Here is a 70,636-nt window from a genome sequence, read left to right on the forward strand (position 1 = left end):
GGCCACATTTATGGAATGTTTTCTAGGTTTTGCAAAATTATTAGCATTTCATTACCTGCTTCTGAAACAGCCATTATCTACTGTGAAAAGGTCACCCAAAAGTTAATGAACCTGATGCTTAGCCAAACTGTTCCTCTCCTGTGGGACAAGAATTTTCATGAAACTCTGCAAGGTTCATCTTGCAAAGTTTCCTGAACATGCTCCAGAAAGAGAATAGGTAGCAAGTCCCTGAGAAAATCTGTCCCCTTTTTACAGACCTCTGACTCTAGTGAACTTTCTGCAAAAGCATGGAGCTTGAGTTTTCAAATGATAGCGTTTCTAAAGGAAATGATAGCTACAGCAGTATTTTGAATAGGTCACAGACACTCTATTACCATGTAGTTATAGAGAACAATCACATTCCCTTCCAGTATTCAATTCTTCCAGAAGATTCCCTATCTCCACTGGAAACACCTCTTTTGATGCATTACAGATTTTACTTTTTTTCACAGATTCATCAGAATCAAAGCCGAGATACCCAAGTAATATGCCTAGATCTTTCTCCTCCTCAGGCATTTTGAAACGATATACCTTAGGTACAGAAGAACCATACACTATTATGACATTGGATTTTGAACTATTGAATTTCATCCCATTCCTCTTATTTCAGTCCTCACTTCCATATAACATCCCAGTCCTTTTGTATTAACAGTGCCTCCTAACTCTGGGCAGTCAACGTGTTCCCTTGTGTTAGGAAAAAAGCATTAATGAAAGTATGAAACAGAATAAGTCCCATGACTAATATTTGATTCTCTCTTCTGATACTTCCTTTACCAGTACTGATGACTGTTGCTATGTTTTCTATCTTAAAAGTTCCTTCAGGAAGCCAATATTTTTCCCTTTGGTACCATAGCAGACATTTACTCTTATCAAGGAATGGCATCAGAGTAGTCCACCAGAATCTACCCCTAGTGAGTCTGTTTTATTATATTCCATTTTGCCTTTCTTAGGTCCAAATATGAGAGAAAAATCTGTAACCATTTAGCACATTTAGTTCAAACTCACCTGAAACACCTTTGTAGAACCTGAGACTGCCTCAGAAAAAAACCTGCAATTCGATTTTGAATGTGATCTACTACCAAGGCAGTATAACTGCATGAACAAATTGCTGAAAAGGGATGACTAGATGTGATTTTATTTATTTTTTGAAGGAAATATTCTTGCACCAAAGAATATATTCAAAAGGAAATTAAAAAGAAACATGTAAAAGACAAGCAGTTGTTTTGTGATTGTTCTGTTTTGCATTACAGGCAAATCGCTCCAACTAGAAAAGCGATGTTTTGTCTTTTACTCTTAGAGGAAGTGATTACAGCATTAAATGTCTGTAGGCGAACCAGAAATAGAGCAAGACTTGAGTTTAAGGGATATTAATTCAACTGAATGCCAAATCTGCTAGACTCTCTGATGTCTGGATTTCATTTACTGATAACCAGAGTTGCTAGTTCAATTGAACTGTGATTTCCACCCACATCTGACACCCAGTTCAAGCAATGCCTTTCCCAAAGAAAGAGACTACACTGTCTAATGCTCTCAACTCTTGATTAAGAGCTGGTTTCTCCCAAGTAAAAGCAGTATGGAATGTAATAAAAGGCATTTTCTAACAAAAAGCCAAACTAATTACAAGGGAAATTTTTAATGCAACTATATTGTTTTCAGAGAAAAAAAGCTAAGATTTTTTTCCTTCCCTGCAGAAACTTCTGATCACCACTAAAAAAAGACTGGACAATCTGAGAACACCCAGAAGTCAAAAGATCTGTGGTGTGCCTCATTGGACCAGGGATGTTAACTTGGTCTCTCGTATGTCCCGGAAGTGTTCTGCCCAATTGGTTATTTTTGGCTCTGGGAAAAAAGTCTCTCTTTACCTTTCCTTTGAAATGTCCTGGTTTCACTCTAGTCCAAAACAGGGGGAAAAACTGGGGTGAGAAAAGAGTTCCTTCTCCAGTTCCATTACCAAATTCTAATCTCAGCACTTGCCTCCCCCGGGGGCCTTCAGCAAGGGTCACCTTCTCCACAGTTTCCCCAACTGTAATATGAGATAATAGCTCACAGAACTACTGAAGGTCAATTGTTTTTTGAAACACACCTTGAAAATGGACAGTACTTGCAGAGGTGTTATTCTTAGGGCCAGGACTGAGGCATAACAGGGCTTTGACCAGGTTCAAACCTCAAGGCGACGTGGCAGCACATGTACAAGAATCACAGAACCGCTCGGGCTGGAAGGGACCTCACAACATCTCTAGTCCAACCTCCTGCTCAAAGCAGGGTCAGCTGTGAGACCAGACCAGGTTGCTCAGGGCTTTATCCAGCTGGGTCTTGAAAACCTCCAATGATGGAGCCTGCACAACCCCCCTGGCCAAACTGGATGGAGACTGCACAACCTCCCTTGCCAAATGTGCATTTTAAAGTATTTGTTGTCCAAGTGCTGCCTCAGAACAGCAGTATTTCTAGGCCTGAATATTCCACTCCTTTTAAGTCAGCAGCCATTCCTACTTATCTGTCTTCACAGAAGTCGTCACCATGGTATCCAAGCACCTGGAACAATTACCTAAGGGACAATATGGAAATTGCAAGGCAGCTCCCAGCACAGTTCAGAGGACTCAAGGGTAACGCAGTGCCCCATGCATCTGCAGGCTTCCAGCGAGCCCATCATTAATGGCACTCGGTTATTTCAGTCTAAACCCGGGTGACTCAGCTTCAGCGTGGAAACCTTAGGCTGCCCGCCTGCAGCAAACTCAGATTACAGAGCCTGCCAACGGATAAGGCACTCAGATATCATAATGAGTAGTGCATAAATACATCCAGGGGTAGGTAGAGAGACGAGGCAGGCCATAAACAAAGTAGACAATGTTCTTAAAAATAGCAACTTTTTTTGAAAGACTGAAATTACATTTGAAAATGGAGCGACCTGCACTTTTTTCTTTAGCTGTTCCTATAAGTACACAAACTCCAGAAGGCTGTCACTACTTTTTTAACTGAGTAAAAATAATGTTTCATATTCTGTTTTCAACCAACAGATGTAATGAACCTGTGCAGGTTCATTTGCTCTGGTGGACTGCGTGCCCTTAGCGGAATTGTTTAACTTAGCTGTAACCTAACTTAATTTCCTATTTATCCTCATCAAATTTCCTCAAGCTTTCAGAATACTGACTGTATTTAAATAGCAGATTCTAGGTATTAATACTCCAGAGCAAATGGCAGTTAGACAATGAACAACATCTTTTCTTTTATTCTCACTGCTAATAGGCAAGCAAGCAACAAGGTATTTTAGTTTGCTGTGTCCCTCAGACTGGCAGGTTAAAATCAAAATACTTGTTGTGAAAAGACTTATATATTTCTCTCACGATTTCAGAGAAATTCAAATTTCCCACTGAGCTTAGGCAAACAAATCAGTATTCATTCATTTTCACATTAAATCATGCACTGCTATATAATTTGGTATGCAAAAGAGGTCTCAGAATGGGGCAGGGAAAGGGGATGTCAATAGTGAAATAGCCTCACATAGATCCGCTTTGCAAAACAGGCACTTACACAGCAGAGAGCTCAAGGACTTGCTGACCTTGGGTATATTATTGGCCAATTGTTCCACAAGGAAAGGACATTAGATTGCTTGGACCTAATAGGCCAGGCAAACACTTTACAACAGGCATGGAAATACCAGTATTTTTTTCTTGAGACTTATAATATCTCCGGTTCATAACATCTGTTTACAAGATTTGTTTGAAATATTAATAAGTCACGTTAAGTCTGGATGCTAGAACATGCAAGTTTATGAGGTCTGAGTACTGGCATATTAATTAAGGTTCAGAGTAGAAAATAAGATATACACAAATGAATTTATATATTTTGGTTTTGCATTGTAGGAGTTTCTGCATGTAACTGAAAGCTGCGGAAAGGAACAACTATCATCCAGCAATAGGCTTTTAAAGTTGTGCTTTCAAAAATATATTGATGACTGAGTAAGCACTTAAATGTTAAGAGAGATTTGGAATGAGAACTTACCTAGCTCCCAGTCAGAATATGCTCTGCAAAGTAGAAGCATCTATTTGAATAAAAAGAGTTTGTGTTTTCCGCACAGAACTTTTCTGAAGTTCAGATGAAAAGCAGATATTGCCACCTGCTGACAAAATGGAAGGTAGCAACACGGGTTAGAAAAAGAAGCACTTGCAGTACAATCCAGGCTCTACCGAAATCGGTGGGAATTTTGCCATTAACTTCAATGGACTCCCGATGTCACTTTTGCTCTTAATTTGCCTAGCCAAACCAGGAGTCATATTTACAAAATTCCATATTTACAAAGTTTTATCTGTGGAAGAAAATAGCTGACAAAGCAAGAAATATATTCACCAGCAGATCTCAAGTTTTGCCGGCTTCAGCTTATGAGGTCCTATTAAGCGGGTGACAGGGAATGGCCGATAAATGGGGTCACCCAGTAGTGTGAGGGACCCGTACGGGGTCACCGGTGGGGACAGCCCGCGGTGCAGGGCTGCAGCTGGAGGGTGCATTGCTGTTCAGCATCAGAGCAGCGCAGTGCCTCCCCGAGGCACAGCGTGATGAGGAGGGCTGCAAAGGCGCGAGGTACGGCCCTAGCCACTGGGAAACGCGCGGGAAACACCAGCATGAGCTGCACACCCAGTGCAGGGGAGTCACAAAAGCAAGGCAGGACTGGAATTTTAGTAGTGAGCATTTTCGCAACAGTGAGCTTTCACCCCTAATATATAGCACAAACACGATGTGAACTGTACCTGTACGGGACTGGGCAGCAGTGGAACCATTATAGGAGGTGAAAGATGTCTCAGAACAGCACGGATATTTGTTGCCTGGTTTCATTCGGAAACAAGCCAATGGGAACCGCCTCTGAAAGTGCGTCCGTAATCATTTCTGAACCTACAGGCTCATTTCAGCCAAAGCTGACAAAGACAAAGTCTCAAAGATGGGGAGTTCCTACAAGTTCTCTAAAAATAGATGGCAAGGGAAGGGAGAGAGGGACCCTATTAGTACTCTAAGAGGGGGGATGCAGCCTATCAGCCCTTATTAGCTACCAGAAAATCCACATGGAAGAGGGACCTCCTGTGGCTTTGGCCACAGGAGAAACTTCAAATCAGAGCTCACATCTTCTTAAACATCAAAGACAATCAATTTTTGGATAAATCTATAGGAAAGCAGAATACTTCCAAGTAGCTCATGAGAACAACTTCTTACTTTATCAGGAATATCAGGTGATCGCTACTTTGTGCTGTTAACGCCTTTCCATACTGACAAGACAGAATAAAGGAGATCAAAATCAAGGAGATATTTGCTTTGCTTTCTTTTAGAAATATAATAGACTCTTTCAACCTGACATGCATAGTATGCACTGCTAGAGACATGTAAAAATATAAACCCAAACATTAAGTTTCAAAATGTTCTTTTTTCAGATGTTGGAAATGCATTTTTCATTCAAGGTCAAAACAAAAGCAAAATGTCACAGTTTTCCACAAACCTGAGACTCCAGCCTGCTGCAATCAGTGGTTATTGCAAGAGTCCACTGGACACAGGACCTGGGCCTTAAGAGGTTGTATGGCACCCAGCACAACTCCCCCTCTAAGAAAGTTAGAAGAGGTCTGGAAAGAGATTATTTTTGTATGACCCTACAAGCTCTTGTGTGGACTATTATTAATTACATCATTAGCACCTAAACACTGCTTTAAACCATGCTGCAGGAACTATGCTGAACTTTTAACTGTCTTAAGGAGCTCCTGCCCTTCTCCCACCTCTTGACCATATCTCCCTACCCCTATGCCTGCAGCACAATGAAATTTTGCCTGTTGTAGGTCCATACTGTAATCCAAATCAGTAAACTGTTACAGGCCTCTCTTCTGCAGAAGATGAAGATATTTTTAACGTAGCTCAGTTCAGTGATTTGGCATACAGCAAAGCCCCACTAACAGTTAGATGATCATGAATAAAGCAGTGAGGCAGAGGTAGAAACAAGCAACCTGAATTGGCAGAAACTCCTTAAATTCCTTAAGCTCGCTTCACTGTCAAAGTCAGAGTATCATGAAACCATGGGATCAAAAATTTGTGTCTACAGTCTGATAATCTGAAACATCACTAGCAGGTTTGCCCTGCACTTCAATTAGGAGTGCAGAGAGGTAGAGATTATTAATAAATTCTTTCAGCAAAATGCTTTTAGACTGTATATTGTAAGGTAAATTGGATCAAGTTCACATCAGTTATACTAAAAATAGAAATATACATCCCAAAACATAAAATATACATCTCAAATCAAGAAGGGGAGTGAATTAGGCATTGCAATGCCATGTTTCACATGTATGTTGAGCAAAACCAGAAGTTTCCAAACTGTCAGAAAACAATTTATTCTTGTTAAAAAATGTTACTGCAGTAATGCTCCAAGTGAAAGTACCTGCGCTCCAGGCACAAGCATATGTTCTGAACCTGCACATTTCCCCATGCCAGCTTGTTTGTGTTCATTACCTTTAAGCAAGTTATTTGTTTTGGATAGGTATGTGTTAGTCATTCACTCTTCCCTCTTGCTTTCTCCTGTCCCCGCAGCCAACTGACTTACCACCCACTGAAGTTGTTGATGCTTGTCTCAGAGTTCCCATTTTGCAGCCAGGGCCACACATATCCCAAACTGGCCATTACAACGTGTTTTTGGCGAGGGCCTAAAAATTCTGCCCACTTCAGAGAATCTAGCCAAAAAGCGTAAGTCACACATCACTGCGCAAACAGAGCACTTCGTCTTGTAGGTGAATTTTGGGCCCGGAAAGGTGGAACAAGCTCTGTGGTAGGACAGTTTTGACTTCTGCAGAGTTTCTGTTCTTGAGACGTTCCTTCGCAGGTGGCCCCCTCCTGAGTGCAGGGTTAGTACATGTCTACATGTACTACACAAACGTACTACATGTTACAGGGAACACGGGAACACTTTCCTCAGTAAGAAACCTAAGTTTTCTGGCTTGAATATTCAGGCTAAAGAAGTGAATATGCCCCTTTATATAAATACTGGAGAGTTTCTTCCTCTGAAGACCTAAGAAATTAGGTTCAAATATACTTAGCTTTTGAGCTATACAAGTGTCACTAAGGGCAGACTTTGATTCAGCATGTCTTGGAGAAGGTATAAGGAAAAAAAGCATAAGGGAACTGTCATCCTGGAAAAATGTGACGACCATTATTATGGATCAGAAGAAATGGAATTATATGATTCTTTTCCAGAAAATTAAGATATTACAGTGAAAAAGGACACATCAGATCTAAATATACACTTTGGCAATAGAAATAAACAGGCTTATAATAAATAGACATGTAAATATCATAATTACAGATAATATCTAAACTATTTCATGTTTGTTACTTTATGTCAAACTGAAGGAACTGTGAAGGGAGAGTTAAATGAGAGAGCATAAGGAAATAAACAATTGCAAAGTTTTAATGAGTTTTGCACTCTTTTAAAAAACATGAAAGACCACTGGAGATTTAACAACGAACAAAGGAAAGATAGAAAAGGAAATCAGGTGCATGTTAGTGGAGATAAGAACAGCATGCAGTCAAATGCCACATACTTAACTGAAACTTTCTCTTCATTAGATTTAGACCTTGAAGAGAAACTTTGCTCCTTTGCACTATCACAATTTGAAGCCTAAAAGTAAAATTGTGCTTTGAGACTCTAAATAGATCATGTCTCCCTGGCAATTTTAATTAGTATGCTTCTGTTTATACAAATGTGTCTGTGGAGAGCTAGTTTTGGAGAATGGAAAATAAGCCTGGATGAATACATTGAATATTTTTAGCATCCATAATTTAAGATTCTTTTGTCTGTCCATAAGCAAAAGGATCCAAAAACATAAAATTAATATTTTTAAATTATCCCAAATCCCTGGTCATTTAATGTACTATTTACATTTTCCTAGCTTGCTCATATGCTAGTGCAAATAACCATCTCAAATAGCAACACAATTACACAGAGCAGTATTTCAACAAAATATAACGTGAGAACAAAGTTCTAACTGCAGTTAAACTTAGAATTGAAGAAAAAAGAGAGAGAAAAAGAAAGAAAGGGAAAAGAGAGAGAGAAAGAGGCAGGAAAGAAGGCAGGAAGGCAGGAAGGAAGGAAGGATCTTTGAAATATGAAGTCAGAAGACTCTCTCTGCTATTTTGAGACAGGAAGAAGATTTCAAAATAGCCGTATAGAGGAAACAGCTGTGAGAGGGTCTCCCCCTAATCATTTACTCAGACTGTGTTAATATCAGAGGAGTAATCTATAATACACATCCCAGGATGTATAGAACTAGTTGTTTCTAGATCCCAGGAGGATCTAGAAATATTTTCACCTACTCCAGAGGTTTGGATTACTTGTCTAATATTAACGTTATTTGAATTTGTCCCCCAGGCAAAGTGAGAAATTTGGCATATGGCAAATCTGTTCTTCCCTCCTCTGCTATGTATAAGGTAAAATCCCGCTCTGATTTACACGCTGTACTCTGTTACTAAAATTAATGGACCTGCAGCAGGATGAGGCAAAGTATGACCTAGCTCTATATATGTTTCTCAGGAATAGTTGATTTCACAAACTTTCAATATTACCAGCTTTTACTGAGTTCTGAAAGTTCATGTATCTCCCTTCTCATTCCCTTCCTCACTTGAGTTATTTTATTGCATGCTTGTAAAGAAAGTTCTGTTATGCTGTATAGGATTTTAGTTTATAGAGAGTGTGTGTACATCTTATTTGTGATCATCATGTCTCTTCAGACTCTTTTCATCAAGCAATCATGAAACTGTATCTCAAGACTACTCAGAATTTTGGCTGAAACAAGAAAGTACATAAGGATATTTTTATTAAATGACCAAAAAATTTTCCAGATCTTGCCAAGGAGATTTTTGTGCTAGTTTTTAAATAAAATTGGTTTTAGCAGTAATTCAGCATTCAAGGCTGAATAACTTCCAGAGCTTATGCCATGAGAAGCACACAAACCAGGGTACAGAGATTAGTTCTGTTCATATGAGTAGACAGATAGTGGGACAGTCTAACAGATTTGCTTGCATGTAGGGACTTTGTGGTACCACCAGTCCTTAGAAACTCTTTTCCCTTGAATGTTCTCAATAGCTACACAGCTTCAGGGTTCTCCTCCCCTTTACTTTAGGAAGCAAGAAAAAGGAGACTAAGTTTTGCTCCCACCTCTCTCACATCTACTCCTACTTCTATTACTGCAATTAAATACAGAAAATGGCATCAATAATGTTCCTTTATTCATAACCATTTGAGAAGATAACTTAGATGGCTGTATTTAAGTATTTTGCATCAACCGGTCAGAGCAAAGCTATGTAAAAGTAAGTTTTGAACTTGTTCAGAAAGGTTTGCAATCCACGGTCATTCTGTTTTTCTGTCATTCGGAGGGAGTCAGTGCCTCTGCTTTGATCTGGCTTTGACAGCTTTGTCATCCGAAGGGTGTGTTTCCTGATCTCATCTGAACACAGCTGTTTTATGAAGACACACTTACCCAGGGAGAGGTGATTTCTCCAGAAACTGGGTCCAGTTCTGTGGCTGGGCTAGCTTTGAAGCAGATGAATCAGGACAAAGAATTTAAATGAGTTTTGATTTTGCTGGGGAGCCAGTTTTACCTGGAGTACCGTAGAGGAGTTAGTGTTTTGGAAATGGAAGGCTTCCTTCTTAACCTACAGAGTGTAATAATGAAGTTGTCATAAATCAGTGGAGATCATCAAAAGCATTTAATAAAAATATGCTATGTTCTTGCTATTTTCCACTAGTAATCTGAGCAGCAGTGGTGGAAGACAGACGAAGTTCTTTATTGCCACAGCTACCTAGGAAGAGAAAGGACTAGTCTAAAAGGAAGAAAAAACATTAGAGGTAAAAATACCTTCTCTCTAGATCCAGATTGATTTTAACCATAATGTTTACAATAAAAGACACTATTCTTTGGAAAAGGTTTATTTCTGCTATCATGATTAGTTCGTTCTTGTCCAGTAGAGCTTTAACCAATTATTCATTCTGTCTCAGTGAAGAGAGACCTGGAAGCTGGTGTTCTTTACATTAGCAGACAGAAGTAGGTACAATCAAAATGCTGGAAAACTTCAGTCTATATTTTCTCACAAGACAACAAGCAGTTCTGGCCATTAAGACTTAGGGAGAAGTCAAAGGAATAGATTTCCATCCATACTTGATGTTCAGACTGAGAAAATCATAACCATTTTAGATCTATTTATTTGATGTCAGCAGCCTTGGCAGGACTGGAATATTTTATTATCAGTGATAAATCCTGGAAAATGGACCATGGCATGTATCACTTGAAGGCAGCAGTCTGAAGTCTGAGAAAGAGCTGTCCTGAGTTCTCAAGGTAGGTGCCCCATCTCCTGGCCTCTGAATCTGACACATACATTTTCATCAGGCCAAAATACACTGCAGCATACAGAAGCACTTTCTTTCCTGCAAAAGTGTCTGCTCACATTAGCTGGAAACACTGGTGTTATGTGATGGCTAAAGACACAGAAATGGAGAGCGAGTTCTTGCCTAAGAGTTCTTAGGACAGAGGCTGGAGGAACAAGGAGTGCTTAGGCTGCAGAAGAAAGCCAAGGATTATTGGTACACAGTTTGTATTTTAGCTTTCTAAGCCTTTAGTTGTTTTTCTAAACCTGCCTTTCTTGAAGCTGGAACTTCTAAGATGTTCCAGCAAATCCCCAGCAAGCAGGTACTTCTAATGATCAGGTTTCCTTTTGTTGATCTGCTGTCACATAACAATATACAGGAGAGTAGGGCATTACCCAAAATTTTCATGCCTTACAGATACATACCTGAAGAATATGCCTTTTAAGTCGGTATTGTGCATAACGAGGAAGAAATTAAAAGTGTCTTCATGTAAAACATAGATGGATATAAGGGCCTGCAGCAAGCAGAGATAGTTTTAAGACATTTCTAATTACAAAATAAATGAGCTGTAGTGCAACACTGTTCTATTCAGAATTACTCTTACAAAATAAACTATATGTTTGACGTTAACAAAGTTAGTCAGGTGGTGGTAGTTAAACAAAGACCATGGGATAAAATAGGAAAATAACAGGTTAGAGGTACCTGAGGCAATGTTTGCAGAGGAGGTTGCAGACAAACCAGTCTTGTCCTCTGTGCCTCGAACCAGCTGTAAACAGGCCAGCCTGGATCCAGAAGCTGTATGACAGTTAGTGTTGGGCTATGCTTCAGCCCATAGTCCCGCTTCAAATCAGAATACTCTTAAAACGCTCCGTGCTGTTTCATGGAAGATTTTTTTGTTCCTGTGTCCCACCTTCTTCAGAATGACTCCTGAGAGCTGCAGGTAGCCTTGAAGTGTAACAGCTAAGGCTGCTCCCCCAGGGAGCTAGCAGCCCTCGCAGCCTCCCCGTCTGGGAATACCGCCTGGATTTACAGTGGGGCCAGCGTACCATGTGCAACACTCTCCTCCTCTCTCCCTGCCTGGTGAAGAACAAGGTGAGGAAGGCCAGGTGTGCTGCCAGGGGGGTCAGCACCCCAAATGATCACTTCCCCCATGGGAATGGGGAAACACCAGCTAATGCCCTGGACCCCCAGCCCCTGTTCACAGCTTGGCTCCCCGGAGCTGCATGTTCTGCCCACGCCTCGCTTCATGCCAACACTTTCTGTCACGCTTCTGTCACGCAGTGACTTAGGAGAGAGCTCTTTTAATTGCATAGCTATATGGTGAAGGAGGCATGGAAGGTAGGTCAACAGCAACAAAATGACCTGTCTCATTCCCTCCCTCCACCTCTCACTTCTTCTAAAAGTATACTGCTGGAAGATGATTCACAGTCCCTTTCCATCTGAACATGTGGTACCCTCAACAAAAAAGAACAGGTCAAAAGCCTGGAGTTCCCATTTGATATATTTAATCTTTTAGTAAATGTTTAATATTTTTATATTTTAATTTTAAATTCTTTTTCTAAACAATTTTTTCAACATTTTCCATGGAAAATGTTATTTTTGTACTAGATACAGTAACTTTATTTTTTTCTTGAGGATTCCAACCAAGCTTGCAAAAATGATGGCATGAGCAATTTTGAGCACCCTATTATTTAGCAGCAAAGTCCTGCTTTGATCCATCTCCCTGCTGACTTCAATGGAACTACACGAGGTATAATTAAAGCAAAATTCAGTCCATCAGCTCTACTTTAGGCTTCGTGCATCCCATTTAAGCAATGCCTCCACCTTGACTTCACCTTGCTGCAGTCAGCAAAGAATGCTGATATAAAAGGCATCTTGCTTGTGTGTATCCACTCACTATGCTTTCATATGTTTAAGCAGTACCATTTTACCATACCATTAAAATTACATTTAGGCAAAAGTGAAAGAGCAAATAATCTCTTGTGCTCTCTCTGGAGAACAAGACTCCATTAAGTTTTTCTCTGTCTCCCTACACACAAATAGCAAAAACATGTATTTTCCAGTCAAAAACAAACAACAAAATAAAAAGTCTATTACACGGAGCACAGTCACTCATTCTAACATTTTTCATCTGAATGGAGAAATAAAGTGGTATTTCTCCAGCAGACAGGGACCTACATTTCACAAAAAGGGGGAGAAAAAAAAAAGATACACTGAGATCATCAGTCAAGTTAGAGGGAATTAGATGTCCAGTCCCTTAGATGCCAATAACAATCCTAGCCATATTGCATCAATTAGTCATTGATTGCTTGTGAAGGGAAGAAGTAAGAAAGCTTTAGTGCTTCTCTCCCTTCCCTCATTACCATGGTAGAATGCAGCACAAATAACCATATCATGAGACGTGGCGACGGTCACACGGATATGCATTCCTCTCACAGTCAGGTCAAGACTGCATCTGCCGTTAAAGATTTCCTTTTGGTTAGAGAAAAAAAAATCAAGTAACTCTGTGGGTTATAGTCACTTGTTACAGAAATCTTATTTTGTTTCTAAATGTCATCCACTAAACAGGCTCTGCTCACCTTATCACAGAACCCGGGGATCCAAGATCTCATTCTTTGGAGACATGATATGAGAATAAAGGGAAAAGAGGCCTAGCTGTATCTCCAAAATAATATATTTTAAAAGCATTATGTGCAAACTAGATATCATATTGGCATTCTGAAACGGGAAAAATATAATCTTAACTTTTCAGATAAAGTTACAATCAGAAGTATCTTTTAAATCACTTTTACATGTTAAAGCTAGATAGATGAGTTCATTTAATTGCACATGAATTGAAAAACTATTAGGAACTTTAGTTTGTTGAAATGTGACTTAGAATACTTGTCAAGTTTTTTTTTCAAACTTTAACCATTTAATCTTCCCAGCAAATATGACCAAAAAGTATTACTTACTGAACCTGAAAACCGTAATATTTTTAAAGAGCACTTAAGTAAATCGTTTTGACTTGCCACTTTGAGGAGTTACAACGTGCTATCTCCACTGAACTGAACTGTCACTGACAACAATCACTCCATTTAGTTCCTGTGTGAGAACCAGGATCTCCCAGTAATTTTAGTTTTGTTCCAGAAATCTCTTTAGAAGTGATTGAAAAGTATTAGAGATGTCAGCACCAAGGTCATGACATGCTAATTTAAATAAAAGCTTTTCTTTCATCGCTTTAAAACCTGTTGTCCAGTGACTGTTTTCACTTCTGCCAAGTATTCAGCTTGCCAAAGGCCTGTCTTAGGAAAACACTTAGGACAGGCAACCTCCCACTGACTCAAACTGCATTTGCGGTTCCACTGGATAACACACCTAAGCCATCAAGCTTCACCTTTTACATAAAGCCTACTTGCCAGTACCAAATGAAAAAAAAAAAGTGTGTGTGTGTGTGTGTATACTTGAACAAATGAAAACACCAGTAAGAACCTGGAAAGAAACATGGTCTTGAAGCCAGAAGGAGCGCACCAAGCATGCTTTATTAAATAATTAAAAGTTTATCCATACTTTTTTTATATCCAGAAAAAATGACAAAATCACATCCTTAGGTCTTGGCAGTCCAAGAAAATTTCGCATATCAAGACTATTACCATATAATGATACGGACGCCTCGCTGATCATGCCACAGCTAACAATGTAGTCTGTGTCTTGGCTACATTTTAGTCTTACAAATAGAGCATTTTATGCCGCAGCTCAACTGAAACCACATTTGCTGTTATCGACGAAGCATAAAACCTCAGCATTTCTCTGCTGTTTCAAAACAGGGTGGACTAGACTGTGATTACTGGTGTTGCTCCCAGGCACAATAATTTTACCCTTTTGGAAAAATTGTCATCAGCAAGCATCAGAAAATCTGAGACACTTTCTTTAACTACAGACAATCAAAAAATATAGAGTTTATGCACAGGGGAGAAGCAAATGTGAAATATGCATCAGCAAATGCATTCATTCAACAAATCAGTTCATCACTGTACGTTCTAGGTTTATTGTACCACAATAAACAATATATAAGCTACACAGGAAAAGAGAATAACCTTCACAGAATGAAACAACGGTGGTAATGTGGATGGTGCAAGGCACAGACATGTTACCATATATGTAGAGGAAGAACTGAGCAATTTATCCTGGGCAGATCTTTCTTTAGCTGGTGCTAGGCAGCTTTATATTTTTCACTCTCTGCTCAGGCATTTCAGTCATTCCTGATTAAAAGTCTTTACTTTTCCCTAGAAAAAGCAAATTACTTCTAAATAGCTCTCTCTTCTGTGTGTCCCTTTTTGTAACGGAATACAGATATTTAAGAGGAACGTCCCACTTGTAAGGTTTTCAGCCTCACAGTTCAACACAACCAACAATCCTTTATCTTTATAGAGCACAAAACTTTGCAAGGTAAAGCTTATCACAGAGGAAGGGCGTATCTTTGCAAAACCAAACTTTTCCAGGTTGGGAGTTCACTCCTATGCAAAGTAGAGGATTTTTACCTTCACACTTTAGAACCCTGTATGGAGCTTTTACACATGCAATTTAAGGTCATTTCTTCTGATTTGAATTCCTTAGTCTCAGATAATCACCTTTAGAATTAAGCGTCTAAGCTGCCCTCAGCTAACTACATAGACAAAGAACATACTCATCTTAGGTTAACCGTTTTTACAAGCAGCAGTCACCTGAATTTCAGATATTTCATAAATTTAGATACCTTATCAGGATATACTGAGTAAACATAAGGTTTTGACATAGATAAAAAAGACAAAAAAGTGTTTTCCTGAAAGAACAGAAAACATCAGCTAGCCTGCCAAGTTTTGTTAACAGTTTTATCAGTTCTGTTATGATGCAACTCTCTTAAAGACAGTTTAATTTTATTAACACCCATGAAATCAGCTAGGGATGTTGACCACTATGAAATTGATGCTTGTGGAAGGCATTCATACAGTAAGATTCCCGCAAGATTGTCTAAAAAGAAAGAGCAGGTGCTTTATTTTGACTTACACTAGTATCAATCTTTCCAAATTAAATTTCAACGTATTATTTTATTACTATTGAATTACTCCGTTGATGTCTACAACTACTCAACCATAAGCCTGAGACAAAAAGATCTTAACTTGAAATCACAAGCTGCATGCCTTGCTGTCGTAATGACCACGGCTGCAATGGGTTTGTCTAGCCTTAGCGTCCTATGTCTGATAAGGGACAAAAAGCAAGCATCCAGGGAGGACGTAAAACAGAAGATACACAAATACTCTCCCAGCCTCTGACAGCACACAGAGCAGGCACCTTCCGGCCCGGATGTACTTTCTGTGTATTTCATGACTTTCAAGAACTCTCTCTTTCATGTAATTGTCTAGTCTCCTCTTGCAAACACATAAACTTTTAGTTCCCACAACATCTTATGCACCTCCTTTTGTTTCCCTTGAATCTTAGTATTTATTCAGCACTTAAATGTTGCCAAGACTTTAAGAACTGCATCTGGAACTGAGAAATATTTGGTAAGTGGTCTACTTTATTAAGTAAGTAATAAGCTGTTTCCCTAAAAGACTGGGAAAGCAATAGTAGTCATTACTGGTTTGTACATTCCCATAGTGGCGATGGCAGGATATGAAAATATGAACTAGTAAAAGTAATAATTGATTTTTTATTGAAAAAAATCAATTTCAATAAAAGTTCCCAAATAAAGTAAAATGCAATATAGTTAGAAATTAGAATATAAATGATTGAAAATTCTCATACTATGATTAGGGATCACAGACATTAACACTACAAAAATTCCAAATTACTTTAGAAAAAGACAGAAGTATAGTTCAAAGTACAGAAAAATCAGCAGTGCAGGACATAAGCCAAACAGACACCATATGCAATTCAACTGTTTACATAAGTGAAGATGTGAGGAATGAGGTGAATATAGAAAAAGCAAAAGTTAAGGAGAGGTACTCTTAGGACTGTCTGGAAAAAGATTTGGTCCAAGCACAAGCGAAGACATGAAGTGTGTGCTTGGAACAATTCTTTTTTCTGGACAGTCCTAGAAACAGAAATAGTAACAGAAATATAGGCTAGGAAAATTAACTGGGACTATAAAGGTAAACGAGATTACTGAACTCAGAAAGAACTACAAAATACTGAAGAACAAATCCTTTGTATCTTTCAGTATTTCAGCTCAAACTGTATCTCTTAATTATCTGAAAAGTCCTTCTCAATGTTATCTCACAAATAAAGACATTTGACTAGCACTGGATATCAGGCATCACTAAATGACTACATTAAATGACAGTAATAACTACAATAAACTACAAGGATAAATACTGAGTACAAAATAAATAACTTCAAGAACTGAATAGTATGAACGGTCTGGAACAATTGAAAAAATTACACTTACGTATATAAGGAAATCATGTTCCTTTGTGAGCTCACTGAAGAAAGCAAGACAGTTAACATTTGGATGTACACTTGTAATTGTTTGCATAGCTACACTATAGTGGAATCAACAAATACTCTATCTTTCTATTAGCATACAAGACTTCTTGTAACCAAATCTCAGCTAATATAAGAGCGCAAAGCATCCTTAAAATGAATAGACAACTGAGGCCGGATTTCAGTTTAATTCAAACTAGTGTTTTGTTTATTTTCAGCAGACTTAAGAGTTTCCCCTACAGCGTCTTCCCACAGGACAATGTACAGTTGTACCCAAACAACAAATCGGCCGTTTTCACAGTATTTAGGATTAAAGTTCTGCAGTGCTGAATTACCAAGTTTGAGAAATAAGAGATCTGACAAGCCTGGAACACTGAGCAAGTTACAGGCAGCATGGGAGAGTACATAATGCACAGCACTGAACAGTCTTCCGCATTCAGTTGAATGAAATTAGAATCAATGAATCAAGAATATGGACTGCTTGTTGCAATAGTTTCAGACCACTGGGCATAACTGATCCCTGATAGCCCTTAAATTCCCAAATCACATTAATGGATTCCTGTTCCCTAGTATCCTTCACAGCATATTCACTGACGTAGTTTGAGACAAAGGCCACATATGTTCCAGGTTATCTGTGACACATCTTGTTGTGAACGGTACGCCACTGTGAGGCAGGTATCTCGCCTGCGGTGTTAAAGCAGAATGCTTTTCCATTTTTTGCATTATGCTTGGCTTTTTTGCCCAAAAAACAGGGAGTGGCAGTGCTTTTCCCTAACACTCTGAAAAATTTTGCTAACTTCCCTGTAAACTCTGGAAATTTCATGCATTATCACAGTAAGTCACACAATTTCTAAAATTAGGAGATGCATTTACTAAAATGACACCCTTTTCTTCTGCCCTTTCTTGCTTACTGTTACATGATCTTTAGTCAGCAGTGAAGAAACTTTTCCTTATTGAGGGATGAACAGATCTTTCTAGCAGATTCAGCAGACCGTGCATTTGCATATACTGGTAGTGGGCTTCATCAGGCTCCAAGCTGCAGATTCCCCACCCATCTTAAACCCTGGTGCTCTAATCCTTCTGGACGTCCATGTAGAAATATGAAACTACGTAAATAGAGGCCAGATTCTTTTAATTATTCTCACAATATTCTTAAATACTTGTCAGATTTGGCTCCTCCTGTGCAGTTCTAAATAGTCTAAGAGTACTTATTTTACAATAGGAAAACTCGTGGCAAGCTTTAGGCTTCTGACCTACTTTTAAGTCTGCAATAACAATCCTGAGACTCTTGCTCTGATGATCAAAAAGATTTTTAATGATTACTATAGCTGCAGATGGCAATTTCTAACATTTGTAGCTGAACAGAAACGCCACTCATTACACCACAGAATTTGTGTAATCAAAACAATTATTACTGCCAAATCCCTTTTCTTTTACTATAAGCCAGTCTTTATATTTTTAAGTGCATTTTTACACTTCCTTTCACGCTTATCCACCCTGGTTAGGAAAGGAGCTCTGTCAGCTAGGCAGGAAAAGACTAGTGGACCAAACCACACCCAGTGAAACAGCACTGTCATTCAGTTATTGTCCCTACAAATTATTTTCCCAAACATGGGAAATTAGTACAAATTAATTTGTCTCAAACAAAATTAATTTCTCCATTTCCCAATTTATTATTTACAGACTCCGTGGTCCTGTTTCAGTCATAACAAGACAGTCTGGGAATTATTAGACCAGTCTGTATTCAACTCAAATTCAAAGACTGTGGAAACAAAAGATATTTAGGAGAGTGTCAAAAGCAATTAGAGGCACTGAAGAGACTTCAGTGCAGAATATTAAAATGTTGTGACTATAACACTGAGAGAAATAAATGAGGAAAGATGCAACAAGCCACACACAAGAAAGGGCTTGAAAACACTCATATTAGAAGAGCAAGTGGGGATACAGTGAAACCTAAAGAAAACAAGCTTAAGCCCCAGTATTACCCAGTTTGCCTCACCGACCCCCAGGCCCCAGAAGGCCCCTCAGAGCCTCAGGAAATTACAGACATGGACAGGTGACAGGGGCCTTTAGTTACAGGTGACAAGGTAAGGGCAGGAGCGTCCTCTGCGGTAGGGGAAAGAGGGCCAGGGAAACAAAATGAACTATTGGCAGAGAGGAACAACTCGTGGCTTCTCTGAGGGAAAAGTCTCTTTAAAAGGGCTGTTTTCACGCAGCCCGTCAGTGCAATCAACCGCCGCGGACCCACGCGGTGGCGGGACGCAGCAGCCGAGGAGCCCCGACTTCAGGTCGCCGCCTGAAAGCAACCGACAAAATGAGCGGCGGCGCCCAGCGGGGCAGCGAACCGGCGCCGCGAACCGGCGCCCGCCCCGCCCCGCCCCGCCGCGCGCGCCCGCGCTGGCCGTTGGGCTCGGCGGGGGCGCGCTCGGGCGGCTGCACCGGGGGCGCGGCCCCGCCCCTCGCCCCGGGTAGGAAGCGCGCGGCGCCGGCCCCACCATCATGGCGGCCAGCGCAGGAAGGGGCGGGCTCCCGGCCCGGGGGCGGGGCTTCGAGGGCGCCGCCGGGAAGCGCGCAGCAGCGCGGCGCCGGGCTCGGCGGGCGGTCGTGCTCCGCGGGCCTTCCGCGCTGTCCGCACCGCCCAGCTGCGGCCGGGGAGCGCGGGGAGCCGCGGGCCGCCTCGGCCCCCCCCCCCCCGTCGTCGCTGCAGCGGGATCTGGGGCGCTGTCGGAGCGGGGCGAGAGCGGCTCCGCCCTCCCCGTCCCCTTAAAGGGCCCGCAGCACCGCTTCCCTCGGCTCGCCAGTGTTCGCCCTGCGCCGATGGCGCCGCTCTCGGCTGTATCCCTGCTTGCCTTGTCGTTGTCTCTCGCTTCCTCCCTCCGTTCCCTTTCGCTTCCGGGTCAGAGTTGCCGCGGCCGCTGCTCAGTAACAAGCCCCCGCCTGGGGCCCGGCCGGCAGAGCCGGCAGCCGCGCTCGCTGCGGGCCGCGCCGCCCCGCTCCCGCCATGGCCAGCAACTCCCAGCCGCAGCCCCCGCCGCCGCCGCCGCCGCCCCCGCCCCCGCAGCAGCAGCCGCCGCTGCCGGGGGCCGCGGCCGCCGGAGGGGGCGGCACGGCGGAGCCCGAGCTGGTCTCCATGATCGTCAACCACCTCAAGAGCCAGGGGCTCTTCGACCAGTTCCGCCGCGACTGCCTGGCCGACGTTGACACCAAGGTGGGGGCGGCCGGCGGCGCCTCGGCGCGGGCGGCCGGCGGCGCGGTGCCCTTCGGCCGCCTCGGCCCCGCGCCCGCGGTCCCGGCGCCGGCTGCGGCGGGGGTGGGGGGCGGCGGGAGCCGGGCTGCGGCGCGGCGGGCGCTGGCTCGGCCCGTCCGGGAGGGCGGCGGAGGGAGGACACGGGCAGCGGCACGGCCCCGCCGAGGACTCCGGCTCGCCCCTTGGCCCCCGCCGAGTTAAAGCCTCTTCTCGGCTTTCCCGGGAGCAAAGCCGGAGTCCGTGTTTTCAGAGGGAAGCGTGGGCAGGTCGGCGGTACAAACGCGACTGTTTTTGTTGAGGGTTTCTAATAACGTAGGTATGTTTGACGTATTTTGTTCACCACAATAAGGAAGGGGTAGCTAGTGTGTTCAGTAGGTAGAATTCAGAGAGGCTTTTAGCTTTTCCAGACAAGTCTCTGGGAGGATAATAGTTTATCAAAGCTCGTGTCTAACTTCTCTATTTCTCCTAGCCTGCATATCAGAATTTGAGACAACGTGTTGACAACTTTGTTTCCAATCATTTGGCAACTCATACCTGGAGTCCTCATCTCAACAAGAACCAGCTGAGAAACAATATTAGGCAGCAGGTTCTCAAGTAAGTGAAACATTTGGAGTTTCTGTGCTTGAACACGCTCATGTACTGTGATAGCTGACTGAGGCTCTAGGTCAATTGTAAACTGCTTGCTTTCTTTAAACACACATCTAAAGAAGCATTTCTTTTTTCATGTTTAAAAGACATTATTATTTCAGATAGCAACTTGTCACCAGCATTAGTCTGAGTTAGACTGCAAATATTATTTTGTCTGATCCAAGTTGTTCCAGGGATGGAAAGCTTGTTTCTGATTTGGGATGCAACATCCTAGCTAGAGAATTCGGCTTTATTCTTTTTTTCTAAGCGAGAAATTAATGCAATTCCTATTATTACCAAATTTTGAGCCAAATAAAGTTAATAGGCTTTGACAAATTAAGGTTTGTAGAGTACGAACTTAAGTTCACAGAGCAAGAAACTGGACATAAATCCGTCCAGCCAGAGAAAAGTTTTTGTGGAAGTGCTTGATGTCATTTTGACATAACTAATCTGATGTTGCATTATTTCATGAGTGTTCCTCTAGTTTTTGTTCTCAATATGTAGAGCCATAAGAAACATTAGGAAATTTCTTCAGAGTAGCAAGTGTTTGGTCACTAGATTGGATCCATTGGATTGGATAAAAAAGGGATTTGAGAACAATTTTTTCCACAGATAGCAAAGTGATACCATTGGTAATTGGTAAAGGGGATTTGGAGCTTTCTTTTAATAAGCAATGGGGACAAGAGATAATGTAGTCTTTTCTGGAATGTACAGGGGGACTGGAGATAAGCCATAGATAGAAAGCTGTCTATTATGATTTATTTGATGTTATTAGAAGATTAAGAGAGTTGTATAAAGCAGCAGAACTCTGAGCTGTCAGACAGTATTGGAGGAAAGTAACTTATGGTGGTGATGACTGGTCTAGTATGTATCTGTCCCTTGTGCTTTCTATAATTAATTCCCATGGAACAAAACAAATTAATAAGATCATGTTTCTTCTTAAGTTCTTCCATGAACATCACTTTTACAATTAGTTAACCTTTGTAGGCATAGACAGTAATGACATAACAGCGGCTGTTCATCATTTTAATTCTATGTGGTTGGATCACTTTGTTTCTTTACCGTAAGTTTTTTGGGGGGAAATAAATGTTCTTCTTCTATGTTCATAAGACATTGTGAGAGCTATTGAAATAGAGGTAGTTAGCTAAATACACACTTGAAGTGATACTCAGAAAACATTAATGCTTCACTGGGAGTTCTTAAAAGTGTTTACTTCACACCTAAATGAGCATATTTCATTAAGATGCTCTTGAAAAGACATTTCTTTATTAAGTGTTAATGTAACTTTGTTCCAGGTCTGGAATGTTGGAATCTGGAATTGACAGAATTATTTCTCAGGTTGTGGACCCAAAGATCAACCACACATTCAGACCTCAGGTGGAAAAAGCTGTTCATGAATTTTTAGCCACATTGAATCACAAAGAGGAGGCAGGCCTCAGTACAGCTCCAAGTGAGGAGAAAAAAGATGCTTCTATTGCAGTACAAGGTATTCTACCATTGCTCTAAGCAGTCTATTACCAGAATTTTGTTTTACTCAAGAGAGGAAGCATTGACTAGGTTTGCTGCTAGCACAAAATGGTTAGCATCAGTATTAACAAGCTGAGCTCCAGGCAGCGTACCATAATATTTATCTATTGCTGTACGTGTAAATGTAGAAGGCACGAGAGATGTCACCATGTACCAAACTCTGTCCCTTCTACCTGAGATTACAAGGAATCAGTTTACTGTAAAAGAGTTGATATCAGGATATGTAAGTATTGTAGGGTCAGATAAGACATAGCTATAGGAAAAGAATGATTTCACTTTTTTTTTATGGATTGTTAGATCAAAAAAGATTATCTACAAAACATTAACTGTCCTAATGCGGTTACTGTGTGCAGTAAAATTTGAATGGCTAAGCTTCTCTCAAGAGCTTAAGTTCTACTCTAAATCAGCCAGTCTCTAGCTTATGTATAAACATAGCACTTGCTTTATGATTTTCATTTGTGCTGTCTGGTATATGCTTCTAAACACTCCCACAGGTAATTGTCTGTTCTTTCCTTCCTAAGGGGCTCCAGAGCAGTCAGTCTAGTTGTAACCAGACCCTTTATTTAAATCCTAGCCCTTCTCCTGTGAGGCCCACTTCCTTTAAAGTAAGTGGGCTAACAAGCCAGCTGCAATTCTTAGGGCTCATCCAGTTAACTCTTTCTCAGCCACCTTCAAAGTTCCTTCTAAGAGAATGGGAAAATGATACAGGATTTTTGATAGTTCCGTTGTCTTCATGAAGTTTGAAAGTATAATATGCTGAGTCCACTTTCCAGATGATTTATAAAGATAACGGAGTAATGAAATCTAGATTTTTTTTTTTATTATTATTTTTTACTGCAATATTCTATTTCATGCTACTCCAAAGTCATCCTCACATTTGGGATGATGGTGAAGTTGAGGAAGGGTTGTGTGCAGAACATCCTTCATAGACAACCCCTGCTTTCTTTAGTGATCTCAGAAACAGCCATATGACACAGAGCAAAATGAATCTCAGGTAATCAGAGCTGAATCATTTTAGAAGTGAAACTTCTTGTTTTTTCCTTTTTTTAATCCAAAATCTCTGTATGGTTAGATTCAAAATTAGTCAAACCTTGTGGTTAGATTTATTTATTTTAAATGGAGTGAGCAATCTTTTTTGTTTCATGGGATGCATATCCTATCTGAAAGGCCACTTCCTTTCAAATGTAAGCCCTATAGAAATAAATATTTCCTTCCTGGAAAGTTACAGAAACTTAGATGAACTAAAACTATTTTTTCTTATTCTTCAAGGTGTCTCTACTACTGCTCCTAGTGGCAATGTAGCTAGTGATGCAATGTCCATTTTGGAAACAATAACATCTCTTAACCAAGAAGCAAGTGCTGCCAGGGCTTCAACAGAGAATTCAAATTCCAAGAGCAATGACAAAGTTGCAAAAAGACTCTTGTCTCAGCAGAGTGTTGATGGTAGCACCGAGAGAGAGCGAAATGCAGAGGACTTGCCAGACAGAGAGAAAGCAATTTGTGATCTTTCTGGAGAAGGAGCTGAAACATTTGAAAAGTGTGAAGATTTAAATGAGTTTCCCTGTCAAAGTGAAGAAATAAAAAATGCAGCAAAGGATACTAATAGTTTAACTTCTACAAGTAAGGAAATTCAACAGGAAAGTGAAGATCAAAAGAGTAAATTGGTAGATAAATGTGACAAGAAACCAGACAGCAGTGAGAAAGGGGACAGAAGAAAAGAAAAGAAAGAAAAACTTGAGAAGAAGTCTGACCATTCAAAGAAAAGTGACGATACTACAAAGCCAAAAGAAGAAAAGCAAGCGAGAGAGTCAGAACCACTGAAACTCTTAGTTCCAGAAAAAAATAGCAATAAGCATAAAATAACTGAAAGCACAAAAGAAGGTATGATGTGGGTGAATCTTTTCCTTAAAATATGACTGGTTTTTCAAAAGTGTATTCAGGAGGTGAATTGGAAGTATATTTGGAATGAGGTGCTGTGCTGATCCTGCCAAATTTCTCTAGCTGGCAACAAACCAGGTTGTAGTTTATCACACTTAACTGAGGAACTCGCATCAGTAATCTGATCATCCTTGATTCTTTAAGTGTGTGTTGATTGAGAGAGCTCACCAGAGTGAGGCAGATGACCAAGGATCCTGGTTTGTGTATAAAGTTTCTAGTTGTACCTCAGTGGGATTTTTCCTTTGAGTAAAAGGAGTCAGTCTAACAATATTTCTTTACAATGTTATAAATATATTTTTCTCTGCTTCTTATCCTTAAGACAACAGTATGTTTTCAATGGCAAAATAACTGTTTTGGTAAGAAAAATTTCTCAAATAGAGTGTACTGCATTACAACTTCTTTCTATTTTTTCCTTTGCAAGAACATACTTTGGTAGATTCAGATACGGATGTACTCAGTGACATCACTGTCAGCTCTGTCCATACCAGTGACCTTTCTTCCTTTGAAGAGGAGAGCGAAGAGGAAGCTGTAATTTCTGACAGTACTGAAGAAGGGGAGATCACATCAGATGGTAAAATGTCCAGATTGTTAAATCTGGTGGTAAAATAATGAGAAAGAATATGTAATGCTTTTGTCATTCGAGTAAATTATATTGTAAATTTGACATTTTGCAGTATATTTTATTGTGCTTATTTATGCACAAGAACTTGAATGTGGAATTGATAGTGTTTGTGCAATTAGCAAAGCTGAGTAATGGTACATATTCTGAATCTTTTTTTTAATGGTATGATATGTTCTTGTACTGAAGTGTTTCACAGGCAGCAGAAACACTTAGTGATGATGGGTTTTGGCTTTGTTTTTGAGGTTTTTACCCTCCCTTCCCCAAGAATTTGGTCTAACCTTGGACTGCTTTGTCTGTGGCCTTACGGTGTATAGCTCACTTTGCAAATCAGGCCAGTACTAGAGCTTTTAGATTGCAGAGATTTCCAAATTCCACAGTGGAAGCAACATGAATGGATCTGGCTCTAAGAGCTTAGAAGCACCAAATCTGTTTGCCAGGCAGTTTGCCTCCTTGTGGTCTCTTTGTCTGGAGCGGACTGAACTCTAGCTTTTGGAAGTATGTGACTTTCGGAGTTAAGAAGGCCTTCCACTTCATAAGATACAGTGCTTTAGAGCCTGTATGAGTTGTTCCTAGTATGCTGTGAGCTTATCTTTTCTGCTCTAAGAATATTATTTAGAAGCACTGAATTACTTGCATATTGTCTGGCTTTGAAGTTACCTGTAAACATAACAGTTGCATTCAGGTATGACTATTTGTGAAGTGAAAACAAGCCTTAAGTTTCTTTCAAGGATGCAAATTTATTGTACAGTATGGAGCACAAATTTTTTTTTTGCTCTATTTATAATAACCCTGATAAAATTGAAATAGATTTACATGAATAGTACTTATATGAGTATGAAAAAAAATTTTGTATATATTTTAGTAAACCTATTTAATTTTTAAGTTCTGCTCTTCTGATGTGTGAATGCAGTTTAATTTAATGCACAGCAGAAATTATATTCTGACATCTTACACAGTATTAGCTTAATAAGTGGCTAAATACCTGTAAATCATGTTGCCTTTTTATATACATTATAAGAGAATAAGCACCTTTGTTTTACCCAAGTTTATTCTGCTTTTTGTAATTTGCAACTTTTTGCCTGAATAACAATAATGTGCACAAATGGATGAATATCCCTTTCAGGCTTTCATAATCCAGTGATATTTTGGTGTATGGTATTTGAATTTTTTGTTGTTTGTATTTTTAAAGGAAATAGTTCTATTATTAAATTATAAAGCAGCTTACCTTGTCATAAGTTAGCATTTGGTATAAAATTGTATGTTAAAAATTCTGCCGTAATTTATCAACGTATCTCTACACTTTACTAACTTTCTTTCAGATGAAGAGGAGAAAAGTCATAGTAAGACAAAGTCTCAGACTAATGAGCTGAGTGATGGGAAAGCCAAGCCTGTTCGTCACGCTTATGTTCGCAAGCCTTTTTTGTACTCCAAGTACTTCAGTGATTCTGATGATGAACGAACTGTAGAGCAGCGCCGTCAGTCCATTGTAAGTCTGGATATTGTTACTGTTCAAATTCTAACATCTTAAATTTTTCAGTACAGAAATTCCATTTCTTATTTGGTGATGGTTTAAGTGGGATAATTTGCTGTTTCTTTTGGGGGTTTTTTTGTTTGTTTGTTTTGTTTCCTGTGTTACAGCTACCCCTTCTTCCAGCTTTGACCAGTATTGTGTGATTTGAAGCACTGAACTCCAAAGAAGTGCTCTGCTACGTGCCATTTGAAGGCTTCTAGCTATCAAAGCCATGATGCACTTCCCCCCCAACCCCTCCCATCTTTTTCCCTCTCTAAAATGAACACACTTCTGGTGTTTACAGAGGATTTACTAAGTATGTGAAGTGTCTTTGCAGAATCACAGCAGTAGATGAATTCTTTCTCATTTGAGTCACTTGGTGTGGAGATTGAGAATTACTGTGCATATGAAAAATCTGGTCTTCAATAGACTTTTTATATATATATATATATATATATATATATATATATATACATATATATAAGTGGCAATTTGGATGGAAAAAGTAGCCCTTATCTATCTATTACCTGGTTTTGGTGTGGTTCGTGTAGAGCAGGCTTGAATTGACTGCAGGCTACTTCCTTACACTGTTGCTTTACAATTTCAGTTCTTCCTGTCTGTGAACTTGGTAGTTTGTATCATATCTGCTGGCAGTGAGAATGGGTAGAGGTTTAAGCATGTTCACTGTGCTGCATGGAAGAAGGACCAGCAGTTCTTTTAGATATCTTTCTCCTTTGGCTACCTACATGTTATTAGGATAGCATAGTTTGCCCCCATTTATTCACCCAATAACAGTGGGTACAACAGGGTCTGTATTTTACTTGCACAATTTAGTATGATGTAATTCAAACATGAAAGAAAGCAATTGTAAAAATAATTGGAAAGGTAAATATGTCTAGAAGAAAAAAGTTGTGAGCAAATGAGACCTGTAAACTACGGTGCAGTCTGATTGTGGGCGCCATATCTTGAATATATACTTTGAGAAAGTCTCATAGCCTCCATCTCTCTGCAGTGTCAAGCAGCAATGAAACTTTATGGGGCTTAGCATAATTTTACCTCACAGAATTTTTAGAGGATTCAGTTAACTTTCATACAGCGCTTTCTAAGGACTATTTTTTTTCTTTTTTTTTTTGCCTCAAGGTAAAACATTCTGATTTCTGCAGGATTTAAAAGTGTATTTGTATAGTCAAAGAATACTCCTTGTTTGGTCTAACGGTAAAAATAAACTGTCTTTTCCTTGTTCTTATATCTTCAGGCCAAAGAAAAAGAAGAGAGACTCCTAAGAAGACAAATTAACAGGGAGAGGCTTGAAGAAAAACGTAAACAGAAAGCTGCAGAAAAAACAAAGTCGCTGAAAACTGGAAGTCAAAATGCTAAAGGTATGGGATGTATAATATTTAACTTTTTGGTTTTGTGGGTTTTGGGTTTTGTTCTTTTTTTAAGAGAGAAAAATAACATTCAGAATAAAATATTGGTAGCCCAAGGTTTCGCTAGGGATTTAGCAGAAGAATGGATTAAGCAAATTGTTTATTTATGAAAATGTCTTCACTCTTTCATATATCCCATGATTATGTTGCTGAAATGCAACAACCACCCCTACAGGTTAGTACTCTGCACTGCCTACAATTCGCATTTGAAACTGAAACAATAATATAAAGACATGCTTTTGTAGTTTACCGTTTGTGTACTATATTATTTTAGGAAAAAGTGGCTTGAACTTAGAAGAACCTTCAGCAAGAAGTCTTGAATCAAAAGCTACTGGTACCAGCATTAAGGATGTACTTAAAGAACAGAAATTTTTAGAAAAAAAAGTAGCTCTGAGCAGAAAAAGAAAGAGAGATTCAAGGTATGTTTGGTCATAAGGCATAAAGTTTTGCATATTCATTTTTTCAGTTTGAAAAGGTTCTGCTCAGCTTTGTAAGTAGCCTTATCTGTTTAATAATTTCCTCTTGAAATATTTGAGCAATTTTGCTGCTAATAAGCATGAAATTGAGACATAAGTAGTGGCTGCTTAATGTACTGCAGCTCAGCCAGGCTGCAGTAGCAGCCTTTGTGTGGCTTTTCACACAGTGGTAATAAAGGCAGGAGAATAGGCAGCTGTTTAGATGTTTGTGCATCTAAATATGAAAAACTAGTGTGATGTATTTCCATTAACTATTATTTTTCTGATCTGACTGGGTTTCTAGTAGATGTCTAATAGGTTGTATCCTGAATCCTTTCAATTGTCCTTTTGTTTTAAATTTTTTTTGTATCTCCTTTTGTGAGGGCATGTTTTTTGGCAAGCTTTTGCCAAACTAATGCCAGAATTTCATTCTCCATCTTATTGCACCTTTGTTTCTTGAGTTTATTAATGAGGTAAACTAAAAAGACTTACCAGGTTGATACTATTCAAACTAATCCACTGCTCAAATACATATTAATGTATTGCACAGCTGCACCGGCTGGAATTTACTGTGCAATTATTTATTTATTTATTTATTTATTTTTAGGAACTTTATTTCAGTCAGTCTTCAAGCTGGCTTGGTCTTTAAATTGATGTTTTGTATACGTGTGTATGTGTCAGCACACACATGCGCACACACACAACTATAAAATGAACCAAGTTTCTGAAAGATGAAGAGTATTTTTAAAGTTCTCTTCTGTACAAGAAGGGTAGAAGGGAGAATATATTTCTCTGTGACAAGGAGGGCTCTTATCTTTTTTTACAGTAACACTTACTGTGCTAATATTGTCATACTAATATTCTGTCCTTTAAAGCACTGATGTTCAGAGGATATCTGTTTAGGCTTTCTTCTTTTTCCCAAGATATAAGAAGCTTGGAAAAATTGAATAGTTTAAAGTTGTGTGATTGTGCTTCTTCTGTATCTTAGAGAACACTTCTCTCTCTCCTTTTTTTTTTTCCCCTCCTTAGTTTAAAAGCTGAACATTTACAAATTTTGTTTGTTTGTTTTTCAATTGCTTGCCTTGACTGTCTGTTTCAGGCATGTTGAAGATAGTTGGAAAAAGAAATATGAGCCATCTGAAGATGACTGTAAAGAAATGCAAAAGACAAATGAGGTATGTATCTCTTAAGCTCTTAAAAATCATTTCAAAAAGTTTTTAATGCAAATAAAATTTATGCTCTATTGCTTTTTAATTGTAAAAATACTTGTTCATATGCACACACCAAATTGCGTGCCACTGCATTCATTTTTATGAATTAGGTTTTTTTCTGTTAGTTCTTTCATTTGAATTAGTGAATCTTTTCTAAATTCTTAGAAGTGCTAGTGTAGGTTTACATAACTTATTATATGTCTGCATATTTGTTGCTGATATATACACAATACCTAGTTTAAGGCCCTGTTTTGCAAAGCCTGTTGAGTCCAAAAAAGAGCAAAGCATATCTTATACCCAGAGATATGAGGAGCTTGATCTATTTAGCTTCACAGAGAGAGTTTTGAAGTAAAAACTGAATGTAGCCTGAACAGTACCGGAAAGAGAATTTTTAGATTGAGACTTTTTACCAATAATGTTATCACCAGAAAACAGTGATAGTTGAAAATCAATTGAAAGTCAAGAATTATCTTTCAGAAGTCCAGATTTTTTTTTTAATCAGCTAGAATAATGGCTCTTTGAAATAATTTGTGAAATATTTGTAGTTGCAATGGTACATTTAAAAATCCATTTAAATCATTTCTAAAAGTATGAAAGTGATAGTCTAGTTCAGACTGCTTGAGTTTAATTTCTGTTTTTTCACAAATTTATGATTTTCTCACAATGGCAGATATTTGAAGTAAAAATCCCAAATTTCATTGTCTTACTGGTCATATTATATGATTAGCTTTTATTACAATAAGTGGATTCCCTGGTATACTGTGCTTATGGAGAACAATTTTTTTAAGTTACAGAGTGAAGGAACTATGTAACATTTGCTTATGTGCATGGTTTTCTTTTGTAGACTTGTGAAAAAAATTCTTTAAAAGAACTGAAGCATAATCATGGAAAAAGTGAAATATCTAAACCTCTTAGAAGACTTTCAGAATCAGTGCATTCAACTGAAGAAGACAAAGGTGATTCTAAAGTGGAGAAAGAACATAAAAGAAAAATATCCACCACCCTTCAGGTTGAAGGAACCCAGCAGGACAGTGAAATAAGGGATTCAAAAAAACAACTGGATAGAGCAGATGTTAATACTGAAGAACTACAGAAGCAGAAATCTATATTTAAAAATGAAAAACATCCCAGAAAAGATAGTGATACAGAAATTCAACATGTCAGAAATGCTGCCAAAAAAGAAGCCAAGTCTTACAGAGATAAAAATGAAAAGGAGAGAACTGCTTCAGAAGATAAACTTTCTTTAAAGTACAAATATAAAGGAGACAGTATTCATAAATCAAGCGAGGATGTTGAACTCCATTCTTTTGAGAGAGGCTTGAAAGGAGAGGATGGTGCTCAGAAGCATAATCAGCAAATAAAGGTTTCTTCAGATGACAAATCCGAAAGAAAAAATAAACACAGAAGTGAACGGAAAATATCAGTAACTGGAAAAGATGGAAAAAATATTTCTGAATATACTTTAAAAGCTGAAGAGTTACTGCGCAAAGAAAATAAAAAAGACAGACATCTCTCAACAGAAAAATCAAGAGCAGAATACAAGTCCAAAAGGTCACTGAGTGATTCTAGGCCACAAAAGGATTCCATAAGTGCCTCAAAACAACCTGCCTCTGCATCACACAGAAGGAGTGAAAGTTACTCGGAAGACAAACATGAAGTAGAATCACCTAGCTCTGATTGTAATTTGAAACAAGAAGATAATGTTCACAAAGATAGACGAAGATCTAAGAGTGTTGTAGAAGACAAGCTTTTGTTAAAGTCTAAGTCAAAGAGTCATAGTAAACAATCCAAAGCAACTGAAACAGAATTACAGGAAAACTTAGCAAAACAAGAGATGGTTCAGAAACTGGACAAAGATAAGAGCATGGAAGAGAATGACTCAGAAAAGCAACACAAATCCAAAAATGAAGATAAAAATTTTGAGGAAAGTGGTGGTGTGTTTGAGTTCGATAGTGGCATGCAGTCAACTCAGGGATCACAAAAAGACTTTAGTCACAGAGTTAAGTTACATTCGGGAGAAAGAGGATCTGTAAAAGAGAAATACAGGAGCGATAAAGATTCAAGCAACTTCAAACTAGAAAGAAAGTTCTCTGAAAGTCACAAAAGCAGAAGCTTAAAGCATAGTAACAAGGAAATAAAGAAGAAGGAAGAGAATAACAAATTGGAGGATAAAGACATTAAAGAAACAGAGAGCAGTCATGAAAAAGTGTTGGGCATCATAATGGCAATGGATAAGAAATCAAGTAAGAAGATACTGTGTGAAAATAGAAAAGGCAGTATATCAAACCAAGATATGCAAGCAGGAGAGGAAAAGCAATCAGCTGCCACAACTATAACCAGCCATACTCCAGCCCCTCAAAAGTTAAGTACAAATAGTGATGACTCGTATTCTGCCCATGAGGGAGAGCTGATGGAACGTGATTTGGAACAAGCAAAAATGCAGGAAGTATCTAAAATTGAAGGAAAAAATGTTCAGAATTCACTCCAAGCCACAGATGCTGAAAATGCGACAAAAGAAAAAATCTCTCTCTCTGTTTCAAATAAGGAATTAAAATGCAGTTTGGCAGATCTTGAAGCTTGTGAATCTCAGCTTCTGGCTGCAGTTGAAAAAACTGTTAAACAAGAAAACATCCCTAATAAAGACATCAGTGCCTTAGATGCTTTGTCCAAACAAACTTCCATGGATCAAGGACCCAATAAACAAGGGGCTTATCAAATGAGCATTGTATACGAAACAAGTGGTAGAATCTTACTGAATGCTCCCAGTAAGGATCAAGCAACTGAAGACAGCAAAAAACCAAAGAATTTAAAAACTGTGATAAATCCTAATGTAGATAATGATCCTTTAGCTATTAATTCTTCCAGACAAGATGCTGCTGATGTGAAGTCCATGAATATGGGTATCTCGGATTTTACAGATTCCTCGGGTAGTGTGTCTAAAGAAGAATCCCGTAATTCAGATGGGACTTCTTTGTTTAAAGATGCTTTCATTCTGAAGAATGATGCAGCACAGGCTAGATACATGGAACAAGACAGTGCTGCAATAAGTTCTTTTATGAAAAATGATGGCAACAATGCTGTGATGGACAGCATAGAAAAAGATGGTGAGGTGCCACTACCTGATGAACAGGCAATGGAAGACAGAGCTGACTTATGTATTCAAGAAGGTTATGACAAAGCAACTAAGTTAGAGAGCCCTCAAAGAAGTGAGTTTAAAATAAAAGATAAAAGCTTGATGACTGACAGAACTGAAGATCACGGAGATGCAACAGCAAAAGAACTTGCCCTAACAAACTTAAAAAGAAAGGAAAGAGAATGCTTGAATACAAACCCTTCTACAGAAGGAGAAAGAAGCACAATGATGGATATTGTGAAAAACAATGAGGTGCATGATGTTGGTGATATGATACAATCTTCCTCTGTGTTAATGCCCATAAGAGTTCCACAAGAAGCAGTCAAAGACTCTGTTATAGCCAGTAGAGAAGAAGGGAATGGCATGACTGGTGTGGAAGACAAAAATGAAAGCAATGCAGTAGGTACCAGTGCAGGAAGTAGTAAACTTAGTTTGTTGCACAGCAGCCTTCGAGCAGCTACAGCCACTGTGATAGGAACTAGCACAGAAACAATTGAGAGCACTGTAATAGCCACTAGTACAGGAGAAGGAAGAGCTGAGAGTGCATCACCTTCTGAAAAGGAAAGTGATGCTACGACCACTTGCTCAGAAGAAGAAAGTGAGGTGACATTAATTTGCACAAGCCTAGAAGCTGATGAAGGCTTCACAACAGGCATCTGGGTAAAAAGTAGTGAGGGAGGCGGTTTCATCACAGGAGCAGATGTTGGTGAGTGTACTGTTGCAGCAGCTGAAGAAGGCGGTAGTGGTGTTGTCACTGCAGGATTAGCAGAAAGTGAAAGTTTCCTAACTAGTACAAAAGAAAATGATGAGTGCAGCATGGTTGATGCAGAAGAAAGTGGTAAGGATTCAGTCAATGCAAGTGGAGTAGAAATTGAAGACAATGTGAATAGTGCTGGAGTGGAAGAGAAAGATGATGCTGTAACTAGTGCAGGCTCTGAAGAAAAGCGAAAAACTTCAACTTGTGGAGGTGCTGGCAAATTTGAAAGTTCTGTATCCTGTTTAGGTGAAGTGGAGAGTGATGGTGCTGTAACCAGTGCGGGGACGGAAACAGGTGAAGGATCCACAAGTGGTGACAATTCAGGTGAATTTAGTAGCAGTGCAATAAGAGCTGGCCAAGTGAAAGAACATGAAGGTACTGTGACTTGCACAGGTGCAGAAGAAAGAAGTCATAACTTTATAATCTGCTCAGTGACTGGTACAGATGCCCAAGGAGAAAGCACTGTAACAGGTGCATGTATTGAAATGGACACCAACAACAGTGCCACAAGTGGAACTAGTAGTGACAAATGTGAGGATACTATAAATGGTGAAAGTGCAGTGACCAGCACAGGCATAACTCCAGAAGATGATGCTGAAATTTCAGTAGTCTGCACAGGGCTAGAAGACAGCAATGAAGGATTTGCCATTTGTTTGGATGCTGAAAAATGTGAAAGTCTCATGGACAGTACAAGAGCAAAGGAAGAAGCCAACATCACTATGATTAGTTTAGGCCCTTGTGATGATGAGGGTTTTGTGACTAGTACAGGCTCAAAAGAGGAGGATGAAGAAGGTGAGGGTATTGTGACCAGTACTGGAAGAGGAAATGAAGAAATTGAGCATGCTTCTACTTGTACAGGAATGGAAAGTGAGAATGCAGTAATTTGTATAGGTGCAGAAGAAGACGAAAGTTCCATTATCTGCATAGTTGCTGAACAAATGGAAGCTGAATCAGGAGTGGCTGGCACAAATATAAGTAAGCTTACTGTTGACAGCATGACAAGTGCAGAGAAAGAAGGTAATCATGGCACAGACTGCAAAAATACTAAAGGGATTGTTGAAAGCAGTGTAACCAGTGCAAGTACTGCAGAGGAGGGTGCCCTGACAGCACATATAGGAAAACATGAACATACCCTGATTCCATTAGATGCTGAGGAATGTGAGGGTCCTATGACTAGTGCTATGACAGTGCAAGATAAGAGTCAGTCTGGTACTGTAGAAGAGCATGAGAATGTCATGATGTCCTTTGGCAGCAGAGAACTTGATGGCTCTATAAGTAGTGCAGTTCCAAAGGAAGATGAGAATTCTCTTATTCCTGCTGACAAGGAAGAAAAAAATAAAGGTGATATTATCTCTACCAGTACAGTGGAAGAAAGTGATGCTCCCTTACATTCAGCTATGGATGCTGAGGAAGGTCCACTCGCTGTTGCAACAGCAAGTGAAAGTGGGGAAAGCTCTATGGTCTTAATAGACACTGAAGACACAGAGGTGCCAATGCCCAGTACAGCTACAGAATTTAAAGAGTGTGTGCATGCTTTTAGCAGTAAGCAAGAAAAAGATGAGTGCACTATGATTTCCACAAGTATTGTGGAGGAATTTGAGACTCCTATGTCAAGTGCTGCTGTTGAATATGATGGCCAGCTCCCCTCTGTGAGAACAGAAGAAATAAATGAGAATACTATGGTTTCTATAGATATGGAAATATATGAGGTTCCTATGCCCAGTGCATCCAGTGCAGGAGGAGATGATGATGAATGTCACCCAACTGCTAGTGGTAAAGAAGAAAAAGATGAGTGCGCTATGATTTCCACAAGCGTGGTGGAAGAACAGGTAATCCTCATGTCTGGTGAAGTCACAGAAGAGGCAGTTCAACACGTCTCAGACACAGAGTCAAAAAATGAAACAGTAATGATCTCTACAAGTACAGCAGAATGTTTTGAAGCTCCAATGTCTAGTGTAGGTGTGCAAGATGAAAACAAACTCACTGCTTCAGAAGCAGAAGGAAGATATGAAGCTGCTATGATCACTACAAGTATGACGGAAGAATGTGAGATAGTCCTGATTAGTGCAGCACCACAAGCTGAAAGTGAGCTCATTGTAGCAGAAGGAGATGAAGATGCCATTATCTCTGCAAATGCATCGGAGGAATGTAAGATTGTGGAGACCAGTGCAACTGTGGATGAACAGTTTGACCTAGCGGCTTTCAATGCAGATGCAAAAAGCAAAGGTTCTGTGATTTTTGTGGGAGAATGCGGAGCTCCTGTTCTTAGGGTTGCCACCAACAGTGAAGATCAACACACTGCTTCAAGCATAGGAGATAAAGAGGAAGGGGCAGTGATCACTCTGAGCACAATGGAAGAATGTGATAGTCTCTTCACCTTTGCAGTCATAGAAGAAAGTCAGCTTGCTGCTGAGAGTACAGAAGTAAAAGACAAAAGTGAGGAAATTTTTAATACTGCTAACCAGATTGAATGCATCCTGTCGACTGCAGGTCCAGAAAAAAGTACTAATTCTTTGCTTGTCATTGGTAGAGAAAATGAGACCTCTGAGAGTATTGTGAGGGGAGAATCATTAGCTTCTCAAACCATGATAGACAGTGAAATCACGGAAACAGATGAAAATTCAGTGAACCTTCTGAGCGTAGATGAAGCCCTTTGTGTGGAGATTAGTACGGAGACTGCTGCAAGTGCAAGCCCTTCCACAGAGGCAAATGAAGATGATGAGGAAGCTGAAGCTGATGTTTCACATGAGGATGTTGCATCAGAACTCTCTTGTGTGATTTCAGAAGCAGCAATGGAGAAAGAAACTCTGAGGAATTTAAACTATAAATTTAATTCAAACTTACTTTTAGAAAGTGACTTTTCTGAAATAAGGACTCCACTGCCTAGGGCAGAGGCTCTTTCCTTAGTTTCTGCAAATGCAGTTACTGTAAATGCCAACCATGGTGAAGTGACTATAGAAGCAGAATTAGGGGAAAAAAGTGACTTCCCTGTGTTGCATGTAGAAGAGCTATATGAAAGTGATGACAAGATGAACTTGGTCAAAGTAGACAATATTGGAATTGAAGTTACTTTCCAAAAGAGTAACACAACCTTTAATTCAGGTGAGGTTTTCTTTTTTCTCTTCAGCTTGTAAGCTGATACTAATAAATGCATTTTACCATGGGTAAAATTAGAAATAACTTAGACTGTTTGAATATATTTATTTATGTGTAGGTTGCCAAATAGCTGTTAATAGTTTATTTAAGAATTGACAATAAATGCTTAATTAAGCATGTGATTCTTTGAGTATGGGAGTGACAACAAAATTATGGATGCGTTTCACTTAAAGATCTCTTCAGCATTTTAAAATGGTGACTTTTAAGTGGTTGTGAAAATTGAGTGTCTGCCTTTAATCATAACTACAGATTTTCTCTGAATAGTTACTTAATAGTCTTAGTCACTCTCTTAGGCTGAATTTTATCTTGTGGATACACTTGAAATAGAGTCCTGCTTCATGTTACTAAAGGAATCAGATAGTGATACTAAGTAAATGAATACTTAGAGAAAGCAGTGATTTAGGTGTCTATTTTAAACGTAAAACTTAAGTTATAGTAGCATACAACACTAATCACACTTTATTTCCATATCAATTTTTCTAGAAGCTAATGTGAAATGAACTTCCACAGTTGCTAGTCCCTAAAATACTGTGTAATGAACATCCTACTGTTTTCAGCCTTTCTCCTCTTTGATTCTTCAGAATAATTAAAGCACCAAGTTTATGAAATAATAAATTCTGTAGATGCCATAATGAAATCAAAATTATGACTTCATTATAGATTTTGGAGAAAATAAACTGTAAAAGAGGTAATAGAGAAATTCGTTTATCTTCATTTAAACCAAAGGAAATTGAATTATGCTGGTCAAGTACTTCTTTTAAAACTTTCTCCCTCTCATGTCTCTGTCATTGCCATTATTTCAAAAAATACACTAAAATATTGTAATGTGAATTTAGGCCCAGATTTACAAAGATATCTAGTTGCTTTTATTGATATCTATGATGAGAAAGCTCGCTGTGCAGATTTTGGGATTTTAGGCATAAGTCAGGAAAAGATGCTGAACTAGCAAACTTGAAAAATGTTATTCAGTATTTATACAACCCAGGCAAACACAAGCCATGAAAATGTAAACTACCACGTTTGGATATCATGTAGTCTTTTGATGCAGCTTCTGTGAATGCCAGTGGTAATAACAGATTAGGTAATTCTAGATTAGGTAATTTTGTGGACTGTAACCACGACTTAATCATTTCATCTTCTGAAATAGGTGCTTTAAAAGGCTGTGGAAGTTGTATGAGAATGCCATCTGCATGGCCTGTTTTTCAGACATTATAAGCAAACTGCTGTTCCCTTATGAGATAAAATGGGTGGGCTTCAAGATTTCATAGAACAGCTATCTTTGGCAGTAACGGGAGCTACTGAGCTTTCAGTCTTTACAGAAATTGGGTAATTTGAGTGGTTATGCGTTTAGATATGGCTTTAGGTATAATTGTCACTTAAAAGTATTATTCCTTGTATTAACTCTTAACTATGCATTTATTAATACAGATCTAACTTTTGAAATTCTGTCAGGAAATCTGTTAGTGTTTTTAAAGAAAAACACAAAAAAATACATTCCATTTGCTATGGTCAAAGTCAGAAGACATAAATAAGCTGTGGTAAATTCTGATAGCCTATATTTTCCAACACTTTTATACTCAAGGAAAATATAGAATTACTTGTGTTTCTGCAGAAGCCAAGTTATTTTTTGAGCTGGTATACTGCAGAGAGATACACTGCTGTATCCATTGCCTACAGGAAGGGATTAAATTCACGTGTCATGTTCATGAGATGCTACTAAGGAATAGCATTGTACTGTAGCATGAGATAAATATAATGTAACATAACAATTTTAACATGTTTTTATTTAATTAGGCAATAATGCAGCATTACCAAACTTGGCAGAAGAACTAGAATTTGAAACCAACTTGAGAACTGAAGAGGTATTTATGTTATTTTATAAGTTTTGGTTATATGCTTTCTTATATAATTATACATCTTTTTAGGGTTTCTTACTGTACCTTTTGATTTGTGTGCAACAAGAACTGCATTTGAACTTAGAAACTTTCAAAGGATCATTTTTGAGAATATTTAGCTGTATTTTTTTCTAAGCAGCTGACGTTTAAGTTGTATGGACTATCCATGTTATTCAGTGGTAGAACCAGTTACCTCTTTCAGCCATGTCCCTTCCATTACCATAATATCCAAGTTTTCTTTTTTAGAAGTAGTCATACTGTGAATATGCTGCTTGTGATAGTACTTGTAAAACAGTCATGCATGCTTAACACAGTTGATAGTCATGAGTTTGGTCTTTTGAAATAGTGAACATACACTGCTGTTCATTCTGTTGTATCACTTTTATGCTAGTGTTTAGATTCAACCGTTCTGTATGCATTTGAAGAAGGTTTGCTGTAGTTTTGCACTCCGATAACTACAGTCCATTATCTGTAGTAACAGAAGACTAGGGCATCCTGGATGATACAGGGCACTGGATGCCAATACTCAACTGAAGTTGAGCCTGTCCATTTGTGCCTGTGCTGTGATCCATAACAGCCAGGAGGTCCAGAAGGGTTAATTCACTCAAATGCAGGAGGCCGTCCACATATGCATATCCTGCCAAACCCACGTAATAATCACTTTGAGGGGGAATATGGTTCAGAGACTCCCAGGTATCTCTGAAAGGATCACCTTTGGATCTGGACAGGGTTACTGGCCCCTGCTCCAGGGCAGACCAGCTGAATATTTCTGAACCATGGTTTTGGTGCTTGAGATTGCACTTTGGGAAAAACCAAGTCAGCTTCGGTTTGGTGGGATTTATTGATTTGAATTCAGTTCCTCATGCAAATTGCTGTGTTGTTCACCAGCCTAAGTTGGTCCTGAAGACAGTATAGCCATGTTCGCATGGTACTGTATCAGAGTTTACAACATCTAGATCTGTCTTTTGTGCTATATGAGGCTAAATGTGCTATCCATGCATCTGTAATATCTGCAGCCTAAATTAAAAAAAAAAATCCATGAGTCACTAAGAGTTGACTATACTTTGTTAAGCATTGCGGATATATGTTTTTCTGTATATGTGAACATTTCTAAAATAATTCTCATAATCAGAACTTCTCTTAGAGTAGGAACAGCACCTTGTGTTCCTGAGATTCTTTTCAGATCTCCTTATTAAACTTATCCATTGTTACTGCATCAGTTTCAACTCTAAGGTCATGCTCATGGCAGTGCATTATTTAGCAGTAATGCGACTAAGCTCTGCCAGAGTTCTTTAATATTTATATTGCTGTCTAATTAGAAAACTCTGAAGACTTTTATTGTAAAAGCCTTGTGATAAGATAACATTTTCCTTTACATGAGGAAGGGGAGAGAGATATACTTCCATTTTGAATATCTGCAATATTTTTGTCTCCTTTCATTTCTTGTTTAGCCACAACAGCCTGAAAGTCCAAGAAGTGAAGAAGTATGTGTGGATCTTCATACTAAAGAGTTTCAAAAAGGTAGATAGCAGTTTACATTTTCATACTGCTTTGACTGTTACTCATGAGTTTCTTTGTAGATTTAATATATACTGTGTTAGAGGGATTGATGCAAAGCCAGCAAGAAACCTGCTTGAAACCTTTTACTGGGCTCCTGTGGATTTGGTTGGGGGGGAGGTCCTCCTTTTCTTTCAATATGATATATTGAAAGAAGGGTCAAAAGTGTTCAGTGCTTAAAAAAAAAAAAAAGACTGTTAACATTCTATCTAAAAATCAATGAATAGAAATATGTTCTGTGTTCAAACAAGATACAGAAACTTCCCCAGAGAACGACTTTCTTTTTTCTAAACTTAGAACATCCTTGTTTCTGGTGTTGTGACAGGCCCTTTGAGGATATGACAACAGTAAGTACTATATGACTAAGTCACAGAGTCTTCAGAGAGATTTATTTTTTCAATCTTGCTCTTCAGAAGATGAAAGTGTTTCTGGCCATCCACTGAGATTTGAAGAGCACTTATAAGTAGGTAATCACCTAATTAGAAATCTCATTTAGTCAGATTGTTTCTGTGCTCAGTAATTCCTTCTAAAGGTACTAAATTAGTCTTAAATGGGAAAAAACAATCCCTGTCTCCCCAAAAATACATTACTTTAAAATGTGTTGCAGTTGTTTGGCTTTCCTGTTAAAGCAGGAACAAACCCCTACTATGTTCCCGTCTTGATGGATTTTGTGCTCCAGATGCTTTACAAAGATGTTTATAGCAGTACCAGATGAGAGTTAATCTTCAGTTAATGCAATAACAAGCAAAACTGAAGTGAATTCCATGAGGTGCCAGCAATACTGCTGTATATAGAGTCCAAAGAGGTTAAAGATGTATTTCCTCCTATGGAAAGTTGCAGCTGAATGCATAAATGCTAGAAAGGGACACACTGAGATGTAAAGCTTACTTCTAAATTATTTAGACAAGTATACTGAAATAAGTGTTCACCAAACAAAAGACAAGACTTAGCAGTAAGGTGAGTTACAAACACTGGTATAATTTTAGAGTCTTTTTTTATTCTTGAGGTAGGTTGAATTCACATACCTGTTTTAATGTTGTAGTGTGCTCATGTAAGTGATAAGAGACATGCTTTGCTCACAAGAAAGAAAATACAAATGCTGAGAATGGATTTGAAGAATATGATCTTCAGGGCAGCAAATTCGAAACTGTAACAAGTTTTTTTCTACTGTGAGGTTTCTTGGAAGTGCCTGAAAAACTCAGCCACTTCAGATCACTCAGTCACCCAGGCAGACAATAATTAACTTTTTAAGATGTCCAGACTGAATTAGCTGTGATAATCTTGTTTTGTGTAAAATGTTTAACCAAAATCCATTTATTGTGTAAATCATGTTGGATATGACACACATTGAAGAATAACAATTGTTGCTCTTGGTAGAGCTTTTTTCTCTCCCACTACTCAATAATCTCTTTTTTTAATATATAAATGTATGTGTATGTATTTATAAATAAATATATATATATATATCAACGTACATAAAGGGAAGTTGTTTAAAAGACAGATGTGTGTCCTGTCATGAGTATGAACAGCAGACACAGTAGTTTAGTAGCCCAAGATTCCTGGGAATGTAAACATGCCATTGCTGTTTGAGTGGGTAGGATCTAGCTCTTCATTTGACGTTGCTTTAGAAATTGAAAGATGTTTTGCAATCAAAGGGTATAGCTGTGGAAAAATTGTTTTTAAAACATGTAAATTTAAGAAATGAGCTACAAATTATATAAAATGTATAGATTGTTTTACTGGATCATAGACTTACGTTCTTATTGTATGCTTGGAATGTTTAAGTAATTTAGTAGTGGTGGTGTTGTTTGTTTGTTTTTAATTAAAAGACTAATTCAGTATCTTTATGGATCAAATTTTAAGGGTGTCATAAAACCCTCTCATGGAACAGCTTTCTAAAGGATTTTCTGTCTTTTTGTACCTATATGAAATGATTTTGAAAGGTATGCGATTTTCCAAAATCAGAACCCATCAGCTTCTATTATTTATAAAGAATTATTTTCTACATTTTTGTGACATGGAAGGCTAAAACTCTGCTTTATCAGAGCCGAACTTAGAATGCAGTAGAATCTAGCTATCGGACAGCTTCTGTATGTGCATTGTATCAGCTACAGGTCTTGCTACCAGAACTAGGCAAGCTTTAATTCTCTGCCAAGCCTCGTGGTACAGCATAGTTTTCAATCTACTTTATTTTTTCCTGTGATCTAGCATCTCAGTTAGTGACTTCAAATTTATGGATAAAATTCTGACCCATTCAAGAACTATCCTGTATTTGAAATTCCAAAATTACCATATATTTCAAAGATCCTAGCCTCCTGATTGCCTATATTTTAGCCATTAAATGATTGTCAGCTATCCTATACTTTAGAAATCCATATTCTTTATTTTTGTTTGTTTGTTTAAAAATCATTATGGAGAAGATAAAGTGCTTGGCTGCTTCTAATTTGCAACATCAAAAGTAAGTTACATAGTTTCAGAGAGATGAAGTAGATGATACTTTGCTCTTGCTGAGCTTTTCTGATTTTTTTTTTTTTTAATAGACTTGCAGCAGAGGAATATTTCTCTAGAAAAAGAAACTAGATGCGTAAGTTCTTGTTTTTAAATTTACTTACTAAGCTGTGCTGCTTTTCTCTTACTTGAGTTTCTATTTACATTAAATATTCTCTAAAGGAAAATGTTATTTCTTGTATAAGCAGAGCCTATATATGTTGAGATTGTGCAGCTGTGTTGGTTGATGTCTAATTATTCTTTTGAGTTTTCTAGTAAATATATCTTCCTGCATTGTTGTATAATATGACTATTTCAAAATTGTTGTTTTGTCCTCTTCAAGAATAGAGGACATAAGGAGGAACTGTACTTGAGGCTTTGATCAGGACTAGAAAGCTGTTCTTTTAGCGCAATCCACTGTGATCTGACAAGAACGTGGAGAAAGAATAAGAACATGTGGGTTTGGGGTTTTTGTTTTGCTTTCTTAAGACAAATTACTTATCTCTGTACTATGTTATAGTGTTTGATGGTCACAGTTCTGGTTCTAGTGAGGTACTGATTTTCTTCCTGCCTGTAGGAAGGTGTTGTTCTTTTAAATCCAGAAATATTTTAAATAAATTGCCATGCTCTGTTGCTTTTAAAGCATATAGTAGGGTGCCTAATTAAAACTGAGTGCTTCTTTTTCATTAAAAATAGCAGTTAGAAATCCTGAAATTGCTAGAAGTCTAAAGTTCTTTCATGATGCTGGTGTATAGTAGGAACAAATTCTTTTTTTGTATTAACTATTCATTTTCATTTTAATGCATGTTGTATTTGAACGTAGCAAGTGGGAAAAACTTTCTCCGTTCTGTTTCTATAACCTTTATGGAAAAAATTAAGGTAGAGAGTTATTGTTCTTTGTATTTTATGCCTAGGCAGAAAACATGGATCACCAGATAACTGAAGAACACAGAAGCAGAGGAATGAAATCTAAATCTTCAGGAACAGTGGATAAAGAAAAATGTAAGTGGTACATATCTACACAAATCTGTTTAAAGCTTTTCTTCTGGAAAACAAAGTTTTACTGAAATCAGTCCATTTAGCCAAAAAATAATCTTTGGAAGAAAGAGTGGAGGGGGAATTCCATACTCCAAAAAATTGTTCTTTCCAGAATAACTTTTAATATTTCACTTCATACATTTGACAAAAACATAATAACAAATTTAATTATTGCACAGAAGAGAATTATTTAGTTGCTGTTTGTGAGCATAAATGAATAATTAATAATGTTATCCTTCTTATAGTTATATAAATTTTATTTTTAAAATATTATATATAATTATATAATTATATAATTATATAATTACATATATAAAATTAAATGTATACAAATAAATATATTCATATAATTATATTACATATGTGTTTATTATAAAAACACTTGGAAGGAATATAAAGCTGAGGAAAACTGAGCATCAGGGAAAACTGGCTACACTCTGAGCCTGGATGTTTCCTAATGTTAGACTAGAAAGTCATAAGTTTTACTGTAATGTTTTTTCTGTCTAGAAGCAAAAGGTGAGAAAAGTCAGTCCATTCAATGTCATAATTATTTCTAAGATAATATGGTCATTTAGATACTTTGTTGACATAGTCATTATGAGATTGACTATATAGGATCTGTGCAAGCCCTGCCCTCAACTACAGCCAAAACTTTTAGTAAAAGTTTTTGTTTTACTCTATTCAGTATCAGAACAATAAAGATGAAGATTACTTTAGACTAACTGATAATGTCATTTCTCTGATTCTTCTGCTTCTAAGAATGTTGATTTGATGAAGTGACTAATTAGAAGTCATGCAGTGTTCATTATAGTGTTGTATATAGCATTAACTGCTTTTTGTGGTTGGGTTGTAGTTATGGTTGATGTTTGATTTCTTTATATAGTATTTCAAATTTCAATTTTAAGGTCCTGCATGACAAATAAAAGAATCATAGAATTCTTTTTTATAACTGTTGTGTTTCTTTTCAAAAAGAGTTCAACATAACTTTCTGTTAATGTAAATGTTTCTACTTTGTAAATAAGGTGCTACTTTAAAAAATCTTTTGAATTGTGCTAATGATGCACTAATATAAAATAGGATCAAGTTCAGAAAAATGCTGAAGGCACTTTTTAAAATTCAGACTATTATTTGTTTTTTCAGGCAACCAACTGATTGCTCAGGATGTTAGAAAAGATGATGAACAAAGTCAATGTTCCAAAACAAAACCTAATAACATCAAGGTATGTTGTTTTTTTCTTAATGTGTGTAATTGTAATGCAGATAATACTGAAGTCTCAAGTTTTTATTTCTATAGTAATTTATTTTGGGAGGCATTTTTGTCATTAACTAAGTTACTTCTACATTGCTTTGAATATAAAACAACCATAACTAGAGAATGATGTTCACTTTTCAAGGGGAATCAGTTTAAAAAATATGTGTATAGCAGGTATCTGTGTGCATAACCTCTGCACAGCACCCAGCTCCCTGTGAGATATATAGGACAAATCTGCACCACAGTTACTAGTTTAGCAACCTCAGGGCTATGCTGATCAGAGATCTGCAACAGGGTATCAGACTTTACTTCAGTCCTGGGTTTGCAATGATCCCTTTCCATGTAAAACAGATTTCAAGGAAAAATAGATGTTCCTTGTAGGATTGAATGCAGGATATTTTGAATTATCTCACCTATTTGATGAAGGTACTCAGCATCAGAGTTTTTAAGAAACATTACAAGGGCTTGATGAATGAAACAGCTATGTGCCTGGTTTTTTAGTATAAGTACCTGAAAATGACTTTGAATTTGTAGTAAGGTGCTCTTTTCTTTGTTATTGTTTCAAAATAACGCAGGAAGCTATTTCAGGTGATACTGCAGAAGTGTCCGAAGAAATTGATGTAAAATGTACACCTCCTAAAAGTGATGTGGAAGAAAAAGGTAATGAAAATGCATTTTCAGGGCAATTTCCTGAGTCTGTACTGAATGCTAATTTCTTTTAATTTGAATGATTCTGAGAGAACAAAATGAGAATCTCAGTCCTAGTCAAATATTTGTGTATATTCTCTAGTTGCTTTCTGCTCTATTACTGCTATCAAATAATGCATTGTTCCTAGGTCCTTTAACGGTGAGAGTAACGTTGATGTTCCCTCCCGCTAGTGGTAGTCTGACTGAGAGAAGGAGTACACTGATACCACCCGTCCACTTTGTTATTGTAGCTTCAGTATGTGGCCTGGGTACGGCAGCCCATCAGAAATAGCCGGTTGGCTGGGGAATAGCACAGTTGGGGCACATGACAAGAAGGTCACCTTCTAACTCTGACCACAAATAAGAGATGCCCTTCCTTGGAAGAATTGACATGCTCACCTTTAAAAGCAGTACTTTTTGCTTCTGTAGAGAAACCAGCCAGGAAAGAGTGTAAGTTGCACTGTTGTAGATGATTCATTAATTGCACTAAAACAAATAAGTAGAGATGGCATGTCCTGAACGTATTGGCTTTGATGTGACATTAGCCTGCCTTCGTGTGAATAGGGTGAGTCTCTTTTCTAATATCGGTTGCCCTGTTAATAGTTTTGTCTGTTCAGTGAGCCTGTTGACAAATATGAAACTGTTTTGCAGTACATTTTGAGGGTATCTTCAGCTTCCTCTTTCATGGAACATGGGAGAGAATGAAATAGTGGTTTGTCTTTATCTTGCCATTTTATGATAAGTCATGCCTTCAAGCTGTTGTATTTATCTTAAATTTGAAGTCCATGACTATGCCAGTGAAGTATCCTGGCAATCCAGTACTGTATATTGGTGCAAGGCAAATCAAGTTTTTAGTTTGTGTGTTTTAGGGGAGCTGCATTTTGGACTATTGAATGAAATAATGCTTTTAAAATAGTGCCAAGATTCATGTACCTTTTTCATTGCCTAAAACAAAGGTGTACAGTTTCTTTTGATTTTTTTTTTCTTTCTTTTTGTGTGTGTGTGTGTGTGTGCACAGATGAATTCATCATCAAGCAGGAAATGTCTGAAAAGGCAAAGCAGAATCTAGAATCAAATGCAAGTTCTGTAGAGGTGAGTGGTCTTCAGTTAACAAACTGAGATAATGCAGGTTCACAATGGGGGGGGAAAAAGTACTTTGTCTTCCTGTTTTTGTTGACAACAGTAATAAAACTTTAACTTCACCAAAACAAAAGCAGCTGTGAAAATTTGTCTGTTGACACTGTGAAATACCAAACATTCATTTAATTCTCTGTCACAAAGTATAAACTCACAGTACAAGCCATCAGTGGCTGATTATTGAACTAGAAATAACTCTCTTCCTGCATTTATCAGTACTAGAAAGTAATCTGAAGAGACACTGATGTAAAGAACTTCATTTAATATGTACTTCAACTACTTTGCTTCATGTTCCAAAGTAGTTAGTACCAAGATTGCTCCTGAAACCCATAAAAACAGGTAATTTCAAATACCTCTGTTTTTAAAACATAGTTGATCACATTTTTTTCCTTTATTTTCTCAGAAAGTAACATTTATGCTCTAAAACTGTATCAGTCTAGAACACACACAGTATCAGTTTCAGAACAGCAGTAGGTGTGATTTCCAATACTTTGACTGCTCAAGGCTTTACAAAAATATTACCACTCAGAAATGTTGAAACTCTGTGTATTATTGTTTAGTCACATTTGTGGCATACTCTGCAGTGGTGAGGTAGAAGACTGTCTGAACCCAAAGAGATGAAAATTGTTGCTTGGCTCCAGAAATAGACAACTCAGTGCTCATAAAGACATTGAATTTCATCATTTGCTTTGGAAATGGGAGAAGACCTTTTAAAATTTAAAGAGTAAATTGCTATGTTTGTTCACTCAAGGTTTGAGTCACTAAGATCCATGGGGGAAAGAAATCACATTAGACTTCAGTAAATTTTGAATGAGGAACTTAACCCACTTTCCTTACAGATACAAGGAAGGAATCTATTATCGAGGATTTTTGTGATCTGAGCGTCTGACCAATTTTCATTACTTACAGGTTGCCTTCAAAGCTTAAACTTGAAAGTAAGGGATGTTTTCTACTAAAGACCCTGTTCCTATAGAGAACTTCACCAATCTGAGTAATAGGATATTTAAGACGCTGAAGTAAGCGCTTCCTCAACTGTTAAGAGATGCAGCCTACATTATATGGCATTGCAAAAGGGACTTCCAAGATGCAAAGTTTGGAGCTGTCGTGAGAGTGGAAAAAATGTAGTAGGATTTATAGGGCAAGACAGTATCGTTTGTTAGACTAAGTGATACGGTTGATGGGAGGGAAAAAGCATTATGTTCTTGGGCATGCAGTGTGCCTGAGGCCAGCCACAGTTTGTATATTCAGTAGCTTTTCTTTTTTCTTTTTTCCCAACTCTATTAATGGATTTCATAAAAATCAGTATTTCTCTCCATAAAACCAACCTCATCTATATTTTTAAGCTAACAAGCACTACTTCTGCTACTATTACATTATGTCATTATCATTCTTTGTATTATGTTGTTCAAATGGAAATCCATGCTAAATGTCAATTGTAGTTACTCAAGTATTTTTGTGCTTTCCTTTTGACAGGAAAATCAACCTATAGTAGTGAAACGGAAAAGAGGAAGGCCTCGCAAATATCCCCTCGAAGCTGCACAGCCTGGTGGTAAGTATTTCATAATACCTCTATGGACAAATAATGAAAACAGTCAACTTTCAAGTTCTGAATTCGTATTTCTTCCCTCAGGTGGGGAGTCAAAAGCTGATATGAGCACTGGGAATGTAAGTGCCTTTATTTTTTGGGTGCATTTAAACATGGTAATTCAAGAGCTGTTTTTCTGTTTATCAGTTAATCAGTATTTCAGAAACTTCTTATGGAAAAATTGAAAATTAAGTTCAGTCTAAGCATACAAAAAACTCTAAAAAGTGTCTTCTAATATAACTGAGCTCTGTAAGCAAAATAGGCTATAAAGTCTGATCATGGCAAATAGCTTGACTGAAGTGAATGTAGTGCAATGTATTTAATATAAATGATACAAGGTCTAGTAATATATTTGTTTGCAGGATGGAATTCTGATTGCATGCACACGTCTCTTAATTTGAGCTGAGAGTCATTTTGGCCTGAAGATAAAGGGTGACTTAGTTCAGAGAAACTGAGAATTTTGTTTCTCAACTGGGCCTATCCTAACAGTAGCTCATAATAGCTCATAACATCTGTAAAAGAGAATATTGTGTAATATAGTTGTATTGTCTATATTGCAGTTTGTGCCATTCTTTCAGAAGACAGAGGCATGTTGATAGCAATCTAATACCTCCTGAAATATAATTCTGTCTTTTAAATATCAGCAATATCTTAATTTCCTAATCTGCATGAAGTGCATTCATTGCCAAGGAAGTATTCTGCTGAAAGTATTTTTGCAGTCCAGCTGGATTACAGTGCGTGCAGTGTAATGCTGAATCAGACCTGTTTGTGGAATACAAGTAGTTGGATTTATTCTGGTAGAAGGCCCTTCTCTCAGGAATTTGTGTATATCAGAATCAAAATTATTGCACAGAAAAGAGATGGTTTGAAAAAAAACTGTGTTGGAGCTCACGTTTCCTGTGTGCTTTCTTGGTGAGGAGCCAGCTTTGCCAGGAGCCTTGGGAGTTCACCTAGGCTATAGATAGCAGCTGTTCTAGTCCCTGTTTGCTGGATCCCAACTTTCCAGTTGTTCTGCCCTTGCAGCATTTCAGGCAGCCCTTTCAGAGTACTCTCTTTTTCCTAATCCATTTTTAGTACTAATTCAATGAAATATAATTTGAAATATTGGCTTTGTTTCAAATAAGAATGAAAACTAATTTTAAAATCCCTTCTGAAATAGATTTACCTTGACACTCAGAATGGGAACTGAATCTTCCTGTTCTAGTTTGACCATTTCAAAGGTCTTGCACCTCTAGTGATGACTTTGACAGATTTGTCAGTCAATTACAGGCCGGCTCCAGAAGGAGTTATATCAGTCCTCTGTCTGGAATTATAAGGAAGCTTAGACTTCCTAGTACAGTCTTTTAAGTGATGAAAGCAACTGGTTGTTGTTGTTGTTGTTGTTTTTATACACATTTATTTATTTATTTATAGTTGTCATAAGAGATCACGTAACTATACACAGCTTTTTCTGTAATCTGAGTAAATACAAACTTCTGTTGATCAAAATTCTGCAAATTTGTATGTGTTATTACATAAAACGACTGTACTAAATTTTTATTTGTATAATTGAGAATTGTTTTCAGAAATGCCTTTGACCAAAACTGCTTTTCACTTAGTGTTATAGTAAAGCTTCAAATTTTTATCACAAATAGAAAGAAATGCAGGCTACTGTTAATTCAAGAATGGAGATATAAACTTTCTGCATGCTGATTAGAATATTCATGTTTTTTGGATTTGCAGATATGTTCCAATATGAATGGAAGCAGTTTTCTGCATTTATTAATACAATGATGGATTTTTCAGTTTTTCTTTTTAAAAAAAAAAATATTTTTCTTTGTTTTAATTCCAGCAGCAGTCTCCTACCTTTGTGGGTAGAGGAAGAACTCCTCAAACAGGTAAGCAAATTGACTCTCGGCTTTAACAAGTCAAAGAAATGGTGGGAGAAATGTAAGAGGTTTTTCAAGAAAAGCCAATGGGTCCTTCCTAAATGTCGTCTCTGATAGTCAATATTATAACCTTGTGAAAGCATGTGAGTAAACAGTGAAGGCTTGTCCCTAATTCCTGTTAAGGTTTTCGTTTAACAAAGTAGCAGCTTGGTAAGAATGTATTTCAACAGTGCTGCTGTATCTTTAAGTGCTGAACAATATATTGAAGAATGTACCTATGCATTTGAGTGTGTGGATAGGCACATGGCAGAACTTCTCAGAAGCAGGTGGGTACCCTGTCAAACTGGTTCTTGGCTGCTAGTGACTGTTCTCCATTTTTGCTTGTTTCCTTTCATATAGCAAACATCAAAATCACAGTTATGTTAAAAATTCTAAAATATATGTAGAGAATTTTTTTTCTAGCTTTGTTCAGTTAATTTTATTATCTGTGGTCGTGAGGCTAAAGAGGTTCATAGCAGCTTGAGGAGGTGTTTCTTTCCCCTTTCATGGCAACTGTAAGATCCTTAGAAGATGATCACTTAACTTTACTTAGAAATGTACTTCTGGTGCTTTAAACTCAAATTAAACAGAAAGATCAGATATTTTTATATTTCTTTTTTTTTCTGTTCAGACCTCTATGATTTGTAAAAGGTCAAACTTTGTTAGACAATTTTGAATAGTAAGTTTTCCACAAGTATGGTGTCTGAATCTGTGCTGATTGATTAGGGGTGTGTCTTTTTAATTATGGCCATTCATAATATATATTTTAAAATCCTTTCAGGAAGCAGATAAACCTGAAAGGAAGGTTAAGAAGTGGTTTAGGAACAGATACAAACTTTCAACATGCAACAAAATCTGAAAAAACAAACCTTGAAAACAAACCTTCAGGAGTTTCCAAAAGCTTATGTGTCTACAGAGACGTTATTCTGGCTGCACTGCACATATGGACTATTTCCTATTTTCATTACATTTGTTAAATGTCAGCTTTAATCCATATGCTTCAGAATTATGGTCTCTGGAGGGCTAGCTGATTGCGTAGTGCTTGGTTTCTATCAACTGCAAGAGAACAGACAAGAATGTGAGAAGGGTGTAAAAGTACACTCTGGGTTGCTTTTTATTAATGAGGACAGTCACTTGACTGTTTACTTAAAGGTTAATTTAGTGTGTTACCTAACATTTAGTTTTCTAGGTAAAAGGCTGTTATATCACAGTGATATTTTGAAGAGTGTGAGTGAGTGAATGAAATATCTCATGAAACACTTTATGTTAGCATTCATGTGAGAAAAGGATTTGAAAACCCCTGGCAGAGAAAGGAAAACAAAGTGCAATCCCTCTGCGCAGTTCACTTACTCTGGTAATTTTGGGGTGTTCTGCACAGGGATTTGTGCTAGGGTCAGATCGGCATACAGAATGGTAAGCAGAGAAAACTTCTCATTCAGTACAGCTCATGCAGCTAAAGATAACAGATTTCTCACAGCATCCTCCCATAACACTTCCTCAGGTGTAAATACTCAGCACTGGAAAAGGGCTTTTCTGCTAAATTCTTCCTGAATAAGTAGAAGCAACTGACAACTGAACCTGAAACTAAAATCATATTACACTAATTAGTGGTTACTGCTGTAAAATTAGTAAGACTTTAATGACTCTAATTTATGATAATTACTTTTATATTTCATATGTTGAGGCAAAAGTACTACATTTTCACTTCCTAAAGAGTGTTGTACCTTTTAAGAAGGCATGTGCTATACTTGCATGCATTATTTTTAAGCCACAAAACATTTTGCTGTAAATTTGCCAAAACAAACCAGGATTTTAAAGTACCTGTCTTTGAACATGACAGAATTAATAAACTTTTTATGTGTTAATTGATTTAGTGTAAAATACTTTATACAATGGACAGCCCTACATTTTATTGCACTTTATTGAATTAGTGAGACATTTTTGTTTTATTATTTCATTTACTTATATGTAAAATTTTCTCCCCTTAATTTTAACGACCGAAAAGATTGTTGTGTGTGAATTTTAGAATGTGTTTGTGCTCCTTGAGGTCTATTTTTGATCCATTGCATTGACAACATATCCTTCTATGTTCTAGCAGAAAAGCAGTAATGGCTTACAGTTTGTTCTTGTAGCTTTCAAATAGCATAAATAGGCAGCAGTTTTGTGACAGGAGAAAAAAGTACAAGTGTCTGCTTTTGTTTAGGTTGCTTCTTTCCTTCTCTTGCTAGGGGTGTTTACCTTTACTGTACTGCAGATAATGCCAGTTGTCAGACATCAAAAGTTTTAAAAAGTAATCTTTTTCTCATCATAGAGTTAATCAGGATAGAAGTGATAAGCATCCACCATAAAGAGAGACCAAGTTGGGACAAGATGGGTGAAAGGGTTCATAAAATGTATTTTAAAATACCCAGGCCAGTACTGAATTGGGAATCTAGGCCACTTCAACAGAAGAAGTCGCATGGCATAATTTGCTTGCCAAATATTAGACAGGTTTTTAATTTGCCTTTTTGAGCTACTGCCATCTTCCTGCTTCGCCATGGAAGTAGTTAAGCACTAGAACAGGTTGCCCAGAGGGACTGTAGAATCTCTACTTTTGGAGACTCTCAGAATTTGGTTGAACAAGATCTTGAGCAGTATGATCCAATTTTGAATTTAGCCCTGCTTTGAAAAGGAGGTTGGACTAGATGACCTCCACAGGCCCCTTCAAAGTTAAATACTTCTGTGATTCTATAATTGGTTGACAGTTATCAAAATGGGTAAGTAACTGACTTTTGCTTTTCCATTAAAATAAAACAATATATGCAACAACATAATAAATATGATAGTGTTAGTCACATTATTCCTTAAAAATAATTAAATCATTATCTTGTACAGCCTCTGTATAACAAAACACCTCAAAGCCAGATTCTAATTTAGATAAATGTAAATGTTTTCTGAGCATCTGTGATGTTTATGAAAAGTTGACAGTTTGAAAGAACTCCTTTTTAAACTGATTAGCAAAAGATTTGAAATTTAGAATTAAGTTTTATTCTTTTTTTTTCTTTTAGGTAAAGAGCCATCTAATACAAAAGAAACAACAAATGTAAGTGAGAACATTTCAAGTTTGTAAGCAGTATTTAATGAAAAGTGTCTGTCTTCTATTTAATTGGTCTTGCCTTACTTGCTTCCATTTTATTTCTTCAGGAAGATGAAGCTGGGAAAGCAGAGATGGTTGTGCGTAAAAGGGGAAGAAAGCCTAGGCGTTCTCTGGTTCAGTTAGAGGAAACTGGTAAAAACATGAAATTACACTACTCCTGACAGAATAAGATGATTTTACTGTGCTTTTCTGTACACTAATAGCAACAAGATAAGCTTTATTCAGTTTTCCTTTCTTGAGTAAAAATCATTGAGTTACAGCTAGTGTAAATATTATGTAAATATGTGTAAATTGCTGTAATCTCATGTCAGAATTGCTACATCCCAGATGCTTCTGTAAACCCTCACAAATTTTCTATGAATTCTGGCTGTGAGCTGCATAAGTAAACTATTGTGAATGTGTTAGCTAGATTAAGTCAAACAAGTGTGAATTTAAAATGTTGAAGCATAAAGGAAATGGAAAATTACTTACTTAAAATGGGATTTGTGAATAGAATACCTTTTCTAAACGAAGTGTCCATATCCTTTTGGAGGGCTTTTGGAAAATTATAGCACATGTGTAAAATTTTACATGGACAGAAACGCTGGAGCCAGAAAGAAAACGTCGGAAATTAACATCTACTGAAGAGGAAATAAAAGAGCAGGAGGAAGGTGAGGAAGATGATGGTGAGGAAGATGATGAAACATGTTCTGGAGCCACAACTAGATCAGCCACAAGATTAGAGACTCAAAGGTAACTGTTTAGAGACACTGCTGAGTTTTTTCCATATTTTTCTCAATTCTTACAGGGTTTTTTTTGTTTGGGGGGAGGGAATTTAAAGGAAAAGATCATTTGCTAATGTTTAAAAAAAAAAATCATTCAAAGCTGTCAAATAACTACTAAAAATCATACCCATTTGCTACAAGTACAAGGTTGTGGTTTAACTTACAGCTGAACTCTCACATGTGATGTACATTCCTTCTCCCCATCAAGGAAATGTATAAGATGTGTTTGCTTTTGCAGAACTATGGGACAGAGAAGTGCTGAATAGCAAAGACTGCTTACTAGCACCTGAATCGACTATTCTGGCATTCGATTGCCAGAAGGGGTAACTAACAGATTTAAGTTTCTAGTGTACCTGCCTTCTTAGCCTTGTTTCTTAGTGGTCAAGAAAAGCTTATCCTCTCTAAGTATCAACTTTACATCATAGTTTGAGCAATGATATATGGAACAGTCCCTATGGCTTTAGTGATTATGGAGTCAACCTTTTGAGCAATTGTGCTGTGTCTTTCTGTATTGAGCTTGCACTGCGTAGCAGTAGGTGAGAAAAGAAGAGCGACAGAGAAACATTTCAAAATTTACAAATGTAATCTGTGTAAAAATTAAGAATGCCCTCTTCCAGGTGAGAGGAGGAGTTGTACATTGACAAATATTTCTCATAGACGATATAAGCATATCCTATTTCTTCGGTAAGTCTTGGGATTTTCCCCTCTAGGTAATTGGCAATAATAATGGGTTTATAGTAGTTTGGACTGTGTGTTCCTGAAACATTTAGATTGTAGGAGTGTGGCTATATTGAGCAGTAACACAGGTTTCCTGTTGTACAGATGATTGGTTAATCAGAGACGGTGCTTTAAAGGATCTTAGCAGTGTTAGGTAACATAGTTAAGAAGGTTAAACATTCTAGGTTACATCTTGCTTTGCATGATTGCTAGTAAACATGAATTAAGTAAAAACCTTACTTGGTCCCTCAAAAATTCAGAACCTTTTGGGGAGGACAGGAAGGCTTTGCTTGAATCAACAGATTTAAGTAGTACTGTGCTGAGGGGAAGGAACAGTTTCTGGTTGCTCCAGTGGTTACACTCTGGCAAACCAGTTCTTCCCAGGCCATTCAATCAGCTTTTGTATCCAAGAAAATGGTTGATTTGAATATGCTAAGGCTTGGTAACAGTTCACAGTTGAGTGTTATGATGGGGTTGGGTTTTTTGTTTTTGTGGGGGGGGGGTTGTTTTTTTTAATTATTGATGAGAGCTTTCCAAATAACTTTGGTTCTAATTCTGGTAACGCTCTTCTAGGGATGAAGAGGCACAAGGGGAGGTTTCATAATAAGGGGGAAAATGCTCTTGTTTCTTTTGATCATGAAGAATAGAAAGCCCCATTAGGAATTGGAGTTCAGGTCTTCAGTATTATAGAAGACAGCCTCATTCTGATAGTGAATACTGTCATATAACAAGCCAGGAGGGACAGTGTTTTACCTTGAGTCAAGATGACAGAGATGTGAAACTGTTAAGGTCTCAAAAGACACACTCGAATATGTCAGAAGGTAAGAACTGATCCTGTTGGCAGTCTTCATCCTAGTGATGTCTCAAAACTTGCACCTAAGAGATTTCAGTTCTGATAGGTAAAAGGGGATCTCTGATTTGATTCTTTGTCAGTCTCCATTTTGTATTTTGGCTTGAAACAAGGCAGAGATATAATTTCCAATGTCAATTTCTTTTCCATATGTTATCTAACTTAAATACATGAATCTGCAGTACTGGAGGAATTCATCTATATTTTAGTGACCTGCAAGCTCAGAAAAAAAATCTTACTGCGAAAGATTAGTATGGTACCAAGAATAGTCTGGCTTTTGGGAGGCCATTCTTCATCTCCCTTAGCATAGGTCTGCCATTTGGTAGGCAAACTGAAGTATATTAGAGGTCATCCTCTTGCCTTTGAGCTGCAGAAACAAACAGGCAAAGATAACAGCTTTGTGAAGTCTTAATCTGTGTTGCTGCCTTCCAGGATAGAATTAGAGTTCAGGCTTTGTTTTTTGTTCATTGACTAGGTTTCTGTAAATTATAGCCTTCATTTAGATGAAGGCTTTGGATGCTCACCAGGTTTACATCTTTCCTGAGGCCATCTTATTGTATTTTAGCCTTTGGGGACTTAATTAAAGTACTGTTGACAAGGTAGTACATGGTTGACTTCATAATTTTAGAGCTGAATCAGAAAGTAGTTATACAGTCTTATGATTAAATATAAATCTATAAAGGTTTATGTTCATATATTAAATATATATAACTATAGGTTTTAAATATCTGTTTCACGTTGGCTTTATAGGTTTATTTGTTTGTGACTTTATGTAGAGAGGTTATCTTTACTGGCAGTATCAACCCACAAAAGAAGCTTCATGCTTAGAAATAATTTTGTACGTACACTAAGACTTCCTTACACCATTATGTTTGTGCAAAGAGGCCTTAAGATGGATCTGCTGTCACAGTCTAAAAAGAAATTGCTGAAATGGGAATTCAAGTAGGCTCCTCACTTGAAATAGTCACAACTCTTTCCTTTTTCTGTCAGAGCCTAGATTGGATTCCAAGGAGGTTGCAGGCTGTGCAGCATGTCTCGCCTGAAATTCCTATAGGTATTGGCTTTGGCAGTCAAAATTCTGCAGCAGATTCCAGTTCTGGTAAAGCATGTAATTGTGATCTTTCAGTAGACTAACACTATGCTGAGGCACTCAAGTATACTTTTCCTATTCCCTCAGACAGTAGAGAGTCACTCACCTTAAATGTATTTGACAAGCTTGTTTTTTTTTCTTGGGAGATAAGTTTTACTCCACTGATTTCAGAGGTGAAGACAAGTTGAGCTGATACTAACCTATAGAACATATATACTTCTTATCAATATTTAGCTGGACTCTGTTTTCCTAAGTCCTGTTCTGGATTTGATTTTTTCTTCCCTAACTGAATTAAATTCCTCTCTCAAACAACGTTTATTGAGTTGACTTTCTTCCTCAGATTATAGCAGTGGGCCTAGCCTTCTCTGGTCACGCTGAAGTAGAATGAATCTCACCTAGGTTACTTAGTATTTGGAAATTCTCTAAATGTATCCTGTGGAATTATTGTCTGCAAAGTAGTAAAGGCAAAGTGACTTTCTTTCATTTAACATATCTGTTAAATCTAAAACTGTAATAAAAATGTAGATACTAGTGTTTTCATTCTACTTGTAGAAACATCTGCATTTTTAATTATAGTTTAATTTCTTATTTTTGTGTCTCAGATTTCCAATGTTATTTTGCTAGTTCTGACTGCAACAAAGCATCTCTATCTTAAAATGCTGCAAACACTGTGCATTTTAAGTAGTATTCTGGGATAATTCCATGTGGAAGGGGCTGCCTCTTCATCTTCAGCATTGCTGAATTATCAGTTTTTCTGACCTAATTAGGCTGGTTTGTGAGCTATGAAGTTGATTGCCAGTAACCAGTTTTTCATGTTTCTGAATTGATGGATACTGAAGCTACTATGAGTTCTTCCTTTACAATAAAGCAAGCAAATCCTCTGTTCTTCAGCAATCTGCTTTCCATTGCTTCTTTTGTTGTTCTGCTGGTACTCCGAGCTACATATATTTTTACCATGGGCATTTATGTACCAGAATTATTGCAGATTTGGAACTAGGAGTTTTACTTGGTTAAATATTGAAATATTGTTAGTAAAGTAGCCTTTTGGTTCTATATTTGGTATGAAAGTACATGGCTCTGCTTGGGTTTTGTGTCTTGAACACAAGAATCCTCAACGTGCAGATGTTGGGTTTTTTCACCATTTCTTTTGGCAACTTTGATTTACTTGTTGCAAATACTGTGTAGTCCTAATTTTCTGCACTTGAAATGTGTGAAGAAAGTGACTTGGTAGAAGTATTTTGCTATATACATTCATCATTCTTTTGTGTTACAGAAAGCAGCCCAGCAAGCCAACCACGCGTGCAGCCTCTAAAGGCAGCAGTCCAAGTTCAGTTTCTCCTAGAAAACAACAGAAGTTAGCAGGAAAGAAAAGATCTCCAAGTGATACAAAAATGAATAAATCTCCTCCATTGACACAGTAAGTATGAAAGTTAAAGCCACTTTTATTGTTTGTTTTGGATGCCACTACATTGATCCTTTCTCCTTTAGGTATAATATACTGCTTCAAAATCTGAACAGCAGTCTAGCTTTGCTCTGTTCTGTTCTTTTGTGATATATAAAAGCTCTTGAAGAATTTTCTTCTGTTCCCCCCCACCACCTTCCTTAATATTTGGAAGGTTAGGGTTGGGGTTTTTTCCCCCGTTCTTGGGAGAATCTGAAAATGCTGTCATGCAGTACTTTAACCTGAGCTGTGATTCTTTCCTGAATGGTGGGGAGAGCAGCTGTAGTTCAGGTTAAAGCAACATATCATGTCATAATTCTGATACTTCAAAGATATTTCCAAGATCAGCTGATAAGAGAAGCTTTGAGAGTCCTCATACCAAGTTTTGAAAATATTTCCCTTTCTTTCCTTCCCTAGTACACTTTTAATTTTTGAGGTTGAGATCACTGTATAAACAGGTAATAAATGTGATGCACAGTTGCTATCCATCATGTAATTTACCTGTAAGAGTGATTGTATGCCAAAAATTTACACTTAGCTGTTCTTCACTCTGAAGCATGGCAGTGTTTTCAAACTTAACTACAGGAAGAGTGACAGACATGTAGCATGCACTGATTAGCTGTTACTGTTCACCTGATGTAAATTATTTACCATGGTTATGAAAATGGCCAGGAGTTTAAGCCATACTTGTACTTGGTTGCAGCTGAAATGTGATGGGCTTATATGTGGATGCCTAAATGGAGATGAGGGGTACATGATACCTGCCCTTTATTCCCTCTTGTGCATGTGAAACTTAAGCCATTATTTCTATTCTTGTGTCCTCAAGATAATTCATTATATTCTGTCCTAATCCAGAGGTCATCCCAAAAGAGTAAGGAGGAGGAAGGGCTCTTGTCCCAACTCCTACATTTGGAGCACTCTCCAACATACTGAATTAGTATGCACTACCCTGCTAAGATGGTGGGAGTGTGCATGGTCTCCCTAGGGTCTGTACAGCTGTATTTAGTCTTAGTGGTAAGTTTTGAAATAATGTGTCCAAGTGATTCATCGGAGATGGACAGCCATGTTCCATCCTCTGAACAGAATTGTCTATCACCCTTTTTATATTTTCCAGGTCCCACCATTATTAAAATAATTAATAATGATGCTTTTTAGGTTAAAGGTGCAGTCTACCAAGCGTAAAGGGGAAGGCAGCCCAACATTGGTACGCAGAAAAGGCCAGCAGAAAACAGAGGAGACACCAATAAAGAAAGCAAAACGATAATCTTTACCAGCAAGTACTATCCATGGAAAAGTTTAAAGAAAGAAACATCTGTGCTTCTATTTTTTTTTTTAAAGCAAAGGGATTTGCACGTGCTTGTTTCAGAGCTCTAAGTTAATAGATGCAGTACTTTTTAAGTTACATTTTAAACAGCTTTATAAACTATTGTTTATACAGAATATTATGTACATTTATTTCAGATGAAAAATAAGTTTACTTTGTATCTGAATGAAAAACAAAGTAGTTATATATTTTATCACTGACTTGGAAGTTGGGGTTTCCCAATGTGACTCGCTAATGCAGATGCTTCCAACCCATGAGGTACCCCTGGGCCTACTAATACACTTTGTATATAAACTTGTAAAAATAGGTTGTATTTTACTCTGTGTATGAATCTAATCAATGATGGACATTTTATTTATTTTATGGAAAGCATTGGTCTGTAAACTTTAGTATATACCTTAGGTTTTTTTAATTATATATTTTACATTCTATGCAGACATCAGTAGGAAACTTCCCCTCTGCTCCCCCAGGGCTGTCTAAAACCTGAAGTTCTTTAAAATATGCTCAGACAGTTGGTAAAGTATTTTCTCGCATGTATTAAAGTAGTTTAGCATAGTGAAAGGGATTTGGCTTCTTTCTGTTCACATTTGTGACAAGTATAAAATATAAAATGTAATCTTACTAGATTATATTTTCATTTGTGAATTTACTACCAGCCTCAAGAAATAAATAGTATTAGGTTATATTTACTTACAGTCATCCAACACTACCCTGAAATGAAACAGACTTTTATTTTGCAACTAAACACCTGTTCTTTCAGTATTCACGTTTTCAACAAAGAGGGACCCATTGAAGACAAGCATCACTTCTCCTAACTATAGAGCTTCAGCATTTTATGTTACATTTTATACACAGGTATTAAAAAAAAAAAAAATAGAACCTGGTATTATTGCCAGAATCTTTTTTTAATGTATATTAACTCGGTAAGAACAAATGTTCGAGTGAAGTTGTATATAAAGTTAAACTTTTCTTATGATCAAATGTGTCTCTTGTAATGATGTGATGAGTTGCCAAACAATCTGAGATTATTTTAAGTGTTTTGTTCATATTCTGGTTTATAATTAAAAAGGATTCTGGGGGTTTGGAGTTTTCCTTTACTTTTTTTTTTTTTCTTTGAACTTCTTGTAAGGCAGCTGTTTCCGTCAGATATTCTGCTTGGTTTCTTACTGAGATTTTTATATAAAAATTATAAAATGTTTGCCAAAAATCTGAGTTGCCATATTTTATTATCTTTTAATTGTACTGTTGTGAAACTTGTTTTTACAAATGTATTTAGTTGGGGCTGCATCTATAAGCAATGGTTTACATGACTGGTATTTCTTTAAAGTCTTTACATGTTCTACAGGTGCTTATACTTCAGGTGTATAAACAGAGGGGAGGGGATCTAACCATTTGCCTGGTCTAGTACACTCTACAGTTGCACACACTATAACTTGTTTCCTAAGTAAACTTTAGTCTAAAAGTTTAAAAAAGAAAACCTCTTTGCTCTGGCAATTAACTCCTTTTATTTTCCAGCTTAAGTCTGCTAACATATTACTAATATACACCTATATATTACTAATACTAATGTATATCTGTATTTTCATATGCAGTAATAGGGTGAGATGATTCTTCTTCTTTTTCCCCTATACCTCATGTAATAGGGGTAAAATAGTTTAAAACTGTAAGTTTCTTCTCAGCCTTTACTCTGTAAGGCTAAACAAGCCAAACTGTGTTGGTTTGGTGGTGGGAGTTTGTTGTTTGTTGTTTTTATCAGTGTGTTATCCAGACTCTTGATAATATTTGGAGTGCTTCTCTGTATCTGTTCCAATTTGTTTTTTTACACCTGAATTGAGTAGTAGGTTTGCTCAGGAGTTTCCAAAGGAAGCCCCCACAACATTGTACAGTATCGTCATTTATACTTCCCTCTCTGCTGGTGGTACCTCTGCCCCTACAATACAGATTGTATTTGCCCTCTTCACAGCCACTTTGTTTCAGTAGCGTACGGTGACAGTCAGGACTAAGCTCCTTCTCCTTAGTCATCTCCAACAGTTACTAATGAGAATAGTAATCTTAGTGCCAGATCCTCTTGACTGTCAGCTGTCTGAAGATGTGAGTAGTACAGCCCTGAAGATCAACAGTAATCTCTCAGAATTAACCTGGTAGAAGGTATTTTACTGTCTTTCCCCATAGTGATGAATGACATTCAGGAAAATCCTGTTGTCCATGGAATGCATCTTTGGTTATTCATTAAATTATTCCATAGCCTGAAGGTGTTAAATGAATCCCCTTCCAGCAAGAGAACCACCTTTACTTAAGTAATCTCTTAAATTAAAATTTGTTTTTTTTTCTTGTGCTTCACTGGCTGAATAACGGTAGAAGAATAGCAGCTTCTTGTTCCATTTCAACACAACAGACATTCCTGCCATGACCCATCACTAGAACTCCATGTTTAGACTTCTTAGTAGCTTTAGGTACATGTCATCTAAATAACTATTAGTCTTTACAGGAGGGATCTATTGTATTTAAGCAGAACTCAGAGATCAAATGTTCACAGTTTCTAAGACTTAAGTGCACTGCATCTGACTCCTAGACCTCCTAGGCAGGTTTGGGGGGAAGGGGGGAGTGGTTTCCCTTGGGCATAATAGAAGGCATCCATCTTCTTCAGAAGTTAATCTTGTAGTATGACTCTGGTGTTAAAGTATGTATAAAACAACTCTTAAAACACCAAGTTGGGATACTAAAAAATCACTGTAAAATCACAGGGGTTCCCTTCTTTGTTACTATCATGAGCACGGAGAAGACACTATAACCATCATGCTGAAGAGCAGAGCTACTTTTGGAAAGGATGTTAAAATAGCAAATGAACCAGAGATCCTCGTGGAAGATCTAGTTCAAGTTGCTCCTGAGTTTTGCAGAAGAGCAACTTGAGTCCTGCTTACTTTATTTCAGCTGAGTGTATTAACCAGCTGACTGTTGGCTAGTTGTCTGTTTCTCTTCATATTTTCCAATTCCTTATACTTAAATGTTATTATTTGCATCTCTTTTACATCCCTGTAACTTAAGGGTTTATCTACAATACAGAATTTATCATCACCTGCTTTATTTTTTTTATTGACCAAAGGATCATTAGTAAAATTTTATTTACAGTTTTCATTTCAGTGATGTCTGGCAAGCTTGTAACTCCTGCATCTGGTAAAATTTCCCTCTGGAACCTGATCCAAAGTTGGTAGGTGCACTCAGCAGCTGAGGCAAAGTTTTTGCTGACACTGGCAGCTCTATGATCACCTTGATTTCCTATTCCATCAGCTTTTCTAATAACTCATCTCCCTGTTTTCAGCAGATTTTTTTAGTCTGTGACATCCATCCCAAACCCAGCCACTGTTTCTTCTCTCTCAGCATGTGTTCTGAGTTTATCGTGTGTTCAGAATCGTACCTCTGGCCCCGGTCACTCAGAGTCTCAGTGCTCTCCTGAGCCTTCTCAGTCCTTCCAGAAACTCAGTCTAAACTTGTCCCATAAAACTTTGCAGTCAAGAGCTGCAAGCAGTCCTGGTCATCATGAGCAGGAGTGCTTGCATCAGATGCCTGCAATCAACAGATGCCTACTATGATGCAAGTCCAATGCAGGCTCAGGTGTCGATGTTAAAAGTGTTCATATTCTGATTGATGTAGCTAGTTCTGCACTAGGAAAAGAATATCTGCCACCCCAGATTTTTGTCACTGCTTTCTGAAGAAGTAGTGGAACCTCTACTTTATTTCATACTAAGAGCATTACTGCTCTGAAGCCACGCTGTGCTGAGTGAACTCTAGCTTTCCTTCCACAGCAATGTCTGATTGCCTTGGAGCTGTGCCTATTTATACTGTAAAGAGTGAATTTAACTGGTTGGTTTGAGTTCCCTTCCCATCAGACAAAGTGGTTCCATGTGAAATGTTTTCAGTTTTAAGATTTAATGTGGCCATCTTAACAAAGTGAGGTGATTGCACATTCATACACCAAAACCTCTTGATGTTTCCAGGCTCTTGATGTCTTGGGGTTTCTTAACAGTGCCTACTCAGTCATTTCAAATACCAGCTCAAAAACTCTTATCTCCAGGACTTCAACAGCCCTCCATCTGTTTCACTTGCTTGTGGCTTCAGTTCAGAACAAACGGCCCATGTCAGGCTTCTGCAGGTTTTGGCAACTTCTTAAAGATACTGTGCTTGCTTCTTCCAATAGATTCCTTGTCCCAGCTATGTACGTCACACTCCATTACCTCCATCAGCTTCTCAAAAATTCTGGGTTTGTTTCAAGCAGGGTGTTTTTATCTACTAAAATGCAAAAGTTTAAACACCAAGGAAGCTATCTACATTCTAGTCTTTGTTTCCAGATTCTGGTGTTTCACCAAAATTCCTCTAAAGGCTATTTCTCATTTAAAACCCTTTCTCTTTCATATCTCAGCTTTCTAGCCCTTGCCCTTACAGGTTTTGTGAATAAAGTCCAAAAGAAAAACATAATAAAAATAAATGTCTCTGGGAGTCCCTAGATAGCTGTATTTAAAAGCTAGAAACATAACACTTGTGCCAAACAACTGGGGAAGAAAAATATGGTTTGAAATGGCCATAACTTAGTAGGCGGGAATAGATTTTTGGAACTGAGTGCACAATTAGCTTAGGGTGTGGTTTCACGATCAGAGTAGTTCAGGCTGCCACTACAAGGGAACTTCCACCTTCCCTCTTCTTCTGCCCCTTGGCCAGCGCTTTCTTCCATGCCAGTGTTAATAGTTGTACAGTCACAAAGGCTGCTGGATCAGGAAGCACAAAATTTCAAAACAAAACAAAAAAGATCCTTTGTGTTTACCATGTACCAAGAAGAGATCATACAGTTGTTAAAAGCTGAAGCCAGGCAAATTTAGGCTAGCTATAATGTGGGTGCTGCTGAATGACTTGCAGGGAATGCAGTGGGTTTTCCCCTAGTGTGATGCTTCAAATTCTGATTTGAGACAAGATTTTTCAGGGTTAATTAGGAACCTAAGTCTCATTTGTAAAACTGATGTAAAGGTCAGGGCCATGTTCAAAGAGAAACTGGATCTAGTGTTGAAACATCTGAATTTAAGCTGGTTTTCTCCCTAAAGAAGTTAGGAGTCCAAATGTAGCATCTAAGCTTGCTGCATGGTGCATTGTGAGACTCAGGTGCCTAAGATGCAATCCACAAAGCTCAGCAGGCTGTGTTGGAAGCTGGTAGCACTGGCCTGCAGGAAACGCCTAGGATTAGCTCTTTAAGGACAAGCATGTAGTGCTGGAAGATGATACCTACCCTCTGCTTAGGCTTCACCACAGATAGACCATTGTTGGTCTTAAAGAGGCCAAACATTTATTCCAAAGAAACAAAAAAGGAAAGCCATTCTTTTTTTATGCTGTGGTTAGAGCATGGTGAGGAGGCTTGACCCCACGTGTCTCAGGAAGGTGAGACTGAAGAGTATTCTAAGGTGGGTACTATTACCTGTCCTGTTAAGATGTTTCACATCCCACAACATGTTAGTACTTGTGAGGCGGGAACTAGGGACCAGGTCTCACTGTCAGTGCTCCAGAGGACTGTTCCACTCCTTAGGATATTAAGTGAATGTTTGTTATGGGCATGTGTTCACCACCATCTCCCTCAATGTTTGTCAGAAAGACTTTTAACTCCAAGGTAGGCTTCATGTCTGTGACCTTGGACAGCGTGAGGCAGCTCCTTCAACCCTGAATTAGATGTTAAGCAGGCTTGGAAGGGTTATTCGGCCAGCTTAGCCATCTCTCCAGGCAGCTGGTTGGCCTGTGTGAATCCCATTCTTCCTGGCTTCTTCCCCATACATGGTGCAGGATACCTACCTAGGGGTTGTGAATCCTTGTGGGTATCTACCTCAGAGGAAGCTGTCACAATATTAAACATATTAGTACACATAAACATATAGCCTCATATAAGCACAGACCCCTTGTTTCTCTGTGGTCTCTGCTCTATGGAAATGCTTCCTTTGCTGTTTTCTAGAGATGCAGTCTAGTTCAGGGCAGCTCGATTTTCCCATGTTGGAAGCAGCTTTTGTGAAAGTTATTAATAAAAGTGTGAAGAAAAAAAGGAAACATTGCTAACAGTAAGGTTTTATTGTTTATTTTGGGTATTTGTTTTGGGTTGGCAGCAAGAAATGTTGACATTTGAAAGAGAAAGTTATGGTAGGAGCAGCAGCAGCACATTCCTGACTTTTTGATGCACTACATTTTTCAGCATCTCACAAACCACTTGTGAAACCTGCAACCTCGAGATATGGCCTTGATGTAGAAATGACAAGAGAGGTAGTCAGTGGCCTGGACTAGGCAGGAAGACATTCTAGGTTATTTTGCTGATCCCTGCTGGCACTAAGATCTAGAGCTCTATTGGCACATCATGAAGGAACTTGTGCTATACGGGATATGATGAGTAAATCAGACACAGACTAGAAAGTAGAGATGAAAAGCAAATACAGCAAAATTATTAGAATGAGTTTGCTTGGAATGATGGCTATAATTTGTCACCCCAGGGTTGCTGTTAGCTTAGCTTTTCTTTCATTTATTTAGTGTTCGCAGGCACTTACATGACTCCCCAGAGACTTAATGGTGAATATAATCCCCATATGCACTGTCAATGTGCATCTGTGTCCTCACCATCAACATCTGTTATTGGCAAACTAAGACACTCTATAACATAGAAAAGCTGTCTGAGAGCCGTGATCTCTAATATAACAAAATACATTGAAAATAAGTATGATTTCCACTGGGGAAATGTAGGCTTTTTTATCAAGCACGACTTCAGTTTGGAGACGACACTTTAGCTGCAGTAATGTTGAGCTCCATTTGGGGCTTTTAATCATGGAAGAACAATGTTTCTATATGGCTCCAGCTAAGGCACACACACACTGCAGTTCTTACCTGGTTTAATCAGCCAGTGGGAATAGGACCAAATTGAATTAGAGCTGTAATATAGAAAGCTCTAACATGTATTTCAGGGTAATTTGGGCCCTCCCTCACTGGAAAACCACATGAAAGGAAAGGGCAGAAACTGAGCCATCTTTTAAACACAATTCCTTTGCCTGATCACATAACCAGTGAGCACAGGAACTGATGGTTCATTTGTGTCACGTACTGAGGATGTAATTGAGAATAACAGAAAAATGTCAAAGCCATCAGTCTTGTTGTTACCTAGACAACTTAACCCTTCAATTATGTTCCTTCCTTTTCTAGATTTTATAGTGATGTACACATGCTATATGATTTATGTGTCAACATTTATTAAGATGCATGAATAAAAAGGAATACATAGAAGATCAAATAAGCCAGTGATCAAATTCATGATACTCCAGCATCAATTCCAGTACATAAACTTAAAAAATGTTAAAATTAAAGTCATTCCTGTTTCAGTGCCCAAAGCAAGCAGAGATCTGGAATGTGACTTTCTTTTGAGACAATGATAGTTTCACTCTGCTCTTTTTATATAAACAAGAGCTAAGAATTGCTCAGTAAAATATTGCTTATTTAACTCTATTCAGCCAGGATTTTTCAGGCTAAGTAAACAGGCAATATGAGGCCATTAAAAAAAAATTAAAACAATGCTAAAACTTCTTTCAACTAATTTTGAACTTAGAACTCTAGTCTGCCCTCAAGCTTCAGTCTTGTGTACATAGAAAATATTCTTTCTGGAAAGCTTGAATCAAAATGAAACTGGAACCTCGTGCTCCTGGACCTGCTCCATGGAGAGAAGCCAGTTCGTCCCCTGAATAGGAGCATCTTTGCATGGCAGGGATGGGGACTTAGCGTGAGAGCAGCAGAAAGAAGCCTCCAAGGGCAGGCGTAACCGGCTGCTCAGGCCCAGGGAAGGCGTTCAGAGGTTGCACTCTTCCACCTCCTGTTCTCTCCTAGGTAGCTGTGGGCCTCCTCAGTTGAACAGCAGTAGGAGTGATGGGGTTGTCTAAGGTCTGGTCTGTAATAGGAGGGCTGGCATGATGAGCAGTAAGATCACGTGCAGAGGGCAGCTGGAGTCAGCCGCCATCGCAGCCCAGCTCCCAAACTCCTTGGCAGGGAGGTCTCCTCCGCTGCTCCAGCGGGTCTGAAGGTAAGACTTAATTGGAGCACTGGACAGACAGACACAAGCTGCACATCTCTGCTTGGGGGGCAATTGGTTGCAGGGAGGTGTCTTGTTTATCAAAGTCATTCCCTGCTACTTCTGGAAGTCAGCTGCAAGGTAGCTGGATTCTTGGGTGGCAATAAGGGTGAGGTTATTCCAAAATACAATGTCTAATCAGTTCCTAAAGATCTCCAGTGGTGGTGATCTCCCATGCCATCTAACTAACTCTTGCCTTCAATTAGATTTTAAACCTTTTTTTCTAATCTTAAATGCCTCTGTTGCAATTTGTGCCTTTTACTTTCTATATGACCACATCTTTTCATCAACCTGCTGCCTTCTTGAAGACTTTCATTTTGCTTAATCTAGTTTTGTTGCTTTTCTATCTTTGAAAACCAAAAATGTTTTTAATTTTTTGCTTAATTTCTTTTTTCCATATAAAATCTTGAGATTTTTGTCCTGCAGTCAAGTTTTTGCAGGTATACATTAGTTCACATTAGCCTGGAGCTAACAGACCACAGAGCCTCTTCAAGAATAGCCAAGGAAGGAGAAGGGCAGCTGTGCCATGTAACACATTCACAAAGCTTTACTGTTATGGACATATTGCTAGCTCCATTTTTCTTGCATGAACAAAACACTGTCCAGTTAATGTTATAAATTTGTAATAAAATTGCTCATATTGTTGTATTTTCAGAATTAGGGAAGTTTTGCTTTTGACGACAGCAATAGGATCAGAGAGTAAGTACTAAGTACTTAAAGTACACTTAGATAGTATTTGCTACTATGATTATATATTATAGTGGCAATAATCCAAAATGGAATAATTCATTGTAAGTGAACACAAAGGCAAGCAAGCAAACACTACTGCACTACTGAATGTGTAGTACTGAGACACCCTATGAGACAGAGAAGGAAAATTCTTCTGTCCCTTCAAAGGAGTCTCTGTTTAAGAAAATGGTATGATGCTTGAGTTTTCTTAATTTCATTTCAGGATTTTCCATCTAAGTTCACTTTTCTCTTGGGATTTACCAGTTTGATTTCTTGAGATAACTGGATCGCTCAAAGATAATGCTAATGAACACAGCATTTTTCCCAGCTCTCACTTCTTTGTTCTCTTTTTTCACACCTTTCTCAATTTTTTTTCTCAGCTTTTATCACCTCTTTTCTTTGTAAGAAAGGAAAGAATGGAAAAGTGACTGGCAGCTTTTAAAAAAAGGAAGGCATTTCAGTTACTTGTCTTTCCCCTCAAGGGAATCAGACTCAAAACAGTTCTTCAGCAACCACCTCCTCAATTTTAGTTCACCAGGTGAGAGAGATGGTGGGGAGCCAAAGTGCAACATACCTCTAAGACCAAGATTTGCTCTATGTTTGCCCAACAACTGAAATATTGTCTCTTGGTCTGGCTGGGATCTGGCAAGGGTGGATATACCATAATATAATAAGAAACATTAAGTATATTCCAATAATCTGTCAGGGGCCAGAATCATTATGAGCCTGAGGTGAAAATCCTGGTCCTGTTGAACTGCTTGGAAGTGTTGCTGTTTTGCCAGTAATGGAACCAGATATTGCCAGCAGATGTGAGGTCCCATTCAGGTTGTTTTGTGATTTTTTTACTTCTAAGGCAGGCTTGCTGGATCTTGTGTTGCAGCAGCAGCAAATACAGTAGGATAAAGTCTGTACACGGATTCCCGGCAGCCCTGTGCCTGAGGTTCGCCACTTCGAGAAGGACACGTGTGAGGCTTCTTGTGGCCAACTCGACACTGAGAAGAGGTGTTGTGCTACACATAACCCTCAGGAGTTTCACACTCAGCCTTCTCCTAATGCTAAATCCTAGCCTAAAACCTAGACAAGTGACTTGTCTGCTTGCAAGCCAGCAAGGCTATGATCGACAGGTCAAATTTTATTCAGATCGTGTATATGCTACAGAAGGAGAAGTATATTCACTGTTACATGCATTATATCCTTTGTTTCTGTGCAAGATGCTTAGTAGTTTATGGCCCTTTTGAGACAAAGTCTATAAAAAAGCAGTTGCTGGGTTGCAGGTTAGTTGGAAATTTTGTTTTTCCATGCACAAATGTCCTAGACTAGCCACTAGATGGCAATTTGTGCCTGCCAGGTAACGCAGTGTGTGGGCACGCACACACACATGCACGCACACACACATGCACACACACACACACACACACACACACAGGTGGAAGCACCCCACTCCTGAGAGTGCCCGTGGCAAGTTCGGGCCAGAGACATGGGCACCACTGAGGAGCAAGGTGGGCTGCAATGGGGCCAAGGCCACCACTGCCTCCCTGCATTGCCCTGCAGCCAGCTCTGGAGCTGCTGCAGCTGACAGGTCATGACTTACAGGCAAAATGTCACCAGCTTCAGCAGGAATGTCTATTTACATCTTTATATATATACAATATAACGTACTATTCAAAGGCCTAGATCCATCTAGTGTTATGTTTATAGATGCATATATAGGCATAGTAGATTCTGTATAATATGGGTCTATGTTTATAGCCAGAACAAATTTCTTGAAGACCAATGCATTTAAGATGTTTTTTTAAGTGTAACAAATTAGATTTGGAAGTTTAATAGAAACTGTCCATTCTAGTCACAATTTCCTTGTCCAGACTTTCCCAGTTCTCTCATCTTCCAGCTCCTGGTTCTTAGTACTTTGCCCATCTGATTCCCTCTGTCCTCACTTCCCATCTGACCTGTCTCTCTCTGCTCAATGTTCATTTGTTCCCATCCTGTCCCCACTAGCTCTCACTCGCAGGTTTCCTCTCAGAGCCTCTCAGCTCTCTCTTTTCCCTTCTTTTCCTCTCCTCAAGAAGACACTCAGGGTCATCTGGCTCAGCAAGATACTGAGGCTTTAGGGAGTGCTGACTAGGTCAGCCAACTTTGCAAAGCAGCTGACATGCCTTGAATCCCTTGTACATGGACTTACTTGCATCCAATAAGGTTAGACACAGGTTAAGAGGCCTCCTTTATGCTTACTCTTACTACTTGTTAGGAGCAAAGATGATAAGAAAAGCTGTGAAAATATCAAGCAGAGCAATTATAATCACTTTTCATTAGCCATCCTTACTCCTCAGGTTCTTGCATTTGATTCTGAACAACTGGAACCACCTTTCAGGCTCCCAGGATGCTGCATGCAGGAACTGAGATGGACTCAATGCCCAGTGCTAGCTGAGCCAGCAGGTGGAAAGCCAACA

General features: G+C 38.2%; 1 protein-coding gene across 4 annotated transcripts; it reads left to right on the top strand.

Moving 5' to 3' along the window:
- Nucleotides 1-19,859: 19,859 nt before the first annotated feature.
- Nucleotides 19,860-60,414, top strand: BOD1L1 (biorientation of chromosomes in cell division 1 like 1). 4 transcript variants are annotated; one of them, XM_067298220.1, is made up of 25 exons: nt 19,860-20,066; nt 20,575-20,699; nt 22,028-22,218; nt 23,529-24,140; nt 24,619-24,768; nt 26,139-26,305; nt 27,585-27,708; nt 28,031-28,175; nt 29,311-29,386; nt 30,267-36,414; nt 38,263-38,330; nt 39,815-39,884; nt 42,461-42,504; nt 43,322-43,409; nt 44,586-44,665; nt 45,273-45,357; nt 46,403-46,476; nt 47,995-48,070; nt 48,152-48,186; nt 49,938-49,983; nt 53,061-53,095; nt 53,197-53,281; nt 53,728-53,881; nt 57,844-57,987; nt 59,167-60,414. In XM_067298220.1, the coding sequence occupies exons 1-25, from the start codon at nt 19,860-19,862 to the stop codon at nt 59,273-59,275; spliced, it is 9,138 nt and encodes a 3,045-aa protein (XP_067154321.1). In that variant the 3' UTR covers nt 59,276-60,414. The 4 variants fall into 4 exon arrangements, 3 of the variants coding, with proteins under 3 accessions (XP_067154321.1, XP_067154322.1, XP_067154323.1); XM_067298221.1 differs by having other exon boundaries at nt 49,941-49,983; XM_067298222.1 differs by lacking the exons at nt 44,586-44,665; nt 45,273-45,357; nt 46,403-46,476; ... (6 more) ...; nt 57,844-57,987; nt 59,167-60,414 and adding an exon at nt 40,218-40,267 and having other exon boundaries at nt 43,322-43,403.
- The last annotated feature ends 10,222 nt before the right edge of the window (nt 60,415-70,636 follow it).

Source organism: Apteryx mantelli, chromosome 5 (assembly GCF_036417845.1).
Source record: "Apteryx mantelli isolate bAptMan1 chromosome 5, bAptMan1.hap1, whole genome shotgun sequence".
Classification (NCBI taxonomy): Eukaryota; Metazoa; Chordata; class Aves; order Apterygiformes; family Apterygidae; genus Apteryx; species Apteryx mantelli.

Excerpts from the sequence above, each read along its gene's own strand:
- BOD1L1 (XM_067298220.1), top strand. The coding sequence starts at position 19,860 with ATGGCCAGCAACTCCCAGCCGCAGCCCCCGCCGCCGCCGCCGCCGCCC. Across the intron at positions 20,067-20,574 it reads TGGCCGACGTTGACACCAAG|CCTGCATATCAGAATTTGAG; the intron begins GTGGGGGCGGCC and ends TATTTCTCCTAG. Across the intron at positions 48,071-48,151 it reads CGAAGCTGCACAGCCTGGTG|GTGGGGAGTCAAAAGCTGAT; the intron begins GTAAGTATTTCA and ends TTCTTCCCTCAG.